This window comes from Cyanistes caeruleus, chromosome 30 (assembly GCF_971803275.1).
Source record: "Cyanistes caeruleus chromosome 30, bCyaCae1.hap1.1, whole genome shotgun sequence".
In the NCBI taxonomy this organism is placed as follows: Eukaryota; Metazoa; Chordata; class Aves; order Passeriformes; family Paridae; genus Cyanistes; species Cyanistes caeruleus.
Window position 1 is genome coordinate 588,145 of NC_141730.1, and position 60,948 is coordinate 649,092.

At 48.9% G+C, this 60,948-nt stretch overlaps 2 protein-coding genes across 2 annotated transcripts; both read right to left on the minus strand.

The window, feature by feature from the left end:
• Nucleotides 1-31,225: 31,225 nt before the first annotated feature.
• LOC147648783 (uncharacterized) lies at nt 31,226-38,530 on the minus strand. The gene has a single exon (XM_086865856.1). The coding sequence runs from the start codon at nt 37,887-37,889 to the stop codon at nt 35,859-35,861; it is 2,031 nt and encodes a 676-aa protein (XP_086721982.1). The 5' UTR covers nt 37,890-38,530; the 3' UTR covers nt 31,226-35,858.
• LOC147648784 (uncharacterized) lies at nt 31,717-33,146 on the minus strand. Its single transcript, XM_086865913.1, is given in 2 exon segments — nt 31,717-32,978; nt 32,981-33,146. Coding segments are annotated over 2 exon segments (1,428 nt in total).
• Nucleotides 38,531-60,948: the final 22,418 nt, after the last annotated feature.

A 60,948-nucleotide genomic window follows, 5' to 3' on the forward strand; every position in this document is an offset into this window, starting at 1 on the left:
CGGATCTAAAGCTCCCACAGAATTCCAAAGGATCAGCGCGAGCACCACAGGAACCATTCCCGACCCCATCCCGGCCAGAAAAACAGGAAAGAACTGGGGGAGAAATCCTGGGAAAAATCTCCAGTTAGGGGCAGGAAATTCCAGGATTCCTTTGGGATCCACTTTGTTTTTCTGTGCCTCGGTTTCCCTGAAGAAAAATCCCTCCGGTTTTCTGGGATTTGGGATCAATTTCCATGGAAAAATCCCATTTTTCCCAAATCTGGGAATGCTCAGGAAGGAATTTTCACTTTTTTTTTTTTTCCTTTTATGGGATCCCTTTTCTGTGCCTCAGTTTTCCTCTGGAAAATCCTTCCCATTTTTCAGGATAGGGGATTGATTTCCATGGAAAAATCCCATTTGTGCCAATTCTAGGAATGTGCAGAAAGGAATTTTTTCTCAAATTATAGGGTAGAAAAAGAGGTGGATCCAGGAAGCCCCTTCAATTCCCTGTGCCTCAGTTTCCCCATGAAAAACTGGGACTTTTATAGGGAATTATGGGGAAAATATCCCAGCCCCATCCAGAAAATGGGAGGAGGGATTTTTCCGGAGAGAAACTGAGGCACAGGAAAGAGATCCCTGTTGTAGTTCGTTTATTTAATTTTGTTAAGAATTTGTTAAAAACTTGTTGGTACATTCTTGTTGCCCCCTGTTGATTGTAATGGTTTAGCCCCAGTTGTCTGTTATACAAACCCCTCCCAGTTTTCCTGAATGTTCCTCATCAATCACCTTTACCCTGCCCCATCTCCCCATCCATCACTGTAAACCCCACCTCTCCTTCCACCTCCTTCCATGTATATCATCCTTTCCTCGATACATTATTGGTTGTTATGTTGTATTCCCACCTCCTTTGTATCCCCATTGGTCCCTGACATTGTAACCTCCTCCCCTTACCCCTCCTTCCATGAGCTTCCGTTGGACCCTGAACTGTGCCCGCCCCTGAGATAAAACCCAGTGCACAGAGGTGCTCTGGGCACTCTTTGGTCCTGAATTGTCCCAGCCGAGACCCTCGTGCTCATCCCCTCTCCCAAATAAACCTGTTCCTGGGAAGTACAGCCAAGTAAGTCTCCTCCTTCCTTTTGCCATCACCCACGATGCCTGATCTGGCAGAGCCCAGCAGGATTCGGTGCTCTGAAGGTTCTGCAGTGGGATCACCTTTCCCCTGCAGTTCCTCACTCCTGGTGACTGCCTGTGCTGGAGTGGCACCGTAGAGCTCCGGTGCAGCCAAGAGCAGCATCAGTTGGCGCCCAGTGTGGGGCCTCTGGCTGGAGACCTCACGGAGGAGTCAGACAGACAGCTACCCATCAGTGGACTTTTGGGCGGTGACTACCCCGGTAGTAGCAGAACAGCTTTTGTCTGGTGGCGCTTCCGGGGATCAAGGCAGCAACCCTCCACGCGCAGAGGACTGCCTCGGGGTGTGGACATCCCTCGCAGCACTTTGTCCAGACCCAGTGTGGTGAGTTCCCCAGAGGGAGGAAGTGATGAAGGCTTCTTTTCGGTTCCAGACCCTTATCTTTTGTTCTTCTTAGTTTTTCTTTGCTGTCAAGGGGTGGTAGGATTGCTGAGCTGAAGTTTTAAAAAATGGGCGTGAAGTTGTCAGCTCAGCAAAGGGGGATTTATCTCCAAGTTGTGGGAATCCTTGAGGGAGGAGGGAAAAAGTTTTCTAAAGGGTTAATTAAAAGATTAGTTAGATGGCTGTTCTCGCACTACCCCCATGTGTCCCCAGAAAATATAAGTTCTGTTAATTTTTGGAATATTGTGGAGATTAATTAACAGTCTTAACTAATCAAGGGGACAAGACTGCTTTTAAATTGATTCCACTTTTTGTTTTAATCAGTGTTGCCGCCTGTTAGTTTACTTTCATTAAGTATGCTTGTTCACCTTCGTTGAGTTTAGAGTTGGTTTGCCCCAGTTACTCCCCCACTATCCCGATATGGTTTGTCCCCAGTTGCCTGTCATTGTAAACCCCTCCCTTCTTTCCAGATTGTTCCCCATCCATCACTTTGGTCCTACCCCCAAGCCCTATCAATCTATGTACACCACACCTTTTGTTCTGGTTCCTTCCCTGCTCATCATCCCTTGCTCGATGCCCTATTGGTTGTATGGTTATCCTCCCTCCCCCTAGTCCCTACCATTGGATCAGTGTATTGTAACCCCTTCCCACAACACCTCCCCTGTTGCCATCCTATTGGTTGTTGTATGAGCCACCCACGGGCTTTAAAACCTGGCGCACAGAGGTGCCCAGGGTCTCGGCTCGGACCTTCTCCTTGAGATCCCAGCCCTGTCCCTCATCACCTTCTCCCTGTACCTGCTGGAATAAACTTGTTCCTGGGAAATTGGAGGACTCCGAGCACTCTCTCTCCCTTCACTGCACCTCGTGTCGCCCTGCATACCATAGAGCCCAAGCCCAAAGGAGCTCTAGAGGTTCCAGGTCGAGCCACACAGTGCTCACCTGGTTCCCCACTCCTGCCGCTGACGCTTGGCACGAGCTAGCCGGGGCGTGAAGGGCCGAGCGGGCAGCGACAGCTGGCGCCCAACGTGGGGCCTCTCGCGAGGCATAGAGACCCCCGGAGAGGTTGGTGGATCTACAAATTCCAGTGGATTTCACAAAGACCGTGAGCGGCAGCTACTCTGGTAGAAGCAGACTCGTTTTTGCCAAGTTGCGCTCCCAGAGGTCGAGGCGGCAGCCGTCAGACGTGCAGACGGTCGCCTCGGGAGGTGTGGACGTCGCCTGCAACAGTCGTCCGGACTTGGGTGAGTGGTCCCTGTGTGTGGGACGAGGGGGCGCCCAGTGTGTGAAAACTCCCTTGGGGGGAGTGTGTGTGTAGCCCGGTCTGGACCCGTGTTTTTATTTCGTTGATTTGTCGTTTGGTTGCAGGGTGCGGTGGGATTGCTGTGCCAGGGCTGATAAGATGGGAGCACGTCTTTCGGCACAGCAAAAGAGAGTATTTTACCAAGTTGTGGGTACCCTTGAGGGGGGGAATAGGAAGTTTTCTCGTGGGAGGGTAAAGAGGTTTGTGAGATGGCTGTTCCTGCATTTCCCAAATGTGACCCCAGACAAAGCAAATTCCGTAGAATTCTGGAATGCGGTTGGATCAAAATTAACGGAGATAGTTAATGGAGGTGATAATTTGGTTGAAAAATTTGTAACATTATTTATTTTAATTCGGTCTGCTGTAATAGAAGAAAAGAAAATGCAGGAGCAGCCACCACAAAATTCCCCAGTTTCCCCAGTTTCCCTATCCCCATGTTCCTCTCCCCCTGATCCCGAGTTGAGAGAGACCTGCAGAGCGACCTGCAGGGCAAGTTGTCCTGTTCAGGGATCCCCCAAGGGTAACAGGATCCCTGGCTCCCCACATCTCTCCCAGAACCCTTGCCCTGGCAGCCCTGGCCAAGCTGCCAGAGTGTCTTCCCATTCCTCTGTTTCCCCAGTTATCAGCCCTCAGATAAATGTTTCCCAGGTTACAAGTCCCCAGTTTTTACCCTCAGACCCCCATGCCTCAGTTTCCCCCAGTCTCCGAAGCTCCTCCATGTTCCCTGATTCCTCTTCTAACCCCCGTGCCTCAGTTTCCCCCAGTTTCCAATGCTCCCCTATACTCCCTGACCCCTCTCCTAACCCTCAAAATAGCTCCCGAAGAGCACAAGATGGCGGGGACCACATGGCTGGGACTTTCCCTTGTGCTCCTTCTCCCCATAATCCCTTTCGTCCCTCAATGAACAACTCCTTCCTCCCTAATTTTCCCTCCTCCTTTCCGGACTCCACCCAGCCCTATTCGAGAGTTTCCTCCTCCTCGGGGGCGTGCCCTGCTGATGTCACCCAACTGAACCCCGCCTCTTCCAGTTGTTGCTCCTCCCCCTTGCCCTCCTCCTCAGGCAGTCCTCCAGTCCCACCCCTTCCGGCTCCTGGTTCCCACGCTCCCCCTTCCGGTTTCCACGCTTCAACATCCAGTTCCCATGCCTGGGAAGGGGTGGGGGGTAGGCCTGGAAACCAGAACCCAGAACAGGTAGAAATCCCCCTTGCCGCACCGGTCACTTTTCGGGGAAGAGGAGGCCGATCCCGAGAATGGGAGGCCTTTTCCTTCCAAACAAAGAAGGAACTGTGCAAAGTGCAGAAGGAGTTCGGGAAGGGTAGTGAATATTTTAAAGGTCTACTCAAAGCTACCTTCTCCGCGAATGAAATGGTTCCCTATGACCTGAAAGAATTGTTTTCCTGCCTCCTTTCCTCAGCTGATTATAGGCTGTGGAAACAGGGGTGGAAGAGATCATTAGAGACCATCCTTCCAACGCTCTTGCGCAATAATGACACATCTACTGATTTAGACAGAGTCCCTCTGACCATAGAGCACTTGTGTGGTGAGGGGGATTGGGACAAACCCGAAGAGCAGGCCAGGGTACCACCCCGGCCTGTGGTAACTAAGATCATGGAGGTAGCCGAAAAGGTTTTTAACACATTGCCTGAGGAGGGACCCCAAATAAATATCATGAATATCTATCAGATCCCCAATGAACCTTTCAATAAGTTCATTAACAGGTTGCAAGCCCAAGCTGAGAGGCAGGTGGAGAAACCGGAATGGCAAGAAAAACTTGTGTTGGAAGCAGCAAAAGCGAATGCAAATAACACCTGCAGACAGATAATCTTCAGTTTGCCGCTGTATCCAACACCGACGCTGGACATCCTCATCGAAGCCTGCGCTAAGAAGGCCCCGATGGTGGGTATGTCCAGGGTGGGGATGTCCAGGGCCGTCCAACCGCCACCAGTGAAGAAAACACCTACTGCAGCTGCAGCACAGTTTCCATCTGCGCCTGCACGTCAATTCCAATGCTATCGCTGCGGGCAACCAGGACATTTGGCCAGGGAATGTCCAGCCGCACGTCCTGGCCCAGGGAGCAATCAGGGGGCAAGGGCAAAAGAAAATCTAATAAAAAAAAACTAGGGGAGCGGCGCGAATCTGCCCTGCACGAAGCAACAAATGGGGCAGGTCTCGCAGGGGAGGGGGGCTCTTCTTTACATCGGACTTGGCCAATAAACCGGACGTGACATTTAACTACTACTAGGGACATCCTCTTCCGAACCCAGCACTGGACGGTAGTTGCTGTGGATCCCTTGGAGGGAGACAAGAAGAACACTGGACGTGACTGTAAGTTCATCGCCATCGGGGACACTAGACACACACCCCCAGAGATTGAGATCTCCCCGATCACCTTCCCGGGTGGTCCGGAAGATCTCATCCTCTTAGCGCGCTGCATTCACCCACCATATTTTCTCCCAAAAGGGCAAATCATAGCTCAGTACATTCCTGTCCCAGAGGGAGTCCCGGTAGACGACCACGCACCAGGCGTCTACTGGGCAGAGGTGGTGGGTGAAAATAAACCCATCATTGACTGCAGCATCAAGCAGGGTGCGGAATCTGTCAACTTGAGGGGTCTGCTTGATACAGGGGCAGATGTGACGATCATCCCCCAAAGGAGATGGCCGTCACATTGGGAGTTGCAACCCGCGGCGGGGAAGGTTCAGGGTATAGGGGGTACTCAATTGGCGCAGGTATCTAAGAGCGTAGTACAAATTAAGGGACCGGATGGGCAATTGGCAAATTTACGCCCATTTGTTGCGGATTTTCAGGTTCCCTTGTGGGGGAGAGACCTTATGTCACAATGGGGGGTAAAGATTGAAATCCCAAAAACCCCTCGGGATTTTTAATAGCGGCCACTGTAGAGCGCCCCTTCCAGAAGCTCGATTGGACCACTGATGAAGCAATCTGGATTGATCAGTGGCCGCTTCGAAAAGATAAATTAAGGGCGCTCAACGAGCTCGTGGAGGAGCAGTTGTATAAGGGTAACATAGTAGAAACTACCAGCCCTTGGAATTCCCCGGTGTTTGTTATCTGAAAGCCGGGGAAAGACAAGTGGCGACTCCTCCACGACCTTCGTGCCATCAACAAAATCATTGTTGACATGGGGCCCCTTCAACCAGGGATGCCTACCCCGACTATGCTCCCCCGAAATTGGAATCTGGCCATAATCGACATCAAGGACTGTTTCTTTCAAATTCCCCTACATCCTGACGAAGCCCCACGGTTTGCCTTCTCGGTGCCTACCCTCAACCGAGAAGCCCCAATGAGGAGGTTCCACTGGCGGGTTTTGCCACAAGGCATGAAGAATTCACCCACCATCTGCCAGTGGTACGTCTCCTCGTTGCTGTCTCCTGTGCGCAAAGAAATGGGGGAGGTCATCATCCATCACTATATGGATGATGTCCTAGTGTGCGCCCCCCATGACGATCTACTTACCCGATCTCTTGACCGAGTGGTTAAGGTTTTAACATCCGCAGGCTTTCAACTCCAGGAGGATAAAGTTCAACGGATGCCACCCTGGAAGTATCTGGGTCTGCGGATTGCTGAGAGGACTGTTGTGCCTCAAAAATTGGCAATAAACAGCAATCCGAAAACCTTAGCGGACCTTCACTCGCTGTGTGGGACCTTAAACTGGGTCAGGCCTTGGCTGGGCCTTTCCAAGGAAGACCTAGCCCCCCCTCTTCACACTTTTGAAGGGGGAGAAAGAGCTGAGTTCTCCCAGGACTCTGACCCCAGAGGCGAGGAAAGCCCTAGAGAAAGTGGAGGATGCGCTTGTCGAAAGGCAAGCACATCGGTACGAACCGACCCTGCCTTTTGAATTTATCATACTCGGGAGAATGCCACACCTCAGTGGGCTGATTTTTCAGTGGGACCAGGGCTCTAAGGATCCCCTCTTAATCATAGAGTGGGTTTTCTTGAGCCATCAGAGGTCCAAAAGTATCACCCGGCCACAGGAGCTGATGGCTCAGCTCATCGGGAGAGCTCGAGCTCTCCATCGGGAGATGGCTGGGTGTGATTTTGCATGCGTTCGAGTACCAGTCAGCTTGTCTCGGGACAAAGTGTCTCCAGATAGGCTGACAAAAGAAATGTTTAATCAACTACTTCGGGAGAATGAGACACTCCAGATTGCTTTAGATAGTTTTGAAGGCCAAGTTTCGGTCCATGCCCCTGCCCACAAATTTTTCAATTCTAAATTTGAACCAATTCCAAAAGAAATGTGGAGCAGAAAGCCCCTCAAAGCTTTGACTGTGTTCACAGACGCATCCGGGGCATCTCACAAGTCTGTAGTGACTTGGCGAGATCCCGAAACTCAGCAGTGGGAAGCAGATATTCAATATGTGGAAGGGTCTCCACAGGTTGCTGAGTTGGATGCAGTCGTCAGAACCTTTGAGAGGTTTCCTGAACCTTTCAATTTAATCACTGATTCGGCCTATGTTGCAGGGGTAGTTGCCAGAGCAGAGCACGCTGCTCTGAAGGAGGTCTCAAACCCGAAATTGTTTGAGTTGCTTTGTAAGCTAATATATGCTGTTTCCCACAGGAAGCAGCCTTTCTTTGTAATGCATGTGAGGTCACACACGGAACTCCCTGGCCCGGTAGCCGAGGGAAACCAGGTAGCTGATTCCCTCGCTGCCCCTGTTTCCATGGCTCAGCTCCCAGATCTGTTCCAACAAGCTAAGCTGAGCCATCAGATGTTCCATCAAAATGTGCCTGGTCTGGTCCGCCAATTCCACCTGCGGCGAGATCAGGCCAGAGCCATTGTGGCCACATGCTCACATTGCCAGACTACCGCAATGCCCTCTCTGGGGTCAGGGGTGAACCCTCGAGGCCTAGGGAGTTGTGAGGTGTGGCAAATGGATGTGACCCATATTCCTGAATTCAGCAGGTTAAAGTTCGTGCACGTTTCGGTAGACACTTTCTCGGGAGCAGTCTTTGCCTCTGCCCACGCGGGCGAGAAAGCCGAGCATGTCTGTAAACACCTCATGCAAGCTTCCTCTGTTTTGGGGGTCCCCAAGGAGTTAAAAACGGATAATGGCCCAGCATATGCCTCCAGGAAACTGGAGGAATTCCTGCAGAGTTGGGGAGTGACACATAAGAGAGGCATCCCACACTCCCCCACCGGCCAAGCGATCGTGGAGCGAGCCCACCAATCGCTCAAGCGCGTCCTCAAACGTCAGTGGGATTCCATGAAGGGTTGTGCCCCTCAGGACAGACTATCAAAGGCACTGTTCACCATCAATTTTCTAAACTGCAGTGATAGTAATCCCAACCCTCCGGTGACCCAGCACTTTGCCTCCACCAGCAACTACCAGCTACAGCACCGCCCTCCAGTGCTGGTTTGGGACCCAGAGACCCAAAAAATCCTGGGTCCGTTCGATCTAGTGACCTGGGGGTGAGGATACGCATGTGTTTCCTCGCCCCAGGGACTAAGATGGATCCCAAAAAAGTGGGTGAAACCTTATATCCCAAAACATCCCTCCAGGCCACCGGACGATCAAGAAGATGACGTCGCGTCTGTGCAAGCTAAATCCGTAACCCCCGGGAGTAATGAGGAGGAGGAAAACCTCGAGCCCCCTTTTCCCTCTGTTGATTTTTTGATATCCCTTTATGTTCAGTGAAGTATATGTTTTCTTTGTTTTTAGAAAGAGCCATCGGAAAGATGACCACCCCGATCGTTGCGCCAACCTCTGTGCTCCTGATGATGCTGGTGACCCAGATCAACATGTGGATCGTGCCCCAACCCAAACAAAATGTTTGGGTCATGTTGGCAAAGTCCCTTCAACGGGATGAGCTATGCTTATCCACAGGAGCAGCGGGAAATATGATGACCACTTGCCTAGTGGGGATCCCGTTAAAGCCTGCTGAGTACCCAGATTCCTTGTTGGGTTTGTTCAAAGAAGCTAATCAAGGGAGGCCAGCTCAGCGAGTGGCCCGCTCTGCACCCACTTACAAGATTAAGAGGCCTGTCCAGAACCCCCTCCTACTGTGGAGAGACTGGCTGGCCTTCTTGGAACGGGCAACCGCTGAGCCCCAGGAATTTGATTTGTTAAACTCCTCCCCCGCACCCTATTGTATCCATTTCCGTTACTACCCCTCTGATCCTACTCTTTATTCTAATTTAATACAAGACAACAAACAGTTTCAAGCAGCCTCCTGGTGCAAAAACATCGCCCATGTTAAGATGCCCTCAACCCTCAGTTCCTACCCTCTTAAGTTGCCTAAGGGCATATTTTTAGTTTGTGGGGAACGAGCGTGGGCTGGCATCCCCTCTCGCCTTCTCGGAGGGCCGTGCACTTTAGGCCGGTTTTCTTTGTTTGCCCCCAATACATCTCAAATTGAAAATTGGGAACAAAAGAATAATTCGGTTATTAAGAAGCGCAGTCTCGAAGATCTTGACCCTGATTGCGACTCTGAAAATTTTCATTGGAATAAACCAAAACGAGTTGCTGTGTCAGTATTTCTGCCATGGTTGGCCGCGGCACAAGCCCTCGAAGAATTAGGCCAATTAGAGTGTTGGGTGGTCAAACAAGCCAATTTAACGTCAACCGCGCTGAGCGACCTCCTCGAAGACGAGGAGATAACCAGGCAAGCAACGCTACAAAATCGCGCTGCTATTGATTTCCTACTGCTCCTTCATAATCATGATTGTAAAGAGTTTGAGGGACTTTGCTGCATGAATCTGACCACCAAGAGCACAGACATCAAGAAAACCATCACAGAAATGAAGGGCATGATCCACCAAATACACCAAGAGACTAATGACTGGGTCACCAGTCTTTTTTCGGGATGGGGGGTCTCCGGATGGCTCTCCTGCATCATAAGAACTGTTTTATGGATTGTTTTTGTTATATTTATTGTGTTATGTGTGTTCGCAATTTTACGAAAATGTTTAGTTCAATCTGTTACCTCCTTGTTATCTCCCCCACCACAAGCTAACTATGTTGAACTAAAACCCCTTATCCCTCTTCCTCCTCTTCCCCTACCTGCTCCCGAATGGTTTGAAGCGCCCTCTGCTCCCCCAGACCCCACATCTTCCTCCTGTTCTTAAAAAAGAAAGGGGGAGATGTTGCCGCCTGTTAGTTTACTTTCATTAAGTATGCTTGTTCACCTTCGTTGAGTTTAGAGTTGGTTTGCCCCAGTTACTCCCCCACTATCCCGATATGGTTTGTCCCCAGTTGCCTGTCATTGTAAACCCCTCCCTTCTTTCCAGATTGTTCCCCATCCATCACTTTGGTCCTACCCCCAAGCCCTATCAATCTATGTACACCACACCTTTTGTTCTGGTTCCTTCCCTGCTCATCACCCCTTACTCGATGCCCTATTGGTTGTATGGTTATCCTCCCTCCCCCTAGTCCCTACCATTGGATCAGTGTATTGTAACCCCTTCCCACAACACCTCCCCTGTTGCCATCCTATTGGTTGTTGTATGAGCCGCCCACGGGCTTTAAAACCTGGCGCACAGAGGTGCCCAGGGTCTCGGCTCGGACCTTCTCCTTGAGATCCCAGCCCTGTCCCTCATCACCTTCTCCCTGCACCTGCTGGAATAAACTTGTTCCTGGGAAATTGGAGGACTCCGAGCACTCTCTCTCCCTTTACTGCACCTCGTGTCGCCCTGCATACCATAGAGCCCAAGCCCAAAGGAGCTCTAGAGGTTCCAGGTCGAGCCACACAGTGCTCACCTGGTTCCCCACTCCTGCCGCTGCCGCTTGGCACGAGCTAGCCGGGGCGTGAAGGGCCGAGCGGGCAGCGACAAATCAGGTCCACATTAATTGAAAAAGGGGGAGTGCAAGGACAGCCAGAGTAGTTATCCCCAGTTTCCCCACCCCCATGTCCCTCTACCTCTACCCCTAAGTTGGGGGAGACGTGCAGGGCATCCTGTGTTACACAGGGCACTAGCGATGGCTATAGTCTCCCTGGCTCCCCACGTCTTCCTCAGCACCCCAGTCCTGGCAGCCCTGGCCAAGCTGCCACAGCCCTTACCCCTTCCCCTGCTTCCTTGGTTGTCAATCCAAAGTTTAGTGCTTCCCAGGTTGTTAATCCAAAGTTAAATGAAGTTGAAAACCCCCAGCACATATCCCAGAACCTTTGTTTCCTCTGTGCTTCCCCATTCTCCTTGATCCCCTGTGTTCCCCTGTTCTTCCCCAGACCCACAAAATGGCCTCCAGAGAGCACAACATGGCGGGGACTGCATGGTCGGACCCCTCCCTTGTGCGTCTCCTTCCCACAATCTTTTTCTTCCCTCATCAACCAACCCCTTCTTCTCTAACTCCTCCCCTTCTTCATACCCTGACCCTTCCCGCTTCCCCTCGGGAAATTCCTCCTCCTCCAGGGCATGTCATCCCAGCACCACCACCCCAAACCCCCCCTCTTCCTGCTGTTGTTCCTCCCTTAAGCCCTCCCACTCGGTCGGTCCTCCGGAAGCCCCTCGCCTTCTGGCTTCTAGTTCCCACGCCCCTCCTTCCGGTTCCCACGCTCTGGAAACCAGAAGTGATAGGCCTGGAAGCCGGAACTGGTTGATATTCCCTTCATTGCACTGGTGAGTTTTTGTGGCAGGGGAGGGAGACACTGTGAATGGGAACCCTTCTCCTTCCAAACCAAGAGGGAATCGTGCAAGGCTCAGAAGGAGTTTGGGAGAAGAAGCGAGTACTTTAAAGGCTTGTTGAAAGCTACCTTCTCTACAAACGAAATGGTCCCCTCCGACCTAAAAGAATTGTTTTCCTGCCTCCTTTCCTCAGCTGAGTTTAAGCTGTGGAAACAGGGGTGAAGAGAGCATTGGAGACCATACTTCCTGAGCTATTGCACAATGAAGATACCGCGGTTGACATGAATGAAAACCCCCTCACTTTAGATCACCTGTGTGGCGAAGGGAATTGGAAAAAACCTGAGGAGCAGGCCAGGGGTTTACCTCGGTCTGTTCTTGTTAAAATTGTGGAGGCCGCCGAGAAAGCTTTCAATTTATTACCCAAAGAAGAACCCCAAATAAATTTCCTGAATTTAAAGCAACTCCCTAATGAGCCTTTTGTTAAGTTTGTAGATAGGCTACAAGCACAGGTGGTAAGGCAAATAGAGAAGGCAGAGCTGCAAGAGCAATTCTTGTCGGAAGCGGTGAAAGCAAATGCCAATGAAGCTTGTCGCCAGGTCATATTCAGCTTGCCTGTCTATCCACTTCCCACCTTAGAGATCATCATGGAGGCCTGCACAGAAAAGGTCCCGATGGTGGGAGCTCAAAAGACCATACTGACACCTGCACCAAGAAGAACACCCATGGCAGCCATGACCCAGCAAGCCAGCGTACCCAATCTCCACCCACACGGCAATTCCAGTGTTTCCGCTGTGGTCAGCTGGGACATTTAGCAAGAGAGCATCCAGCTCAAAGCCCTTGCCAGGGCCAATCAGGAAATTTTGCGGGAGGGAGGGCACCTCCTAATGGAGTTGAGGGAAATAAAGACTCAAATACAAAAAACTAGTAAGGTGGCACAAACCTGCCCTGTGTGAAGCTATAAATGAGACAGGTCTTGCAGGGGAGGGGGAGCAGTCACACCACCAAACATGGACTTCTAAACGGACACGACACTTAACCACTGTGAAAGACATTATCTTCCAATCCCAGCACTGGATGGTAGTTGATGTGGAACGACTGGATGGGACTTTGGTGGACCAGGGACCGAACTGAAAGTACATCATCATCAGGGACACCAAATTCACACCCCCAGAAATTGAGATTTTTTTGATCACCTTTCCAGGTGGTCCGGAAAACTTCAGTCTTCTAGTGCACTGCACTTACCCATCCTTCTTTTTACCAAAAAAGCAGGTCATCATGCTGGACATTCTCGTACCAGAAGAGGTCCTGGTTGATGACTACGCATCAGGCATCTACTGGGCAGAAGTGGTGGGTGAAAGTAAACCAGTTGTCGATTGCAGCATCAAGCAGGGTGCAGAAACATTACATATGAAGGGTCTGCTTGACACGGGAGCAGATTTGACGATCATCCCCGAAAAGAGATGGCTGTCACATCGGGAGTTGCAACTTGTGGCAGGCAAGATTCAGGGTATAGGGGATACACGATTGGCATGAGTATCCAAGAGCGTGGTTCAAATTGCGGAGCCAGATGGGCAACTGGCTGATTTACACCCATTTGTTGCAGACTACCAGGTTCCCCTGTGGGGGAGAGGTCTCATGTCCCAATGGGGGGTGAAAACTGAGATCCCGAAAACCCCTCGGGATTTTTAGAGGTAGCCACTATAGAGCGCCCTTTCTAGAAATTAAATTGGACAACTGATACAGCATTCTGGATTGATCAGTGGCCTCTAAGGAAAGATAAATTAAAGGCGCTCAACGAACTCATGGAGGGGCAATTAGTAAAAGGAAACATAGTTGAGACCACCAGCCCTTGGAATTCCCTGGTCTTTGTAATCCGTAAACCGGGGAAAGACAAGTGGCGGCTCCTTCACGACCTTTGAGAAATCAACAAAGTCATTGTGGACATGGGACCTCTTCAACCAGCGATGCCTACCCCAACCATGCTCCCCCAAAATTGGAAATTAGCTGTTATTGACATAAAAGATCGTTTCTTTCGAATTCCCTTACACCCTGATGATGCCCCACGGTTTGCCTTTTCAGTGCCCACCCTTAACCGAGAAGCCCCAATGAGGAGATTCCACTGGTGAGTTGTTGCCACAAGGCATGAAGAACTCGCCCACCATTTCCAGTGGTATGTTTCTTCATTGCTGTCTCCCGTCCACGCCAAAGTGGGGGAGGTCATCATCCACCCCTATATGGATGATGTCCTTGTGTGTGCCCCCCAGGACGATCTACTAAAAAGAGCACTTGACCTGGTGGTTGAAGTTCTAACCTCCGCAGGATTTCAACTCCAGGAAGAGATAGTTCAAAGGATGCCACCCTGGAAGTATCTGGGCCTACAGATCGCTGAGAGGACCATTGTTCCTCAAAAATTAGCTATTAACAGCGATCCAAAAAACCCGGCTGTCGTGGTTTTAAACTAATAACTAAAAAAATTACTTATTTCTTGTTGTGAGATATGGATTAGAATAAGAGCAAAACAGGCTTAAAACTTAAAAGGAATAAAGACAGTTTATTAACAAACTACAAGAATAAGAACACCAGAATAAACTTTTAGAAAACCCCCTTATCTTTCACATCTTAACTATTTCTCTGTACACATGACAACATAGAGACAAATAACTTTAGGACTTTGGTGGTTAAAAACAGTCTTAATTCTTGTTACAGTCTTTTCATCAGTCTTTGTAGAGAAACAGAAGTCTCTTTCTGTTAACTTACGGAGTTTCTCATGAGAAAACTATTTTTTGTCATAGTTTCCTGTTTCTCTAATGCCAGCTGCCCGGAAATCTGTCATTAGATCTTCTCCTCCCATTTCACATCTCTCCGAGGTGTGTATGGGTCACTGAGTTAGGGATTTTATTTTTAAGGATAAGTCATTCAAAGGCAAAAGTCTTCTCTATCTGTCTCTGTGAGCCTTCCTGGAAAACAGTTTTCTCTTTGCCCCCTAAAGCTTCAAAATCTTCACTCAACTCAATTCCAGCAACTCACAGTATCACAAGTACTCTCTCTCTTTTGCTCAAAACTTACACTTTGAATTTTTTACTCTTCCCAATACTCTTATCATGAATTAAAGGAGTCCTTTTATAGTATTATTGTCCATCTCCATAGCTTTAACAGAAAGATATTTCAGCTGTAAAGCATCTCCTTATTCTCTCTTTCTTATTTAAACTTAACTCTTCACTGTTTTTGGTGGTTCTATGATGTCTTCTCTATGTTGATTGTCTCTCTCTTTCTCTGTCTTTCTGAGAAAAGGAGTAATCTGTATGTTTATCCAGGTAGTAAAAGAATTAAAAGCTTTAAGAAAACTGCAAGAGTTCATGGTGTTAAGTTTCAGTCTAGCAACAAAAACTGAAAACTAAGCTCGGCTGATCAGCATTGCTTCTCTTCCCCCTCCCCCCCTCCACTCCGCGGCCTTCGGCCTGGAGAGGTGGGGAGGAGGCCGAGACAGAGCCCTGTTACCTCTTCAGAAGCCGGAAACCAACCAAAGAGAGTAAGAGAATTCTGTCTGTACTTCTTAAGGGGGTGTTTACAAGTTGAATTCACTTTTTAATGGTCAGATCTGCTGTCAATTCTTAGAAATGACTGATAATTGGTCAAGAGGAAAAACTCCCATCAGCCACTAGCAGCTTCAACTTCCCCTTTTTCTAAGCTGTCTTAAAGGCAAAGCTACCCTATGACACCGGCCAATCTCCACTCCCTGTGTGGCACTTTGAACTGGGTCAGGCCTTGGCTGGGCCTCACTACTGAGGACCTAGGCCCCTCTTCATATTATTGAAGGGGGAGAAGGAGCTGAGTTCTCCCAGGTCCCTGATCACAGAGGCACGGAAAGCCCTGGAAAAGGTACAGGATGCACTAGTTAAGAGGCAGGCATATAGATATGAACCGAATCTGCCATTCAAGTTTATTGTTTTAGGAAATCTGTCACACCTGTTTGGGCTTATTTATCAATGGGACCAGGACTCAAGGGACCCACTCTTGATCATAGAGGTGACGCTGCCCGCCGCGGCCCTTCACACCTGGGCTAGCTCTGCTCACTGGCCGCTGGCAGCGCCAGGAGTGGGGAACGGTCTGGGAGCTGTTTTCCCCAGACCGAACCTTCAGAGCCTCTCCGCCACTCAAGGCTCTGCGGATCTTGGCGTCGTGGGCTTCAGTGAGGAGATGGAGGAGACCCAGAGTCCAAGCAGCTTTCCAGGAACGGGATTTATTGAGGGAAAGGAGCGGTGACAGGACGAGGGCTGGAAAGGCACACGGGGACCCAAGGACTCTGAGCACTGAGCACTCCTGTGCTCTCCAATTTAAAGAGGAGAGGGTACAGACCAAGGACCAATGGGAATACAGTATGGGAGGAGTGGGGAGGAGGGTTCACAATACCAGGGCCAATAGGGGTAACATTTGGGAGGGGCGGCAGTCACAAAGCCAATGGGGCTTCGAGTAGGGGATGAAAGGCAGGGAACCTGCTGGAACAAAGCGTTGGGTTTACATTGAATGACAGGGATCAGGGGCAGGCTAAAGGTGATGGACAAGGAAGGTTCAGGAAAAAGGGGAGGGGTTTACAAAACTGAAAGGAGGACAAAACCATTACAGAATCATAGGGGGATAACAACAGGAGCAAACCATTCACTTAATAATCAGAACAAAATAAACAGACTGCAACATCGAGGGGGTTTTCCTAAGTCATCAGAGCTCCAAAAGAATCACGAGACCACAGGAGTTGATGGCTCAGCTTATCAGGAAAGCTAGAGCAAGGCTTCAGGAGATGTCCGGGTGTGACTTTGCATGCATACGGATACCGGTCAGTCTGTCTTGGGACAGAGCATCCCCAGATAAACTGACCAAGGAAATGGTTAACCAATTGCTGCAGGAAAATGAGACTCTCCAAATTGCTTTGGATAGCTAAAGTGGACAGGTTTCAGTCCATGCCCCTGCTCACAAATTATTTAACTCAAAGTTCCATGTGATTCCTAAAGAGATCAGGAGCAGAAAACCTCTCAAGGCAGTGACAGTTTTTCACTGATGCATCCAGAGCATCCCACAAGTCGGTGATGACTTGGAAGGATCCTCAGACTCAGCAGTGGGAAATGGATGTTAAGTATGTGGAGGGATCTCCACAAGTTGCTGAGTTGGCTGCTGTTGTCAGGGCCTTTGAGAGGTTCCCCGAACCATTTAATTTGGTGACTGATTTGGCCTATGTAGCAGGGTTAGTAGCAAGAGCAGAAAATGCAGCATTGAAGGAAGTCTCAAATCCTCAGCTTTTTGAGCTGCTTTCAAAACTGATATATGTCGTTTCTCACCGAAAGCAGCCTTTTTTGTCATGCATGTAAGATCACACACAGAGCTCCCTGGCCCGGTAGCCAAGTAAAATGAAAGAGCGGATTCCCTCGCTGCCCCTGTTGAGATGGCCCAACTTCCTGATGTGTTCCAACAGGCTAAACTGAGTCACCAGGTGTTCCATCAGAATGTGCCTGGTTTGGTCCGTCAGTTCCATCTAAGGCGAGATCAAGCCAGAGCCATTGTGGCCACATGCCCACAATGCCAGTCATCGGCAATGCCATCCCTAGGCTTGGGAGTCAACCCCAGGGGTTTAGGTAGCTGTGAAGTGTGCCAAATGGATGTCACCCATATCCCAGAATTTAGTAGAGTTAAATATGTGCACTTCTCTATTGATACCTTTTCTGGTGCAGTCTACACCTCTGCCCATGCGGGAGAGAAAGCTGAGCATATCTGCAAACATCTCATGCAGGCTTTCTCAGTGCTGGGGTTTCCCAAGGAAATCAAAACAGGTAATGGTCTAGCATACATCTCCAGGAAGCTGGAGGATTTCCTGCAGGAGTGGGGAGTGGAACATAAAAGAGGCATCCCCCATTCCCCCACAGGCCAAACTATCATTGAGCGAGGCCATCAATCGCTCAAAAAGGCCCTGGCCCATCAAAAGGACAGCATGAACGGCTGCACGCCTCAAGATCAGCTGCGCAAAGCCTTTTTTACCATCAACTTTCTAAACTGCTCTTTTGACCATCCAAACCCTCCAGTGGTACGCCACTTTCAGTCCACAAGCTATAGGCTACAAGAACATCCTCCAGTGCTGGTATGAGATCCAGAGTCCCAAAAGATCTTGGGACCTTTTAAACTGGTGACCTGGGGGTGGGGTTATGCCTACATTTCCACGCCCCAAGGACTGAGGTGGATCCCACAAAGGTGGGTGAAGCCTTTTGCCCCGAAGCACCCCAGCAGGCCACTGGATAAAGAGAAGCAGGTTAGTGTCGTGTCTCAGGGAGCAGTTGCAGAACATCATCCCGGAAGAAGAAGCCCCGAGTTCCCCTTTTGATCCCGATGTTTGCAGTGTTACCTAGATGTTTAGTTCAATCTGTTACCAGTCTTTTGTCCAGTCCACCCCTGTGTTGTCGTTCATTTATTTAATTTTGTTAAAAACTTGTTGGTACATTCTTGTTGCCCCCTGTTGATTGTGATGGTTTAGCCCCAGTTGTCTGTTATACAAACCCCTCCCAGTTTTCCTGAATGTTCCTCATCAATCACCTTTACCCTGCCCCATCTCCCCATCCATCACTGTAAACCCCACCTCTCCTTCCACCTCCTTCCATGTATATTATCCCTTCCTCGATGCTTTATTGGTTGTTATGTTACGTTCCCACCTTCTTTGTATCCCCATTGGTCCCTGACATTGTAACCTCCTCCCCTTACCCCTCCCTCCATGAGCTTCCATTGGACCCTGAACTGTGCCCGCCCCTGAGATAAAACCCAGTGCACAGAGGTGCTCTGGGCTCTCTTCAGTGCTGTTTTGTCCCAGCCCAGACACTTGTGCTCATCCCCTGTCCTGAATAAACCTGTTCCTGGGAAGTACAGCCGAGTGAGTCTCCTCCATCCTTTCGCCACTACCCACGACGCCTGATCTGGCAGAGCCCAGCAGGATTTGGTGCTCTGAAGGTTCTGCACTGGGATTGCCTCTCCCCTGCAGTTCCCCACTCCTGGTGACTGCCCGTGCTGGAGTGGCACCGTAGAGCTAGCCTGGAGCTCCGGTGCGGCCAAGAGCAGCGTCACCCCAGGTTAATCATATTGATTTGAATCCTTCCTCCTCCTTGCTTCCTCCACCGCCAACCAGTGAAGACTGGTTTCTCCAGGAAACTGTACTCTCCGCTTCCCCTGACCCTACTGTATCTTCCTCCTCTTTCTAAAAAAGAAAGGGGGAGATGTTGTAGTATGCTTATTCCGTTCTGTTAAAATTCTTAGTGTTTCGTCTGTTTGGTATGTTCCTGGTTCTCCCCCATTTACTGCTATGGTTGGTTCCATTTGTCTGTTATGTAAACCCCTCCCAGTTTTCCTGAATGTTCCCGTCAATCACCTTTACTTGCCCCATCTCCCCATCCATCACTGTAAACCCCACCTCTCCTTCCACCTCCTTCCATGTATATTATCCCTTCCTCGATAACGTTATTGGTTGTTATGTTGTATTCCCGCCTCCTTTGTATCCCCATTGGTCCTTGACATTGTAACCTCCTCCCTTTACCCCTCCCTCCATGAGTCCCCCTTGGACCCTGAACTGTGCCCGCCCCTGAGATAAAACCCAGTGCACAGAGGTGCTCTGGGCACTCTTTGGTCCTGAATTGTCCCAGCCGAGACCCTCATGCTCATCCCCTGTCCTGAATAAACCTGTTCCAGGGAAGTACAGCCGAGTGAGTCTCCTCCTTCCTTTTGCCATCACCCATGATGCCTGATCTGGCAGAGCCCAGCAGGATTTGGTGCTCTGAAGGTTCTGCACTGGGATCGCCTTTCCCCTGCAGTTCCTCACTCCTGGTGACTGCCTGTGCCGGAGTGGCACTGTAGAGCTAGCCCGGAGCTCTGATTCGGCCAAGAGCAGCATCTCAAAAGCAGTAGCTATTTCGGTGGTAGGGTTATAAGTAAAATTTACCAGTCCACCAAGACTGAAGTTTTCTTTCTAAATTGTTTGCATTGTCCTAGACAATTTTCTGAATTTCAATTGGAAAAGCACCTTCACTTCCTTCCCTTATTACTGAAGCGACTATTGATTGTATCCATAATTGTGCCTGTATGCACAATTATGGGGCTGAAGGTGATTTTATGATACTGGTATTCCTAATCTCCTGCTTAATATATATGTTAAATTCTGCACTTTTAGTATTAGCTTTGGGAGCTAGAGAAGTTGAAACTGCTGGAGGATGATGGGAGTTTTTTCTCTTGATCAGTGACTGGCCATTTCTGAGAACTGGTGGCAGTTTTAACCATTGAGAAGTGAGATTCACCTGTGAACACCTACCTTAAGATGTAAGGCCGGGAATTTCTTGCTCTTTTTGGTTTCTGGCTTCTGAAAAGGTAACAGGCTTCAGCTTGGCCTCCTTTCCCCGCCCCGCCCCCCACCAGGCCGGACAAGGCCAAGGAGTGGTGGGATTGGGAAGGTGAGTGGGCCCAGGCTGGGTCAGGCCAGTTCCCCCAGCTCAGCTGCAGTTTCTGCCACTGCTGAGTTTCACCAGAGACTGCCGAGTAAAGAGAGGCCATCGCAAACAGCCACCGCTCTGGCAGAGATAACAAAACCAGCTACAAGGCCTGGGCAAGATTTTAACCCTTTCATTACCCAGATGAGACTTGCAGATTAATCCTTTTTTCCAGAGAGAGAAAGAAAGAGTGAGCAACATGTAAAGAGACCCTATAAACTATCAAAGACAGTGAAGAAAGTAATTAAGTTTCAGAGGAGGTAGAGAAAGAAGGAGATGCTTTAATAAGTGGAATTATTTTTCTGTTAAAGCTGTGGACATGGACAGTAATGTTCTGGAAAAAACTCGTTTAATTCATGACAGAGTATTGGAAGAAATGGAGTGTTTCAAAGGGTGAATTTTGAGCAAATGGTGAAGTAGTTGTGATACTGTGAGATGCGGGAACAGAGGTGTGAGTGTGGAGGAGCCCGCTGAGCCCGAGATCCTGTCTCTCCCCTAGAGACAAGATACTTCTCTGTAAGAGAGACACAATGTATCACTCCCAGGGGTCTTTGAGTTAGATATGTTCAACTGTTGTGCCCCATTGGTGTTCCCCCCTGCTGTCCCACCCCAATACATGTATCTCGGGCTCCCCCCCCCGCCCTTCTCTCCTATAAATATCCTGGGTTTTCCCCTGTTCGAGAGATTAGCTGTTGCTGGCACCCTTCGCCAAAGCTCTGCCTGAATAAAGGTTTGTGCTTAGCAGAACGCTGGACCAGCTTTCTCGTCCCTGCTTCCTGTGTTGCCTGCCCGCCGCCGCTAAGCTGAGCTGAAATCACTCGCCCACCCAAAGCCACACATATGCGCTTCGGCTCAGCCCTTTTCAGGGCTGTTTCTCTAGAGAAGTCGTGGCGCTCTGGGCTTTCCGTCGCCGCGGCAACTGGTGTCTCAACGTGAGGCCTTTGAAGGAGCCCTGAAGAAGCATCCATCTGCAGCTTTAACTGCGAGGCGCGCCACTGTTCGAGCCGCCGCCCCTCGAGGAAGCCTGCTTGCGTTTTAGAAAGAGGCGATCCAAGAGGCTGCATCCGGGACCTTTGCTGACCATCTGGGGCAAGGAAGAGGAGCCCTTGAGGACCAGCCGCCCAGGTGACCACCTGCCCAGCAGCTTTTTGTTCGTCCACCTGCATCTGCCAAAGAGAAATTGTAAGTCGATCCTGTGAAGGGTTTTTTGGGGCTTTTTTCTTTTTCTTTGCTGTTTTACTGCTGGGCAGGGAGTGAAAAAGGATGGAAAATCAGTCCTCCGCATGGAGGCTGACCCCACCTGAGAGGGACTTTTATATCCAAGTTGTAAGCACCCTAAAAGCGGGAAATTTTAAGTTTTCTAAAGGGGATTTAAAGAGATTTATTCATTGGGTTTTTAAACATTTTAAGATTAATTCGGATTCTGCTAAATCAGGAATTTTTGGGATAATGTGGGAAGAAAGTTATATACAGTTCAAGCTAAGGGAGATTTTTCTATCACAAAATTTTTTCCTGTGTTTCAAAATATTATTTTCTCATTGGATAAAGAAGAATAAAAAGGAGAGGGAGTTTTGGGTCCCCAGTTGAACCCCCCAACCCCATCAACCTCTCCAAGTGCCCCCAAACCCTCTTCCCTATCTGACAGCCAGTCGGTGGGTGGACATTGCCCCTGGGCAAAGGGCTGCTGCTGTCTCCCTGACACCCTCCTACCGTCTCTCTACCTGTACCAGAGTGGCACTGGCCATGCTGCTCTGGGTCTTTCCTCTAACCTCTCCCCTATGCCCTCACACCTGGTTGTGACCCCCCCCAGTTCCTAGCGTTAGCACAGATGGCGCCAGCAGTGTGGCCAGCCCCGCCATTTTGTCCCACTCCCACCCCGGTTTTCCCGCCCTCGATGCCCAAAATGGCCACTTTCCCGCCTTCACCCCTTCTCTTCCTGCCACGTCCTGTTCCTCCTTCCCCCACACTGCGTCGTTGGGTGTAACCGTGTCGGGCCCCACCCCATCCATTGTGAAACCTTTCCCCGTCGCGGACCCTGCTCCTGCCTGTGGGTACGGAGGAGCCCGCTGAGCCCGAGATCCTGTCTCTCCCCTGGAGACAAGATACTTCTCTGTAAGAGAGACACAATGTATCACTCCCAGGGGTCTTTGAGTTAGATATGTTCAGCTGTTGTGCCCCATTGGTGTTCCCCCCTGCTGTCCCACCCCAATACATGTATCTCGGGCTTCCCCCCCCGCCCCTCTCCTCTCCCATAAATATCCTGGGTTTTCCCCTGTTCGGGAGATTAGCTGTTGCCGGCACCCTTCGCCAAAGCTCTGCTTGAATAAAGGTTTGTGCCTAGGTGGAATGCTGGACCAGCTTTCTCGTCCCTGCTTCCTGTGTTGCCTGCCCGCCGCCGCTGCTGAGCTGAGCTGAAATCACTCGACTGCTCGAAGTTGCTCATGCGCTTCGGCCCAGCCCTTCTCAGGGCTGCTTCTCTAGAGAAGTCGCGGTGCTCCGGGCTTTCCGTCGCCGCGGCATGCCCACTCCAGGGTCCCAGTGCCCCGGAGGTCGGGACGGCTCCGGCCAGATCGGGGCCATCTTGGCTTCCCCACCCAGCCACAAAATGGCCAGCTCTAGGCACCTGAGCCAGCCCCGCACTGCCAGCAAGCGCCCCCTATCTCCACTAGGAGATGAGAGCAGTGAATCTTATTCAGATTCTGAGTATGAAGACCACTGGGCTGAGGTGCAGAGGGAAGCCACACGAGCGGGGAACTCAGCTCTGTCCCAGAAAATACTTGCCTTTCCTGTAATAATGAGGAGAGACAGGGCAGGGGCACAAGTTGCTGCATGGGAATCCCTTCACTATAGGGAACTGCAGGAACTTTGTAAAGCTGCCGAGGAACATGGCAGGGGTTCACATTTTTTTAAACACTTGCTGGAAACCTCCTTCTCTGCCCATGTCATGGTCCCGCATGACATCAAGAATATTATGAACTGCCTTCTCTCCCCAGCAGAGTACATGTTGTGGGAGAGGCAGTGAAAAAAAAATTTAAAGCAATTGGCAGATGTTTATGCTAAAGATGCTAACAGACCTAATTTTACTTTAGAGCAATTAGCAGGAGAAGGAGATTTCCAAAAGCCCTCGAGATCAGGCCCGGGATCTGCCTGAAGCAGCCTTATAGGATATAGCTAATGCTGCCAAGATATCTCTTTTTACCACCCCGATGATAAAGTGCCAATGCAGGGCTTCACCAATATTAAGCAAGGGGCAACTGAGTCTTTTATTAAGTATATTGATAAGTTAAAAGTAGCCATTGAAAAGCAGATAGAGAGCCCTCAGGCACAAAAGGAATTATTAGCAAAAATAGCAATGGCCAATGCTAATCCGGAGTGCAAAGCAGTTTTGTGAGCCCTCCCACTTGACCCCGAACCAATCGTAGATCAGATGGTTGAAGCCTGTACCAAACACTCCTCCGCCTCAAGTGAGAATACAGTGGCACTTGCAGTGGCTAAGGGAGTGGCAGAGGGGATATCTGGAGCTTATGCTGCAGACCCCAATAGAAATTGTTGTTTTAATTGTGGCGAGCCTGGACATTTTTTCAAAGACTGTCTGGAGAGATACTCTATACAACCACCAGCCCACCAACAGTTACCCAGACAGAACTGGCGTTCGGGAAACTTCAGGCAGAGCATGGAATGGCCCCGCGCTTCAACATCAAATCAAATGCCACACCGCTCCACCCCTCCTGCCAAACCCACCATCCTGCCTCCACAGGGACCCTGATATCAAGCCCAGCAGGTGGAGCGCTTCAGATGGGAACCCGGCGTCAACTGGTAACTAGACTCCCTTTACATATGAAGGGTGACTGTATTTAAAAAATCCCCACAGGGAAACGTGGACCACCAGGCGGTCCCTCCAACATCTTAATACTTGAGGATCCAACCAACTCTCCAGGGCAAATTCATACCGTTCCTGAGGTTCAGACTATATACCCTGGAGATGAAATTTCCATCTCTCTGACCTGCATAGACCCTCCTTCTTATTTAAAGAAACAGATTCCCATGGCACAGGCCTTTTTACTTCCTAGTGACTGCCCAGATCAGGTTCCCCTCAACCCCAGTGCTATGTGGACTCAGGTTGTGGGCTCCTGCAAACCCATCATGGACTGCAGCCTATTTTGTTACGGGGAAAGGATTCAGCGCCCAGGAATGCTAGACACCGGAGCAGATGTTACCATCATCGCCTGCTCCAAGTGGCCAGACAATTGGGAATTACAACCTGTGACAAGCATGATTTCAGGAATTGGAGGGATGACAGCTTCCATGAGGAGCAAATGGAATATTGTCATCGAAGGACCTGAGGGAAAAATGGCAACCATCAGGCCGTTTGTGGTGAGAGCACCAATCACCTTCTTGGGGATGGGATCTCCGTCCCAATGGGGGGCTTCTCTGCAGATTCCCAGCAAGGATTTTTAGTGGGGGTCACTGAGAAGTGCGCCACACCTACCATCCCCCAACTCACCTGGAAAGAGCACCATCCAGTGTGGGTTGATCCAGTGGCCCCTATCTGAGACCAAATTGTGCACACTGGAAGCCCTTGTGGAAGAGCAGCTTGCCAAGGGCCACATCACTGAGTCCAATAGCCCTTGGAACTCCCCTGCTTTTGTCCTATGCAAATCAGGCAAGGACAGGTGGAGACTCTTCCATGACCTCTGGAAGATCAACGATCTCATTGAAGACATGGGATCCCTTCAGTCTGACATGCCCTCCCCTTCAATGCTCCCCTGGGATTGGAAGCTGGCTGTCATTGACATAAAGGACTGTTTTTTCAACATACCCCTCCATCCTCGGGACGCCCCCAGATTTGCATTCTCGGTTCCCTCTCCAAACAGACAAGCACCTTTAAAAAGATACCATTGGCTAGCCCTTCCTCAGGGGATGAAAAATTCTCCTACCATCTGCCAATGGTACATGGCCCACATTCTGTCACCTGTGAGGACCCTGTTCCCAGATGCCCTCATCCTCCATTACATGGATGACATCCTGTCGCTGCCCGCTCGGCCCTTCACGCCCTGGCTAGCTTGTGCTAAGCGTCGGCGGCAGGAGTGGGGAACCAGGTGAGCACTGTGTGGCTCGACCTGGAACCTCTAGAGCTCCTTTGGGCTCGGGCTCTCTATTATGCAGGGCGACACGAGGTGCAGTAAAGGGAGAGAGAGTGCTCGGAGTCCTCCAATTTCCCAGGAACAAGTTTATTCCAGCAGGTGCAGGGAGAAGGTGATGAGGGACAGGGCTGGGATCTCAAGGAGAAGGTCCGAGCCGAGACCCTGGGCACCTCTGTGCGCCAGGTTTTAAAGCCCGTGGGCGGCTCATACAACAACCAATAGGATGGCAACAGGGGAGGTGTTGTGGGAAGGGGTTACAATACACTGATCCAATGGTAGGGACTAGGGGGAGGGAGGATAACCATACAACCAATAGGGCATCGAGTAAGGGGTGATGAGCAGGGAAGGAACCAGAACAAAAGGTGTGGTGTACATAGATTGATAGGGCTTGGGGGTAGGACCAAAGTGATGGATGGGGAACAATCTGGAAAGAAGGGAGAGGTTTACAATGACAGGCAACTGGGAACAAACTATATCGGGATAGTGGGGGAGTAACTGGGACAAACCAACTCTAAACTCAACGAAGGTGAACAAACATACTTAATGAAAGTAAACTAACAGGCGGCAACATCTCCCCCTTTCTTTTTTTTAGAAAGAGGAGGTTGCATCGGCAGGAGGTGCAGAGGGTTCAACAAACCAGTCTTGGGGTACGGGAGAAGGAGGAGGTGAAGAGGGAGGAGAAGATGCGCTAACAAAATTGACTTGAGGGGAGGGGGATACAAGATGTAAAACTGATTGAACTAAACATCTCTTTGAAACTGCAAACGCTATTAAAACGACGAAAACGACGAAAACAATCCATAAAACAGTCTTTAAAATGGACGAGAGCCATCCGGAGACCCCCCATCCCGAAAAAAGACTGGTGACCCAGTCATTAGTCTCTTGGTGTATTTGGTGGATCGGGGTGGTCATCTTTCCAATGGCTCTTTCTGAAAACAAAACATACGAAAAGCATAACTTTAACTAAAAAGGTAGGTTGACATAATAAAAAGGGGTTTGGGTTGTTTCCTCCTCCTCCTCGGGATGGGGGATGGCTCATCCGGACGCGACGTCATTGACATCCTCGACCCTATCTGGTGGCCTGCTCGGATGTCTGGGGACATAAGGTTTTACCCATCTTTGTGGGATCCACCTTAGCCCCTGGGGCGAGGATATGCAAGCATACCCCCGCCCCCAGGTCACCAGATCGAAAGGACCCAAGATCTTCTGGGTCTCAGGGTCCCGGACCACCACTGGAGGGAGCTGCTGTAACTGGTAGTTCTTGTTGGTCTTGAAATGCCGGGCCGCTGGAGGGTTAGGGTCCTGTTCGGAGCAGTTGAGAAAGTTTAGTGTGTAAAGGGCTTTGCACAACCGCTCTTGTGGCGTGCAGCCCTTCACAGTCTCCCTTTGATGAGAAAGGACACGCTTGAGCGACTGATGGGCTCGCTCAACGATCGCTTGGCCGGTGGGGGAGTGTGTGATGCCTCTCTTATGTTCCACTCCCCACTCCTGCAGGAATTCCTCCAGTTTCCTGGAGGTGTATGCTGGGCCATTGTCTGTTTTTATTTCTTTGGGGACCCCCAGTACAGAGAAAGCCTGCATTAGGTGCTTACAGACATGCTCGGCTTTCTCTCCTGTGTGGGCAGAAGCAAAGACAGCACCTGAGAAGGTATCGATGGAAAGGTGTACGAACCGAAACCTGCCAAACTCAGGGACGTGTGTTACGTCCATCTGCCACACTTCGCAGCTCCCCAGACCTCGAGGGTTGACCCCTGATCCCAAGGAGGGCATTGCGGTGGATTGGCAGTGTGGGCATGTGGCCACAATGGCTCTGGCTTGATCCCGCTGCAGGTGGAATTGGCGGACTAAACCAGGCACATTTTGGTGAAACATTTGATGACTCAGCTTGGCTTGCTGGAACACGTCAGGGAGCTGAGCCATTGAAACGGGGGTAGCGAGGGAATCCGCTATTCTATTCCCCTCAGCTACCGGGCCAGGGAGTTCCGTGTGTGACCTCACATGCATTACAAAGAAAGGCTGCTTCCTGTGGGAAACAGCATATATTAGCTTAGAAAGCAACTCAAACAGTTTCGGGTTTGAGACCTCCTTCAGAGCAGCGTGCTCTGCTCTGGCAACTACCCCTGCAACATAGGCCGAATCAGTGATTAAATTGAAAGGTTCAGGAAACCTCTCAAAGGCTCTGACGACTGCATCCAACTCAGCAACTTGTGGAGACCCTTCCACATATTGAATATCTGCTTCCCACTGCTGAGTTTCGGGATCTCGCCAAGTCACTACAGACTTGTGAGATGCCCCGGATGCGTCTGTGAACACAGTCAAAGCTTTGAGGGGCTTTCTGCTCCACATTTCTTTTGGAATTGGTTCAAATTTAGAATTGAAAAATTTGTGGGCAGGGGCATGGACCGAAACTTGGCCTTCAAAACTATCTAAAGCAATCTGGAGTGTCTCATTCTCCCGAAGTAGTTGATTAAACATTTCTTTTGTCAGCCTATCTGGAGACGCTTTGTCCCGAGACAAGCTGACTGGTACTCGAACGCATGCAAAATCACACCCAGCCATCTCCCGATGGAGAGCTCGAGCTCTCCCGATGAGCTGAGCCATCAGCTCCTGTGGCCGGGTGATACTTTTGGACCTCTGATGGCTCAAGAAAACCCACTCTATGATTAAGAGGGGATCCTTAGAGCCCTGGTCCCACTGAAAAATCAGCCCACTGAGGTGTGGCATTCTCCCAAGTATGATGAATTCAAAAGGCAGGGTCGGCTCGTACCGATGTGCTTGCCTTTCGACAAGCGCATCCTCCACTTTCTCTAGGGCTTTCCTCGCCTCTGGGGTCAGAGTCCTGGGAGAACTCAGCTCTTTCTCCCCCTTCAAAAGTGTGAAGAGGGGGGCTAGGTCTTCCGTGGAAAGGCCCAGCCAAGGCCTGACCCAGTTTAAGGTCCCACACAGCGAGTGAAGGTCCGCTAAGGTTTTCGGATTGCTGTTTATTGCCAATTTTTGAGGCACAACAGTCCTCTCAGCAATCCGCAGACCCAGATACTTCCAGGGTGGCATCCGTTGAACTTTATCCTCCTGGAGTTGAAAGCCTGCAGATGTTAAAACCTTAACCACTTGGTCAAGTGATCGGGTAAGTAGATCGTCATGGGGGGCGCACACTAGGACATCATCCATATAGTGATGGATGATGACCTCCCCCATTTCTTTGCGCACAGGAGACAGCAACGAGGAGACGTACCACTGGCAGATGGTGGGTGAATTCTTCATGCCTTGTGGCAAAACCCACCAGTGGAACCTCCTCATTGGGGCTTCTCGGTTAAGAGTGGGCACCGAGAAGGCAAACCGTGGGGCGTCGTCAGGATGTAGGGGAATTTGAAAGAAACAGTCCTTGATGTCGATTATGGCCAGATTCCAATTTCGGGGGAGCATAGTCGGGGTAGGCATCCCTGGTTGAAGGGGCCCCATGTCAACAATGATTTTGTTGATGGCACGAAGGTCGTGGAGGAGTCGCCACTTGTCTTTCCCCGGCTTTCGGATAACAAACACCGGGGAATTCCAAGGGCTGGTAGTTTCTACTATGTTACCCTTATACAACTGCTCCTCCACGAGCTCGTTGAGCGCCCTTAATTTATCTTTTCGAAGCGGCCACTGATCAATCCAGATTGCTTCATCAGTGGTCCAATCGAGCTTCTGGAAGGGGCGCTCTACAGTGGCCGCTATTAAAAATCCCGAGGGGTTTTTGGGATTTCAATCTTTACCCCCCATTGTGACATAAGGTCTCTCCCCCACAAGGGAACCTGAAAATCCGCAACAAATGGGCGTAAATTTGCCAATTGCCCATCCGGTCCCTTAATTTGTACTACGCTCTTAGATACCTGCGCCAATTGAGTACCCCCTATACCCTGAACCTTCCCCGCCGCGGGTTGCAACTCCCAATGTGACGGCCATCTCCTTTGGGGGATGATCGTCACATCTGCCCCTGTATCAAGCAGACCCCTCAAGTTGACAGATTCCGCACCCTGCTTGATGCTGCAGTCAATGATGGGTTTATTTTCACCCACCACCTCTGCCCAGTAGACGCCTGGTGCGTGGTCGTCTACCGGGACTCCCTCTGGGACAGGAATGTACTGAGCTATGATTTGCCCTTTTGGGAGAAAATATGGTGGGTGAATGCAGCGCGCTAAGAGGATGAGATCTTCCGGACCACCCGGGAAGGTGATCGGGGAGATCTCAATCTCTGGGGGTGTGTGTCTAGTGTCCCCGATGGCGATGAACTTACAGTCACGTCCAGTGTTCTTCTTGTCTCCCTCCGAGGGATCCACAGCAACTACCGTCCAGTGCTGGGTTCGGAAGAGGACGTCCCTAGTAGTAGTTAAATGTCACGTCCGGTTTATTGGCCAAGTCCGATGTAAAGAAGAGCCCCCCTCCCCTGCGAGACCTGCCCCATTTGTTGCATCGTGCAGGGCAGGTTCGCGCCGCACTCTCAGTTTTTTTGTTTTTTATTAGTGGTTCCCTCCAGTACCCTCTCCCCAGATCCATTTCCCACGAGTCCCTGGCGTAGGTGGGCGGTGGGACAGTCCCTCGCCATGTGACCCAGTTGTCCACATCGGAAACACTGAGTAGTTCTTGCTGGTGGAAGGATGAACTGGCCCGACGGGTGTTGGGTCACTGCCGCTGTTGGTGTTCTCCTGGCCGCCTGTGGTGGTGGTGGTACCCTGGACGCCTCCACTAACGGAACTTTCTTCTCACATGCATCAATGAGGACGTCCAAGGTTGGCGGTGGATACATGGGCAAACTAAATATAACCTGTTTGCAGATGTCATTACAGTTTGCCTTAGCCATTTCTAAGACAAGCTGCTCTTGTAGCTCAGGTTTATCAACTTGTCTTTCTATTTGCTCCTGTAAACGGTTAATAAACACGGTAAATGGCTCATCGGGGAACTGTTTAATATTTGAGAAGTTGGTCAGGGGCTCCCCCCCTGGCAGGATGTTAAATACCTTCTCTGCGGCCTCCGTGATCTTAACTAAGACAGGCCGTGGTAAAACCCTTGCCTGTTCTTCCGGCTTCCCCCAATTCCCTTCACCGCACAAGTGATCTATCGAGAGGGGGTTTTCATCCGCGTCAACCACGGACTCCTCGCTGCGCAACAGCTCAGGAAGGATGGCCTCTAACGACTTCTTCCACCTCTGTTTCCACAGCCTATAATCAGCTGGGGAAAGGAGGCAGGCAAACAACTCTTTTAAGTCGTGGGGGACCATCTCGTTCGCGGAGAAGGTGGCTTTTAATAAACCCTTAAAGTATTCACTTCTCCTGCCGAACTCTTTCTGGGCTTTGCACAGCTCCCTCTTTGTCTGGAAGGAGAAGGGTTCCCATTCTCGGTACCTCCCTCCCCTTCCTCTAAAACTGACCGGTGCGGCAAAGGGAATCACTACCTGTTCCAGGTTCTGGTCCTCAGGCCTGTCACTTCCTGTCCCTGAAGCGTGGGAACCGGATGGGACAGTGTGGGAGCTGGGAGGAGGGACGTGGGAACTAGGAGGAGGGGCGTGGGAACCGGAAGGAGGGGCGTGGGAACCAGAAGCCGGAAGAGGCGGGGCTGGAGGACCGACTGAGGAGGAGGGCTGAAGGGAGGAGCAGCGGCCGGAAGGGATGGGGTTTTGGGAGGTCACACTTTGGAGACACGCCCCCGAGGAGGAGTAACCACCCAAGGGGAGGTGGGAGGAGTCAGGGTAGGATGGAAGGGAGGGGCTAGGGAGGAAAGGGTTGGTCATTGAGGGAAGAAAGGGGTTCTTGGAAGAAGGAGCACAAGGGGGGGGTCCGACCATGCGGTCCCCGCCATCTTGTGCCCTTTGGAGGCCATTTTGAGGGTTAGGAGAGGGGTCAGGGAATATAGGGGAGCATTGGAAACTGGGGGAAACTGAGGCACGGGGGTTAGAAGAGGAATCAGGGAACATGGAGGTGACGCTGCCCCTGCCGCGGCTCTCCTCGCCCTGGCTAGCTCTTGCTCCCTAGCCGCTGGCAGCACCGGGAGTGGGGAACGGTCTGGGAGCTCGTTGTCCCAGACCGAACCTTCAGAGCCTGTAAGCCACCAAGCTCTGCGGTCTCAGGTGCGTCGTGGGTGCCCGATGAAGGCAAGGAGGAGGCTCAGAGTCCCAGGTTCTCTCCAGAAACCAGGTTTTATTCTAGGGTCGGGAGCAGTGGATGGGGGAAGGACTGGAAAGGTCAAGGGTAGGACGATCTGAGCAAGGAGCACCTCTGTGCGCTCCAATTTAAGGTGGGGAGGGTACAAACATAGGAACCAATCAGGGCATCTCAGGGGAGGAGTTGGGGGGAGGGTTTACAATGTTGGGGACCAATAGGAATAACACGTGGGAGGGGCGGCAGTCACAATGCCAATGGGGCTTCGAGTGAGGGATAAATGACAGGGAAGGAGCTAGAACAAGAGGTGGGGTTTACATGGATTGATGGGGTTCAGGGGCAGGAACAGGGTGATGGACAAGGAAGGTTCAGGAAAAAGGGGAGGGGTTTACAAAACTGACAAGCGGGTAAAACCATTACAACTCATGGGGGGAATAACATCAAGAACAAACCATTTAAATTAATAACCTGAACAAAATAAACGGACGGCAACATCTCCCCCTTTCTTTTTTAGAAATAGGAGGTTGCCTCAGCGGGAGGCGCAGAGGGCTCGGGGAACCAGTCTTTAAGGGAGGGAGAGGGTGAAGGCGAGGAGGAAGGAGAAGGAGCACCAACAAAATTAACTTGGGGAGGAGGAGATACAAGGTGGAGAACGGATTGAATTAAACATCTTCTTAAAATGGCGAACGCAACTAAAACTATAAAAATGATGAAAACAATCCATAAAACAGTTTTCAGGACGGATGAGAGCCATCCGGACAGTCCCCAGTTAGAAAAGATGTTGGTGGCCCAGTCTTCGTGTTCTTGTTTTATCTGGTGGACCATGCCTCTCATCTGCTCGATGGTCTGGCGAATGGAGGGACTCTTTGATGTTAAGTTCATACAGCAAAGCCCCTCAAATTCCCTGCAGTCGTGGTTGTGCAGGAGCAGCAGGTAGTCTATGGCTGCCCGATTTTGGAGGGTGGCTTGCCTGGTGATTTCCTCGTCTTCGAGGAGGTCGCTTAGCGCAGCTGACGTTAAATTTGCTTGTTTTACTACCCAACACTCGAATTGGCCTAATTCTCCAAGGGCTTGAGCAGCGGCCAACCAGGGCAGAAAAACAGACACTGCTACCCGTTTTAGCTTGCTCCAATGGAAAATTTCTGAGTCGCAGTCTGGGTCTAAGTTGTCCAGGCTGCGCTTCTTGATAGCCGAATTATTCTTTTGGCTCCAATTTTCGATTTGGGTCGTGTTGGGTGAAAACAAGGACAGCCGGCCCAGTGTGCACGGCCCTCCGAGAAGGCGAGAGGGGATGCCTGCCCATGCCCGATCTCCACAGATGAGAAATAAACCTTTGGGCAACTGAAGAGGGGTAGGGTTAAGGGTTGAGGGCATCTTCACGTGGGCAATGTTTTGGCACCATTTGGCTGCTTGGAACTGCTTGTTCACTTGCACCACTTTGGGATAGGGGGCAGGGTTAGAAGGGTAGTAACGAAAGTGAACACAAAATGACGCTGGGGAGGAATCCAGAAGGTCAAACTCTTGGGGCTCAACGGTCGCCTTCTCCAGCGTGGCTTGCCAGTCCCTCCAGAGGAGGAGGGGGTTCTTCGCTGGCCTTCTGATCTTATACATCGGCGCTGAGCGGACGACACGTTGAGCCGGCCTTCCCCGGTTGGCGTCATGGAGCAGGGTAGTAAGGGAGTTGGGAAACTCTTCAGGCTTCAAAGGGATCCCCACCAGGCATGTTGACATTGGGTTTCCCGCTGCTCCGGTGGAGAGGCACAGCTCGTCACCTGCAGGGACTTCGCCAACATGACCCACACGTTTTGCTTTGGCTGAGGCACGATCCACCCTTCCATCTGGGCCACTACTAACATCACACCGAAGATGATCTCGGCGACGCTTGGGGCTGTCATGTCTTCAGGGATGGCTCTCTCTAAAACAAAGCAAACACAAAACATAACTTAACTGAAAAGAGGAATCTCCAAAATAAAAGATTTGGGGTTTCTCTCCTCCTCCTCCTGGGGGGGCGGCCCGGAGATGACCTATTCGGACGGGACAGCACCCTCATATTGATCTGGCGGCCTGCTTGGATGTTTTGGGACGTACGGTTTCACCCACTTTTGTGGGATCCACCGCAGTCCTTGGGGCGAGGAAACGCAGGCGTATCCCCGTCCCCAGGTCACCAGATCGAAGGGACCCATAATTCGTTGGGTCTCGGGGTCCCGGACCAGCACTGGAGGGCGCTGCTGCAACTTGTAGCTGTTGGCGGATGGAAAATGCCGGGCCACTGGAGGGTTAGGATCACTGTCTGAGCAGTTTAGGAAGTTCAACGTGTAAAGGGCCTTGCACAACCGTTCTTGTGGGGTGCAGCCCTTTACTGTCTCCTTTTGATGGACGAGGACGTGCTTGAGCGATTGATGGGCTCGCTCAACAATCGCTTGGCCTGTGGGGGAGTGTGGGATGCCTCTCTTGTGTGTCACTCCCCACTCTTGCAGGAAATCCTCCAGTTTCCTGGAGGTATAAGCTGGGCCATTGTCTGTTTTGATCTCTTTGGGGACCCCCAGCACAGAGAAAGCCTGCATGAGGTGTTTACATACATGTTCGGCTTTCTCCCCTGTGTGGGCAGAGGCATAGATAGCACCTGAGAAGGTATCAATGGAAAGGTGCACATAGCGGAACCTGCCGAATTCCGGGACGTGTGTGACATCCATTTGCCACACCTCACAGCTCCCCAGGCCTCTGGGGTTGACCCCAGCTCCCAGAGAGGGCATTGCAGTCGACTGACAGTGTGGGCATGTGGCCACGATGGCTCTGGCTTGATCTCTGATCGTTGATGGCTCAGGAATACCCACTCTATGATCAAGAGTGGGTCCCTTGAGCCTTGATCCCACTGAAAGATAAGCCCACACAGGTGCGGCAACCTTCCCAGAATGATGTACTCAAACGGCAGGGTCGGCTCATATCGATGTGCCTGCCTTTCCATTAAAGCAATTTGTGCCTTCCTCAGTGCTTCTCTCGCCTCTGGAGTCAGGGTCCTAGGAGAACTAAGCTCCTTCTCCCCCTTCAAAAGCATGAAGAGGGGGGCTAGGTCTTCGGTGGTGAGGCCCAGCCAAGGCCTGACCCAGTTCAAGGTCCCGCACAGGGAGTGAAGGTCTGCCAAAGTCTTTGGATTACTGTTGATAGCCAATTGTTGAGGAACAATGGTCCTCTCAGTAATCCTCAGTCCCAGATACTTCCAGGGTGGCATCCTTTGAACCTTGTCTTCCTGGAGCTGGAAACCTGCAGATGTTAGAACTCTAACCACTAGGTCAAGTGATTGAGTAAGCATATCGTCATGGGGGGCGCACACTAGGACATCATCCATATAGTGATAGATGATGACCTCCCCCATTTTGGCGCGAACGGGAGACAGCAACGAAGAGACATACCACTGGCAGATGGTCGGCGAATTTTTCATCCCTTGGGGTAGCACTCGCCAGTGGTATCTCTTCATTGGGGCTTCTCGGTTAAGAGTGGGCACCGAGAAGGCAAACCGTGGGGCATCGTCAGGGTGTAGGGGAATTTGAAAAAAGCAATCTTTGATATCAATCACTGCCAATTTCCAATTTCGGGGGAGCATGGTAGGGGTAGGCATCCCTGGTTGAAGGGGTCCCATGTCCACAATGACCTTATTGATTTCACGAAGATCGTGAAGGAGCCGCCACTTATCCTTCCCCGGCTTACGGATAACAAAGACCAGGGAATTCCAAGGGCTTGTGGTTTCTACTATATTTCCCTTATTAAGTTGCTCCTCCACGAGTTCGTTGAGCGCCTTTAATTTATCTTTTCTTAGCGGCCACTGGTCAATCCAGACCGCTGTATCAGTCGTCCAATCTAATTTCTGGAAAGGGCGCTCTACAGTGGCCGCCTCTAAAAATCCCGAGGGGTTTTCGGGATCTCGATTTTAACCCCCCACTGGGACATGAGATCTCTTCCCCACAGGGGAACCTGATAGTCAGCAACAAATGGGCGTAAATTTGCCAATTGCCCATCCGGCCCCGCAATTTGCACCACGCTCTTTGAAATTCTTGCCAATTGGGTACCCCCTATGCCCTGTATCTTGCCTGCCACGGGTTGCAACTCCCAATGTGACGGCCATCTCCTTTCAGGGATGATCTTCACATCCGCTCCCATGTCAAGCAGTCCTTTCATCTGAAAGGATTCTGCACCCTGCTTGACGCTGCAGTCCAGAATGGGCTTTTCCTCACCCACCACTTCTGCCCAGTAGACGCCTGGTGCGTGGTCGTCTACTGGGACTTGCTCAGGTATTGGTATAAATCGGGCAATGATTTGCCCCTTGGGCAAAAAGAAGGGTGGGTGAGTGCAGCGCGCCAGGAGAATGAGATTCTCCGGACCACCCGAAAAGGTGATCGGCGAAATCTCAATCTCCGGGGGTGTGTGCTTGGTGTCCCCGATGGCGATGCACTTACTGTCACGTCCGGTGTCCATTGTCTTTCCCTCCAGTGGGTCTACAGCTACTACCGTCCAGTGCTGGGACCGGAAGAGGATGTCTCGCGTTGTTACCAAGTGTCTCGTCCTGTGAATAGGCCATGTCCGGCTTTCGTTCCCCCCTCCCTCTGCGATACCTGCCCCATTTGTAGCTTCGCGCGGGGCAGGTTCGCGCCGCGCTCCTAGTTTTTTTTATTAAAAACTCCCTCTCCCCCTTTTCCCCCCATGTTGCCCCTCGCAGGTCCAGGGCAGGGAAGTACAGCAAGACAATCCCGGGCCATGTGTCCCAGCTGCCCACAGCGGTAACACTGCAGAGGCCTTCCAGTTGGTGGTGGTAGTTGGCCTGGTGGGTGCTGGGTCACTGCAGCTGTTGGTGGTCTCCTGGCCGCTTGTGGTGGTGGTGGCACCCTGGACGCCCCCATTAACGGGACCTTCTTTTCGCAGGCGTCAATGAGGTCATCCAAGGTGGGCGGCGGATACATAGGCAGGCTAAAAATGACTTGCTTGCAAAGATCATTACAATTAGCTTTGGCCATTTCTAGAATCAGCTGCTCCTGCATCTCCGGTTTATCAACCTGCCTCTCTATTTGCTCCTGCAGGCGGTTGATAAAGATGTTAAAGGGTTCATTGGGGGATTGCTTAATATTAGAAAAATTCGTGAGGGGTTCCCCCCCCGGCAAGATGTTAAACGCTTTCTCAGCGGCCTCTGTTATTTTAATTAGGACAGACCGGGGTAAGACCCTTGCCTGTTCTTCTGGCTTTCCCCATTTCCCTTCACCGCACAGGTGATCTATTGAGAGGGGGTTTTCGTCCGCGTCAACCGCGGTCTCCTCGCTGCGCAGCAGCTCAGGAAGGATGGCCTCCAACGATTTCTTCCACCTCTGTTTCCACAACCTATAGTCAGCTGGGGAAAGGAGGCAGGCAAATAACTCTTTTAAATCGTGGGGGACCATCTCGTTCGCGGAGAAGGTGGCCTTTAACAAGCCTTTAAAATATTCACTTCTCCTGCCGAACTCCTTCTGAGCTTTGCACAGCTCCCTCTTTGTCTGGAAGGAGAAGGGTTCCCATTCTCGGTACCTCCCCCCCCTTCCTCTAAAACTAACCGGTGCGGCAAAGGGAATTATAACCTGTTCCGGGTTCTGGTCCTCAGGCTTGTCACTTCCGGTTCCCGAAGCGTGGGAACTGGTAGGAGGGGCGTGGGAACCGGAAGGGGAGGCGTGGGAACCGGGAGGAGGGGCGTGGGAACCAGAAGCCGGAAGAGGCGGGGCTGGAGGACCGACTGAGGGGGAGGGTTGGAGGGAGGAGCGGCGGCCGGAAGGGGTGGGGTTTTGGGTGGTAACACCTTGGGGACACACCCCCGAGGAGGAGGAACCATCTGCGGACAAGTGGGAGGGGTCAGGGTAGGAAGAAAGGGAGGAGCTAGGGAGGAAGGGGTTGGACTTTGAGGGGAGGAAGGGATTGTGGGAAGAAGGAGCACAAGGGAGGGGTCTGACCATGCGGTCTCCGCCATCTTGTGTCCCTCGGGGGCCATTTTGGGAATCAGGTAGGGTATGGGGAAACTTAGGGGAAGATTTAGGGGAACACCGGGAATGAGGGAGTGTAAGGGAACCAGGGTTCTGGGAGAGAAACTGGGGATCAATAACTTTATCAAACTGGGGATTTGGAACTTGGACAGGGGAAAACTTGGAGTTATTAACTGGGGAAGTAGGGGAATGGGTAAGGGCTCCGGCAGCTTGGCCAGGGCTACCGGGGCAAGGGTTCTGAGGGAGGCTTGGGGAGCCAGGGAGACTACTGCCGACTTCGGAGCCCTGCGTTTTACGGGTTGCTCCGCAGGTCTCCCCCAACTTAGGGACAAGGGACGAGGAGCAGGGGTTTGGGGAAACTGGGGAAACTGTAGAAACTGGGGAAGGCTGTGTTGGCTGCTTCTGTATTTCCCTCTTTTCAACTAAGGCGGTCCGAATTAGAACGAAAAGCGGGATTAATTTGGCGGCTGTTTTGTCACCCTGAACTACTAAAGCCGTTAATTTGGACCCGACCGAATTCCAAAATGACACTGAAAGAACATCTTCGGAGGACACATGGGGAAAATGCAGAAAAAGCCAACGTACAAGCCTCTTAACCAACCCACGCGAATACTTATGCTTCCCACCCTCAAGGAGACCCACAACTTGGAAATAAATCCCCCTCTGCGGAGCCGACAAACGTGCGCCCATCTTCTATACCCCGGCCCCGCCGTTCCACCGCCTCCCAACAGCAAACGGGAACTTAACAAACAAAAGAATAAGGGTCAAGACCCAGCTCACACACAACACTCACAGGGGCCACACACACACCCCCTTTTCCCCCACCGGGGAATACTCACCGGGTCCTGACTTGGGCTGTGGGAGACGTCCGAGCACCCCAGAAGCGGTCTCCTGCGCACAGGGAGATTGTCGCTTCTTCCCCTGGGAGCGCTGCCGGACAGAAACCGACCTGCTGCAACCAGGGTAGCCGCCGCCCAAAGAGTCTTTATAACTCCACACAGACTCCTCCGGGGGTCTCCACGGGCTGTAGAGGCCCCACGTTGGGCGCCAACTGACGCTGCCCCTGCCGCGGCTCTCCTCGCCCTGGCTAGCTCTTGCTCCCTAGCCGCTGGCAGCGCCGGGAGTGGGGAACGGTCTGGGAGCTCGTTGTCCCAGACCGAACCTTCAGAGCCTGTAAGCCACCAAGCTCTGCGGTCTCAGGTGCGTCGTGGGTGCCCGATGAAGGCAAGGAGGAGGCTCAGAGTCCCAGGTTCTCTCCAGAAACCAGGTTTTATTCCAGGGTCGGGAGCAGTGGATGGGGGAAGGACTGGAAAGGTCAAGGGTAGGACGATCTGAGCAAGGAGCACCTCTGTGCGCTCCAATTTAAGGTGGGGAGGGTACAAACATAGGAACCAATCAGGGCATCTCAGGGGAGGAGTTGGGGGGAGGGTTTACAATGTTGGGGACCAATAGGAATAACACGTGGGAGGGGCGGCAGTCACAATGCCAGTGGGGCTTCGAGTGAGGGATAAATGACAGGGAAGGAGCTAGAACAAGAGGTGGGGTTTACATGGATTGATGGGGTTCAGGGGCAGGAACAGGGTGATGGACAAGGAAGGTTCAGGAAAAAGGGGAGGGGTTTACAAAACTGACAAGCGGGTAAAACCATTACAACTCATGGGGGGAATAACATCAAGAACAAACCATTTAAATTAATAACCTGAACAAAATAAACGGACGGCAACATGGAGGAGCCTTGGAGACTGGGGGAAACTGAGGCATGGGGGTCTGAGGGTAAAAACTGGGGACTTGTAACCTGGGAAACGTTTAACTGAGGGTTGATAACTGGGGAAACAGAGGAATGGGAAGACACTCTGGCAGCTTGGCCAGGGCTGCCAGGGCAAGGGTTCTGGGAGAGACGTGGGGAGCCAGGGATCCTGTTACCCTTGGGGGATCCCTGAACAGGACAACTTGCCCTGCAGGTCGCTCTGCAGGTCTCCCTCAACTCGGGATCAGGGGGAGAGGAACATGGGGATAGGGAAACTGGGGAAACTGGGGAATTTTGTGGTGGCTGCTCCTGCATTTTCTTTTCTTCTATTACAGCCGACTGAAATAAAATAAATAATGTTAAAATTTTTCAACCGAATTATCACCTCCATTAACTATCTCCGTTAATTTTGATCCAACTGCATTCCAGAATTCTACAGAATTTGCTCTGTCTGGGGTCACATTAGGGAAATGCAGGAACAGCCATCTCACAAACCTCTTTACCCTCCCACGAGAAAACTTCTTATTCCCCCCCTCAAGGGTACCCACAACTTGGTAAAATACTCTCTTTTGCTGTGCCGAAAGACGTGCTCCCATCTTATCAGCCCTGGCACAGCAATCCCACCGCCCCCTGCAACCAAACAACAAATCAACTAAAATAAAAACACGGGTCCGGACCGGGCTACACACACACTCCCCCCGAGGGAGTTTTCACACACTGGGCGCCCCCTCGTCCCACACACAGGGACCACTCACCCAAGTCCGGACGACTGTTGCAGGCGACGTCCACACCTCCCGAGGCGACCGTCTGCACGTCTGACGGCTGCCGCCTCGACCTCTGGGAGCGCAACTCGGCAAAAACGAGTCTGCTACTACCAGAGCAGCTGCCGCTCACGGTCTCTGTGAAATCCACTGGAATTTGTAGATCCACCAACCTCTCCGGGGGTCTCCACGCCTCGCGAGAGGCCCCACGTTGGGCACCAGCTGTCGCTGCCCGCTCGGCCCTTCACGCCCCGGCTAGCTCATGCAAAGCGTCAGCGGCAGGAGTGGGGAACCAGGTGAGCACTGTGTGGCTCGACCTGGAACCTCTAGAGCTCCTTTGGGCTTGGGCTCTATATTATGCAGGGCGACACGAGGTGCAGTAAAGGGAGAGAGAGTGCTCGGAATCCTCCAATTTCCCAGGAACAAGTTTATTCCAGCAGGTGCAGGGAGAAGGCGATGAGGGACAGGGCTGGGATCTCGTGGAGAAAGTCCGAGCCGAGACCCTGGGCACCTCTGTGCACCAGGTTTTAAAGCCCGTGGGCGGCTCATACAACAACCAATAATATTGCAGCAGGGGAGGTGTTATGGGAAGGGGTTACAATACACTGATCCAATGGTAGGGACTTGGGGGAGGGAGGATAGCTATACAACCAATAGGGCATCGAGTAAGGGATGATGAGCAGGGAAAGAACCAGAACAAAAGGTGTGGTGTACATAGATTGATAGGGCTTGGGGGTAGGACCAAAGTGATGGATGGGGAACAATCTGGAAAGAAGGGAGAGGTTTACAATGACAGGCAACTGGGAACAAACTATATCGGGATAGTGGGGGAGTAACTGGGACAAACCAACTCTAAACTCAACGAAGGTGAACAAACATACTTAATGAAAGTAAACTAACAGGCGGCAACAACATCCTGGTTTGTGCTGCTGATGACAACTGTCTGCACCGGACTTTACAAAAAACTATCCAGACAATTAAGGATGCTGGATTTGAGATCCGTGAGGACAAGATCCAGCACACCTGCCCTTGGACCTACCTAGGACTCCACATCCATGAGTGGACCATCGTGCCCCAGCAGCTGACCATCAGAGACGGCCCCAAGACCCTGTGAGACTTGCATCAGCTCTGTGGGTCTATAAACTGGATATGCCCTCTGCTTGGGGTAATGACGGGAGTCCTTGTGCCCCTCTTCAATCTGCTCCATGGCAGTGAGGCCCTTGACTCACCGCGCTCCCTCACGCCGGAGGCCCGGGAATCCATCACCAAGGTCCAGGAGGCCCTGTCTCTGCAGCACGCCCACTGGTATGAGCCCAGCCTGCCCTTCCAGCTGGTTATCCTGGGTAAGGCCCCGCGCTTACACGCGCTCATTTTTCAATGGGACATGGCATTGAAGGATCCACTCCTTATCATCGAGTGGATCTTTACACATAACCAGCCCACTAAGACTATTACCACTCCACAGGAAATCATGGCTGAACTCATTAAAAGAGCTAGAGTCTGTCTCCGCACTCTTGCAGCCTGGGAGTTCACATGCATCTTCCTCCCATTGGCAACTAGAAGTTTGGAGCCTTTGCTCCAGACCAATGAGGGCCTTCAGTTCGCTCTCGATAGCTATTCAGGTCAAATTTCGATACACACACCTGGCCACAGACTTTTCAAAACTACATTTAATTTGGTCCCCAAATCATTACAGAGCAAAACACCACTCAAGGCTCTGACAGTTTTCACAGATGGCTCAGGGAAATCCCACAAGTCAGTCATGACTTGGAAAGACCCCAAGACACAGAACTGGGAGTCTGATGTCCAAGTGGTCGAGGGATCACCACAGATTGCTGAATTAGCAGCCGTGGTCAGAGCTTTTGAGAAATCACAAGAACCTTTCAATCTGGTGACTGATTCGGCTTATGTGGTTGGAATAGCTATGAGAGCAGAACATGCATTTCTAAAAGAGGTCTCAAATTTATACAAATTGCTTTCTAAATTAGTATATCTTATCTCCCACAGAAAGCAACCTTACTATGTCATGCATGTGAGGGCACATTCTGACCTCCCAGGTGCCATTGCTGAAGGAAACAGGAGGGCAGACGCCTTAGCCATGCCTGCTGGAGCAGCCAATGTCCCTGACATTTTCGCACAAGCGAAATTGTCCCACCAGTTCTTCCACCAAAACGTGCCTGCATTGATGAAAATGTTCAGACTACCCAGACACCAGGTTAGAGCAACAGTTGCTACCTGTCCCAATTGTCAATCTTTCCAAATACTGGTCGTTAACTCCGGGGTTAACCCCCGAGGACTTACAGCTGCCAGATATGGCAAACTGATGTCACTCATGTCCCGTCCTTCGGGAGAGTCAGATATGTACATGTCTCCATAGACACCTTCTCTGGTGCAGTGTTTGCTTCAGCCCATGCAGGAGAAAATGCCAAGCACACCATCTGACATTTTCTCCTTGCTTTTGCTACCCTGCGAGTCCCAGAACAAATTAAATTAAAACAGACAATGGACCTGCTTACACCTCTCACAAATTAAGAGACTTTTTCAATGACTGGGGGGTGAAACACACCACGGGCATTCCTCCTTCCCCTACAGGGCAATCAATAGTAGAGAGAACCCACCAAAACTTAAAAAGAGTCCTTGATCACCAGCGGGGAGGAACAGAAATCATTCCTCCCATTGAGAGGCTCTGTAAGGCTCTATATGTCATGAACTTTCTAAATTGCTTGCCTACAGAGCCTGACACCCCTGTAATTCGGCACTTCTCTAATTCAACTCATGCTAAACTCACGGAGAAGCCGCCTGTGCTGATCAAAGATCCTGAATCACAACAGACATCAGGACCTTTCCCATTGATTACCTGGGGGAGAGGGTACGCGTGTGTGTCCACACCATCAGGACCTAAGTGGCTCCCAGGGAAAAATGTAAAACCTTATTTAGGCCCTACAAACCCTGCACCAGACTCAGAACTTTCGAAGTCTCCTGAGACCCACACAGGTCCAGAAAAACAGCAGTCCACTGCAGCCTGGAAATGGAGACGTCGTCGGAGTCCACCGAACTGACCTGCCACCAGACCAACAACCAGACAGAGGCCAAACCGTCCTGCTACCAGGGCAATGAGACGACTGCCAACATCACGCCTGACACTGTGACAGTACACAAGTCTTTTTAACTCCCTTACCCTTCTCGCCCTCGTTGCCTAGCCCAAATTGCCAGTTTACACCAAAATGCACCTCTGTGCTGCTGGTGTCGGGTCATGTGTCCCCAGTACACAGAATAACCTTGCTTATAATTGTTGCTTTTTTTTTTTTAAAGAGGGGGGAGACGGGAGAGGAAGGGGAAAAAGAAAATAGCTCCCCCCTGCCCCCTCCAAAAATCAGAGGTAATCTTTTATATCCTGTTATAGAAAATGGAGAACAAAACCATCCTTGAGTTCCTGATGTTCCTGATTGTCTGGATGCTCCTGAAAACATCAGCTGTGGATGCCTGGCTAGTAGCACAGCCCCAGGAGAACATGTGGATCACCCTCGCAAAGACGCTCAAACGAGACCACATGTGCTTGTCCATAGGCAGCACCACCAACCCTCTAGACCTTTTGCTCCTGGCCCATGGACACGGCTGCGAAGAAATTAAAAGACTGTGCTGCTTTGACCTCTCCAGCCCCAGTGAAGGCATCCACACCTGCATCCAGAGACTCCAACACGTGGTCCAGGAACTCCAGACTGAAAAAGAGCCCCAGTGGCTTGAAGACCTTTTTGTGAGCTGGGGATTCGAGAGATGGGTTGCCTCCCTCCTCAAAAACATTTTTTGGGTTTTCCTAATTGTTATTATCTTCCTAAGTATGTTTTCATGTTTTAAGAAGCTATTAGCTAACTCTCTAGGAGATGCCTTTTTAATAAGTAAAGAAGGGCGAGTTGTGGGTACGGAGGAGCCCGCTGAGCCTGAGATCCTGGCTATCCCCTAGACACAAGATACTTCTCTGTAAGAGAGACACAATGTGTCGCTCCCAGGGATCTTTGAGTTAGATATGTTCAACTGTTGTGTTTCATTGGTGTTCCCCCCTGCTGTCCCACCCCAATACATGTATCTCGGGCTCCCCCCGCCCCTCTCGTCTCCTATAAATATCCTGGGTTTTCCCCTGTTCGAGAGATTAGCTGTTGCTGGCACCCTTCGCCAAAGCTCTGCCTGAATAAAGGTTTGTGCTTAGCGGGATGCTGGACCAGCTTTCTCATCCCTGCTTCCCATGTCGCCTGCCCGCCGCCGCTGAGCTGAGCTGGAATCACTCGCCCGCCCGAAGCCACACATATGCGCTTCAGCCCAGCCCTTTTCAGGGCTGTTTCTCTAGAGAAGTCGCGGTGCTCCGGGCTTTCCGTCGCCGTGGCACAGAGGGGGAGAAGTAATAGTTGAAGATTTGTGGCCTTTAAGGAGCAAAGAGAAAACTTCTGTTTCCAAAGAGGCTCACAAAACAGATGAAGAGAACTTTTGCCTTTGAAGAACTCATCCTTAAAAATGACATCCCTAGACTCATTTGACCTATAACACACCTCAGAGTGATGTGAAATGGGAGGAGTGAACTGATGGCAGAATTTCCGAGCAGCTGGCATCAGAGAGAAAGCTATGAAGAAAAATAATTTTCTTGTGAAAAACTCCATAGATGAGCAGAAGAAGACTTCTGTTTCTCTACAAAGACTGATGAAAGGATTATAGAAAAAATTGAGACTGTTTTAACCACCAAAGGTTTTTGTCTCTATGTTGTCATGTGAACAAGATAATTGTTGAGTAGTGGGGAAGAAAAGGGTTGTTCTGGAAGTTTTATTCTGGTTTCTTATTCTTGTAGTTTTTGTTAATAAATTTTCTTTGTTTCTTTTAAGTTTTAAGCCTGTTTTGCTCTTGTTCTAATCCATATCTCACAGCAAGAAATAAGTAAGTTTTCTAGTTTTTTTAGTTACTGCTTTAAAACCACAACAAGAGGTATCTGCTGGCAAAGGTCCAGATTCTATTACCTCTCTGCTGGTGGTAACTGCATACCTGGCATACCCGCTTTCCACTGATGATGTAGCTGCTCCCATCAGTGAACCAGGTTTCTGCATCATCCAGCAGGGCGTTTTTCAGGTCTGGGCGGCTGGAGTAGGAGGCTTCTATAGTCTCCAGGCAGTTGTGGTGCACCGGCTCCCCTTGATTTCCACTGAGAAAAGAAGGTGGATTGAAAATGTTAGTTACAACTATCTCTACATCATCTTGTTTGACCATGATGGCTTGGTATTTCAGGAACCTTTGTGGGGAAAGCCAGTGCCCGCCCTTTACTTCTAGGACTGCAGACACTGTGTGAGACACCAACACAGTCATCTTGTGGCCTAGGGTGAATTTGCATGCTTTCTGAATATTCAGCACCACTGCTGCAACGGCTCTGAGGCGTCCTGGCCATCCATTGGCTGTTGCGTCAAGTTGTTTGGAGAAGTAAGCAATTGCTCTCCGGTACGGACCCAAGTCCTGGGCCAGTATCCCCAGGGCAATTCCCTGCTTCTCATGAGAAAACAGGAAGAATGGTTTACTTACATTTGAGAGTCCAAGCGCTGGGGCTGACATTAGAGCGTTCTTTAGCTGGTGGAAGGCTTGTGTGTCCTCTTTTGTCTACTGGAGGTCTCTGTTCCCACTTGTAATGAGAGCATACAGATGTTTCACAAGCAACCTCTAGCTGTGTATCTATAGTCTGCACCATCCTGTCACGCCTAAGAATGTTTGCAGCTCCTTCCCTATTTGAGGTTTCGGGGTTTGGCATATCACTGCTTTGCGATCTTGCCCTAGAGTCCGTTGTACAGCACTGATTTCATAACCCAGATAAATTACCTTTTGTTTCACTACCTGGGCCTTTTTCTTCGATACCCTGTATCCCTGAAGTCCCAGAAAGTTTAGCAGGCTTACAGTCCAGGCTATGCATGCCTCTTTTGTCTGGGTGGCTATGAGGATGTCATCCACGTACTGCAGGATCTTTCCTTCTTCTGGGAGAGCCTCCCAGGATTCCAGATCCTTGGCAAGTTGCTCCCCAAACAGAGTAGGAGAGTTTTTAAATCCTTGAAGCAACACAGTCAAAGTGAGCTGGGATTTGCACCCATTTTGCATTCAAATGCAAAAATTTTCTGGCTGTCCTCATGAATAGGGAGGCAAAAGAAGGCATCTTTCAAGTCTAAAACAGTAAACCAAGTTAGCTCAGGTGTCAGGCACATTAGCAAAGTGTATGGATTTGCGACTACAGGATAGAGATCCTCAGTTACTTTGTTAACAGCCCTTAGATCTTGTACTATCCGGTATGACCCATAAGGTTTTCAGACTGGCAAAATGAGAGTATTGAACTCAGATGGGCACTCTTTTAACAAGCCTAACTGCAAAAAAGTTTTCAATTATGGGACTAATTCTTTCCCTATCTTACCTCTTCAGGGGGTACTGTTTAATTCTAACTGGTTTTCTTCTTTCCTTGAGTTTGATTAATATTGGAATTGCATTTTTCTCTCTCCCTGGGACATTGGAGGCCCACGCTCAAGGAAATACTTGATTTATTATTTCTTCACTGATTTCACCCTCTGTTTGAATGGTTGTCAACATTAAACTCAATGCCTCTATGTACTGTTCATCATTTACCTCCAAAATGACCTCTCCATTTTTAAATTTAATGGTTACTTGTAATTCTTCTAACAAGTCTCTACACAAAAGGTGTCTCGGGGAGCTGGGCAGATATAGGAATTTATTAATTCCCCATTGCTTTCCAAGCTTATACTTTAATGGCTTGCAAAAATATGCTTTTTCAGGTTGACCAGTTGCTCCTATTACTGTAACATAATCCTTCCCCACAGGTGCTAAAGTCTTATTCAAGGCTGAATATGTTGCCCCCATGTCAACCAGAAATTCCACCTCTTTCCCTTTGTCCTCCAGTTTCAATTTTATAACCAGTGGATCTTCTGGGGTGAGATCTACTGGTCCTCTTCAATCTTCTTTCACATATGCAATCATTTTTCCTTTATCCTGGTCTCCCTTTTCCTGGAAGCCACCTTATCTCTGCTTTTGGCACTGATTTTTCCAGTGACCATATTTCTTACAGATCGCACACTGGTCTCTGCCCAGCCGGGAAGGGCCTTGTCTATGTGATCCCTATCCACGTTTTCCTCCCTCTCCCTCACTTACAACAGCTAGAAACTTCTTCATTCCTTGTTTGTATCCTTCTTCCCAGTTACTAAAAACTTTCCACTCCTCATCCAACGAAGTCTCTAAGTTCCTCCCATCTGTCCCCCAAAGCTTTTGAAGTTTAGGTCTTTTGTCACCCGTAGACTGCCCCAGGAATAAATTAACTAACTGCTGTATCCCTACTTCAGACCCAGGGTCCAGTGATGTGTGACGGCGCATGGCATCTCTTAATTTTTTTAGGAATTCAGATGGCAACTCAGATGGCCCCTGCTTGATTGCATACAAGGCTGACCAATTTATAGTTTTGGGGATGGCTCTTTCCATCCCCTTTGTGATCTACTCCTGATAGCTTTCTAGTTTTTTCAATTCTACTAATCTGTTTGGATCCCACTGTGGGTTTTGGAGTGGGAAATAATCTTTCACATCCAATTGTTGGGTTTTATAATAATCTTCTGCCAGATCCCCTGTCGTTTTTATAGTTGTTTCTCTGTCTCGGTCAGTGCATCCAATAATAATTGCATATCACTCCAATCCAGATTGTGTTATTTTATTATATATCACAGATGTTTAGCTGTGTTAACTGAATCATTGCAGTAATTTTTAGCAACTTTTTCCCATGCCTCCAAATCAATTGTGAAGAAGGGAATTTTAACCAGTACCACTCCTCCCTCTGGTGCCACTGTCTCACACAGAGGTGCTTGTAATATGTGTGTCTGTTGTCTAGTCTGGTGTGCAATCAGAGGGGTGTCTACATCCCCTGAGTCCACATCCTCATCCTCATCCCTTTCTGGTCTTATATGGGGAGGCTTAAGCAAATCGTCTGCTAAATCTTGTTCCTGGGCCACAGTCTGATAAACCTTATCTGATTTTGTGCATCTTTGCCCTATGCTATTTGCTGAACAACGCTGTTTAAGCCTTCCCGTCTTAGTCTTATTTTCCTTCTTCAGGGCCAATACCAGAAGGTCAGAGGGAGTCCTGATCCCACAGTCTCTCTGCCATTCCGGGTGATTTTGAAGGGAGAAAAACATATCAGCGTACGATACCTTTGTCCACTTCCCTTCCCTCCTGAGAAAGAGCATGAGTTGTAATAGCATGTTATAGTCCAAAGTTCCACAAGGTGGCCACCTCGCTCCCTCATCCAATTTGTATAGCGGCCACCAGTTTTTACAGAATCTGATTAAATCCCTCTTGTTCTCAGTTTCCCCATGTCCAGCAATATCTTTCCAATGTGCAAGAATACAACCTAGAAGACTCGCTTTAGGGATTTCTTTACTTTGTCCAGTGCCCATTATTTACTCCTTGTCCTGTCCCATTTCCACCCAAACTTTTCCTCACACAATTCCACTGTCTCTTCCCAATACTCTTCTCACACACAATTGCAATTTGTGGGCACCCAATGTGACTTTCCACACACAAACCTCAGAGTTTTCACTTTGCAAGTGGAGCATATGCCCTGCTGGTTATTAAAGCAACAATACCAGGGTCTACCCATGGTTAAAACAAATATTATGGTTATATTGGTTAAAACAAATATTATTACCCATGGTTAAAACAAATATAATGCACACAGGCACTTCACACTCAAGTACAACACTCCTCATTTTACACTTGTGTTTGCTCCACACTGACTCCAGTCACTTCGCTTTTCTCTGGCCGCCTCAGTTGCCCGAGGTCGGAGCTGCGGATAGAGCTCCACACTCGCTCTGCACCTCTGGTGTGTCTCACTCGCTCATTCACACACCAAACACACTCAGTGACTCAACGTGTCCAGACGTAGCATTCACACAAAACAAGGGTTTGCTCGACTCACCCCCAGAGTCGCTAGCGGGCTGCCCTATCAGCTCAGTGAGAACCCCCCTCAGTTGGCTGTGCCAGAATCAATCCCTTTCTCTCTGTTTCCGGCCCCTTCTGGCCGACTGCTTGCAAGCCCACCGGGACTATGCTGTATGACAGACGTCTCTGCTCACTTTACTAGCAGCCCTTCCCTTGATATTTAATTCATACCTTTATCTGCAGGCCAGCAGGGTGTTGTCTGTCCCTGCAGTGAGTGAACCGAGGTTCGGGGTCCCTCCTGGAAAAGTCCTGGGGGCCTGCCAGGGAATCTGTTCCTCAGCCGCTCCCACAGCCAGACAGACTCTCCTGGCTGGCTCACCAAAAATGATATGTAGATAGAAAGAACTCTATAACTTGCAGAGTAGTTATAAGAGTAGGCATGAATTTATTCAGCACTGAGGTGCATGGGGGATATCTCCTCCAAAGGCATGCACCCTTGGAGACTTGTTTCTCCCTTTTTATTCTCTACAAAGCAAGATTACACAGTACACCTAATACATATTCATTTGCTAACCCTCCCTGTCCCCGCTTAGTATTAGAATTAGTTCTACGCCTATTTGCAGCTGCACACTGCTCCTTGTTGGTCACTCTGGTGGTCTTCTGGGGGTCTTCGGGGCTGAAGTCAGCATTTTTCCTCCAGCCGAACTTTTTACTTTTGTCTCCTCACACATGCTCCCTTCAGTTCTTTTGACGCCCCCTCTTTCCATTTCCTCTGGCTTAGGGGTCCAAAAGAATCCAAGGAAACCCCTCATCCTATGGCGCATTTAGGCTTGTATCTTGTTTACATATTCCAGCTCCTTACCTTATCCTATAGTCTTTATTTTCTTCTTGCTATTATGGGAACAGTCAGCATTTCACACGGGTTTTGTAGCTCCTTCTTTTACGCAAAGCAATTTTATAAATGATTCCTAATTCTGAATTTCTCTCTTTCAAAGGGAGGAAACTGGAGTTCCACCTAGTGTCATTTGTAATATCAACCACTGTAAAGGTAGAAAGGTCAGAGTGAGGAAGAGTGGTTCTCTATGGATGCTAACTCTGAAGCAGGCAGCATAGTGCCTGTGAAATTACAGGCCACATAATTTTCTCAGTCTTGCCTGGAAAAGTGGCTTGGGAATCATAAGGAGGAATTAAAACAATCCTCAGAGACAGAGAACAGCCTTGCAGGTGCTGTTTGTCTGTTCCTTGTTTTCTTGCAAGAGAAAGTCAAGGGGTGGTGAACCCCACTGACCAGTGATGGTGATGTGTTAGTTTACTAACCAATAAAAGTTTTCTTTCCTGTACTTTTCACGTATTGGTCTATAAAAAAGACCTGAGGTAATAAACCACTGACCAATGATGGTGATGTGTTAGTTTACTAACCAATAAAAGTTTTCTTTTCTGTACTTTTCACATATTGGTCTATAAAAAAGACCTGAGGTGGTAAACAGAGAGAAAATTCTCCAGTTTGACTCCACAAGAGAGTCTGTGTCGTTCTTCTCGCTGCTCCTGTTAAGAATAATATGTTACAGTTGCTGTTTGTAAACTCCTTACTTACCTTGTACCCCTGTCCCAGGATATTGTTAAGAATAATATGTTACAGTTGCTGTTTGTAAACTCCTTACTTACCTTGTACCCCTGTCCCAGGTTTACTTACCTTGTACCCCTGTCGCAAATTGCTGTACCCCATATTTCTTGTTCCTTGTTCAGCCAGGCCCTGCCCCCTCTCCCAAGTTGCTGTACCCTGTGTTTCTTGTTCGTGTTCAGCCAGGCACTGCCCCCACTGCTCCTAGACTCCCACATGGCACATTGTATCCCTTTCCCGAGTTGCTGTACCGTCCTGAGGAGGAAGATGACATACTGACTTTTATGCAAACGAGAGAGACCAGAGATTTATGGGATGCACCCAGACTGGAAAAGACCCCAAAACAACGAGTCACGCAAAAGGGAAGGAATAGAACCAGCACCATCTAACAAGGAAGACCCAGAGGAGTCCCCTGGCTTCTTTCCAGAGGCCGACATAACTTCAAGGAGACTCGACTGGGATGACAGCCTAGACTACGAGCCCTAAAGAATGAGTCTTCCCGGGGACTCCCGTGAGGAAGGAAGGCCCAGCTCTGTCCTAGTGACAGAGCTGCACGGATCCTCCTCTTCTGCGGTGTCCAGTGGGAGCAGTGGCGGTGTGCGCGACCCCTCGGGCCCCCACCCCAGAGCTGTGCTGCTTAATAAAGGCGTTTTTAAAAGGAGCTGGTCTCCTGGCCCGTTTATAACACTCCCAATAGAGTGACAGTTTTCCTTCATCTTTTGACAACCACTCCTCACTAAAAATGACCATCTCCTCAATTCAGGGAACCAATCACACAGGCATAATGATCTTTTAAACTCATTACTATGTGTTGTGGTGAGGGTTCAGTTTGCTAGCTAAGTTAAAGGTTTTTGTGTTTGCTTTTCCCTTTTGGGGCCCTGCTGCTGCCTGCAGCCCAGGGCTTCTGCTTCCGCAGCTGAAGCTTCCACTGGGTTCACCACCTCCCCGCCCGCGCCACTGTGGGGGACCCGCTTCTTTGTTTCTGGCCTCCGGCCCACTGGCACCAGCCCACTGGCCCTGGCCCACCCCACCACACTGTGCTGCCCTGCCACCCGGCACTGCCTCCCGCTGCTCCTGCCAGCCCTGCACTGCTCCCGGAGGGACTGGAAGAATGAAAAAGCACCACCAGGGTGCCTCCGCCATTTCAGGCCGTGCATTTATGCTTTGCCTGTGTCCCAGCCAAAGCAGTTCGGGTGGCTCGGTCTCGCCCCCTCCCCCACCACAGCTCCACCGTGCTTTTCGAAATTCTCTAATCCTCAGAAGTTTATTACAGAATTCACATATTTGCTACTGCTTATCTTAACCTGTCTGTACCTGATTTGTAGAAAGTTTATATGCCCCCCGGCTTATTTTCCTAATTGGTTCTCTCGATTTTCAATCCCCAGAGGCGTTAACCCTTTAAAAAGAGACAGTCAGACCCGCGAGCTTTGTCCTTTCTTCCGGCTTTACCCTTGCAGAATAAATCTGTGAATTGCAAAACAGGAGAAAAGTCCCCCCTGCTTCTTTGCCTGATCCATGGACCCGTGTTCAAAGTAGGGCTGGAAACTCTAATCCTAGTCAGGACTCAAACAGAAGTCCTGGCCCAGACCCGTCCTGGCCCACACTGGAGATGAGAAGAAAAACTATCTGAACTAGTCCGGAAATCTCTGGCTCGGGTCAATTATGTATTTTAACATGAAGCAGAGAATGGGAGGTGTTAGCGTTTTGAATATGTATTAGTATTTTGGATATTCAAGACTTTTGTAAATAGACACTGGAATCTTTTGTGAATTTGCAGTGTGTATTAAGGAGACTATCCCAGCACTAGCCCAGTGCCGAATAAAAATACACTGTCTAACTTTAAAGCATTAGGGGGTCTTTTGTCCATCAACAGATTGATATTGATACTAGATCGATATTGATATTTGGTAAATAATTTGGCGAGCCAGCCAGGAGATCTGCTCTGTCTGGCCAAGGAGCCATTGGGGTTGTGGACCCCTCCAGGGTGCCCCCCCAAATTTTCCTGGGGATAGGGCTCCATTGCCCCCAACTGACCACCTGGGGATAGACCAGGACTTGCCAAAAAATTGAAACAGCTACCTCTGAAGGAGTTATAAGGTGTACACAGAATCAGAAGGCAGTCGATAGAGTCCTCAGAAACATCTTATGCACAACAGATGCCTGTGTGGTTTTGTTTGTAAGTTTCCATGGAAATCTGGTATCAGGAATCTGTGCTCTAAGTTGAGAGTGGTAGAAGCAGCTGACAGTGATGTCAGCCACCAGTGATCTGTGTTCCAAGCTGAGACGGGGCTCAGCAGAGTGATCTGTGTCCTGAGCCAAGAAGGGCTTGGGCGACTGCCAGTAGTCTGTGTTCCAAGCCAGGAAAGGGCTTGAGCAGTGGGGCCCGCAGCCATGGGTTCTGTTTGTGGTTCAGTTATGTGGCAGTGGCAACTGTGGACTTTTTTAGTAGTTTGGCTGCATCCCGAGTTGCGGAGGTTCAGTGACCAACAGCAGCAGCTGCTGCTCACATGCACTCGGGCTGTGTATGTGTATTGGTGGATGGATCTTTGTTTTGGTGTGTGCTTAAAGATGATGTGTGGATTAGCGATGTGTTGTTTGTTTTTTAAGTGCTTGAGCTGTGTGGTGATAGTTTTCTGTGTATACCTTGGGTTGCATGTTTTTAAGGCTTGTTGGTGGTGTATTGAGTGTGTTTTGGCTTGTGTTTATTTGGACTATGGGAAAGAATTGTAAAATACGCATTTAGACCACCAGAGAGATCTGCACTGCACCTCGGCCATAGACCACTGGATTCTCAGCTCAGTTTTGGAGGGCCCTTGACTGGGTGCTTGTTCTGAATTGTGGGATGGCCTGCAGCTGTTCTGTGCAGCTCTGGGATTGCTAGCACTTGGGGTTGCGTCCTGGTGAAACTGAAGGTTGCTCCTTGCTACACAAAGGGAGTTGGTGGCCCAGGGCTTATGTTCAGTGCCAGTGGAGGGATCCAACCCATGGCTCTGGAACGTACCGCAGATACAGTCCACAGGGCACTCCGCATGATTCTAGACCATGTAGCAGTGGTGGTTTGTGTAGTTTGGGGAAGCAAAATTTTGCTTTATTATTTTGCGTGAGTGTCCTGCGTGGCGAGCAAAAGTGTATGTTTGAGACATGCTATTAGCATGAAGCGAGTGTGGAAGTCCAGATTCCATGGTTCCACTCCAGGTGACCACGAGTGGCTGGATGTGGACCTGATTTTCTCTGAGCCTGAGAGAATTACAGCCTGTCAGTGGCTGATCTGTTCCCAAGGGAAAGTTTCTTGGGAGATCTTGCACTCAAGGACAACATTTGTAAATCATCTTGCTTTCTCAAAACAGTTCTACATAACTGTAGATAGCGTGTTTTTCACTTGTCCCACCAATGGGACAAGAGGTGGTGTTCCCTTGACCAATCATGTTAACCCTGTAGCGTAAGACCCTAAAATAGCTAAAAAGTTGAGAGAATAAAGGCCCTTTTTCCTAGCAACTCGTTCTGGTGTGTGCTGTGAACCCACACTTCTACATCATGTCCACAGCAACAGCTGGAGAAGGACAAAATATTTGGGGGTGATTTGGTTCTTTGCATGCAGCCCTTACAGATTTGAATAAAAAAGAGGCTTCCCCTCCCAGTGGTGTGGTGTGGTGAGGAACACTGCCATCTTGTGTCAAAAGCTATAATTGTACATGTCTCAGTTTAGTTTACTGTTAACCATTTCTTCCTTTTAGTTAGCTATTTTTAAGCTATTAGGCTATTTGTCTTTTCTTTCTATTGGTAAGCTTACATGCCTAGGAATAGGAGACAGAGAGAATATGGTCTGAAGGAAGTTCCTTGTCCAAGGGAAGGGTGCCCTTGTAACCCTTGGATAGTATTTCACTGTGTAGCCTACCAAAACCTGTGGGTCCGATGAGTATTTGGATGGAAAATACCCAAGTCAGCTTGTCATCTCCATCATTCAGAGGAAGACAAGTCCACTCAGGCAGCTATACGGATTTTAGTGGAGACTGGTCAGGGGATGCGTGGGAGCAATAGGCAGTTTGAGTGATTGGAGAATGGAATTTCAGGTACTCTAAAGAAGCCAGTAGAAATTCTTTAGATTGGGTCTGCTTGATATACTTTTGTACCGGAGTATTACCTTGTGAAACTCTGGAGCTGGGACAAAATTAAAAAGCTTTGAGAGAAGAAAAAATTTCATCATGGGGACAAGTGAGAGCAAAGAAATTCCTAAAGGGATGTAGCTTGGGATGTATCTTTACACACTAGAAAGAGCTGGTGTGTTATGATGGCACAGAAAGTAGAAGGGAGCTTGTTAAGTTTTGTACACAATGGTAGCCACTCTATAGACTAGAAGACCACCAGACTAGACTTCCACTAGCCAGAACCCTAGATTATAAGACCCTATTACAGCTAATGATCTTTCTTAGGAGAGAACAGAAATGGCAGGAAATGACTTGCGCTGATACATTCTTCACTCTTTGGAATCATCTCAAGTGGCAAAGAGATTATGGGATTAGGACACTCTCTGACCCCTTGGTATTGGCTCTTGAAAAAGAAAATAAAGTTAGCAGGGGAAAACCCAAGCAGTGTTGCAGTGCATGCTCAATTAATCAGAGATGCACACATCTTGGTGCACAAGATATACCAAACAGAGGTCCTGGAACAAGAACTGATAGATTTACTTAGACCACCCCCTAAAAGGCAGGAAGGACAAGGGGTGGTAGAAGAACTAAATTCAGAATTGACATCAACTCCAGCCTCAGCCCCCACTTCACCCCCTGCTTCATCCCCTTTAGGGAGAACAGTAATTGAAACAGGGCCTCCACACAAACTCCCAGTCTGTGAGAGCCATCTAAACAGTATCCATCATTACCTAGCAGTGACAGTGAAGAGGGGGGACCCTCCCCACAAGGCCCTATAGCATCTAGAACTCGGAAACAAACTAGGGAAGTTATACAGGCACCTCTGAGGCAAGCAGTAAGCCCGACCAGAACGTTAGTTAAAGTTCCCTTTTCTACAATGGATTTAGAGGCTTGTGAAAAGATTGTTAAGAACTATTGGAGTGATCTCATAGGAGTTGCTAAGAAATTGAGGTTTATGATTAAACAACATCGACCTGACTGGGCAGATATCCAGTTATTGCTTGATGCTTTAACAGAAACAGAAAAGCAGCAAGTTTTAAAAACATCAGGAGAGTTGGCAGAAACCTTCCATAAAATAAGACAAGAGTATGTTAAGGACTTTTTTTCTCTCCAGGACCAATTATGGGATCCAAATGAAGAGGAGGAGAAGGAAAAATCAGAGAACTATCAAGAATTTATAATAAAAGGAATGGAAAGATCAATCCCTAGAGCCATAAATTGGCTGGCCCTATATGCAGTGAAACAAAATCCTTCTGAATACCCTTCGGAATTCTTAGACCATTTGCGAGATGCAATGCACAGTCATACATCTTTAGATCCTGAATCTGAGGAAGGGATACAGCAGTTAATAAACGTATTTTTTGGGACAGTCCACAGGAGAAATTAGATGTACACTTCAGAAAATTTGGGGGCAATGGGGCAAGATTTAGAGACTTTGCTAGATGAAGCATGGAGTGACGTGGTGCTGGATTTTCCCTAGCCAGCTCCTAGCACTGAGCCAAGAGTGGGCTCCTCCTGGAAAGCAGGGCAGTTTAGGGCTTACGCTTCTACGGAATTGGCTTTCCAGCATCGAGGGCAGCAGCAAGGATGAGGGAGAGGTCTTCCATGTGGCTTCCAAAAGGGATTTATTCTCTTGAAGGTTCCAGGGATGAAAGACAAAAGATACAGGGCTACAGCAACTTATATACGAGGGAAGGGCAAGGGGAGTGTACAAATAATAAACCAGTGGGGAAGACTTAGGGGAGGAGCACAAGGCTGGGTTACATAATACATAAACCGATGGGCAACACAAGGGGAGGAGAGTGGGGCACATGTTCCAATGGGCCTTGAAGGAATAGGGGAATTCCAAAGGGGGTGGTCCAGGCAGGGGGTTGGCATATGGGAGGATTAACAACTCAATGGGAGGGGGAACAGGGAACATTGGTATTGAGAGGCCACCAGCTTATTCACAAGTCTCCACAAAAGTAAAAGTGAAAGCCATTTATTTCTATCTTTAGCACATTTATATAGGGTTCTACAGGGTCCACGGGCTAAGCAAGTTACTATTGGCTAATACACACAGGTTTACATTTTTTCTCCTGTACACAAGGATATTGTTTTGCTTCATTCTCTCTTCTGCAGGAAAGTTCCAAGGACTTTAGCCTTTAATATCAGGACTTATTTCAAAAACTGGTTTGTGCAGACAGGCCTTTACTAATATATAAAATATTCACCACAATTCCCCCTTTCTCTTTATGCACAAACCAGGCTTTGGATGCAACTCATTCTACTTTTACACACAACTTAAAACTATCATCCCAATTAACACTATAATTAAAATTCATCCCCCTTCTAGCACAAGAGATCTTAACCAGCCAGTGATACCCCAGCTGGTGAACCAACTTCTAATGGGGTCACTATCTTCTTTCAGGGCATGTAACCCATCCTGTAGCTGGCGTAGTTGCTTATGGATGGAAACTGAATGATCATTAAGATTCAAATAGCACATGCCTTCAAACTCCTCACAACCATGTCCTTGTGCTAAGAGCAAAAAGTCAATTGCAGCTCAATTTTGTAATACTGCATGACCTACACTATTCACATCAGCTGAAAGTTCACTTAACATGGTTGATGTTAAGTTTAATTCTTTTCTAGTCCAGCAAGCGAGCCTTTTTAGAGTTGCTAAGCCTTAATTCATTCAGGTTTCACTTTGACTGTTTGATGTTTTTCATTTTATCAGCTACATTCAGCAATTGGTGTAAGCTTGGATGGAACAAAGTAAGTTTTCTGAGATAACAGGGTCCTCCATGTGAGCTAGCAGGAACTCCATTCCATGCTCTATCTCCACAGATTAGGAATATGAAACTAGGTAATCACTTTGGTAATCATCCTGTGAAATTGCACCACAAATAAAAAGCTTTACTTTCAGTGTGAGTAACGAGATCAACTGTAGGGTTGACTGTTGCCCAGTGCTGCATTACTTTGTTAGAATGGCTTTTTGTCAGGGGTTCAAACATTATCCATCCACCTGAGGTATTGGTGGAACTTAACAAATTTAAATCTTCTGGGGGGCTTTATGATAACATTAAGAACTTTGATCATTTTTGCTTGCCAACAGGCTTCAAGTTGCCTTGATGTGAGGCCAATAGTGCGATTGCACTCTTGCAACATTGCCAATCGATTCAGTTGAGTCTCGTTACTAATTAAACCTTTAAATGCTTGAGGATCCCATTCAGGGACTCCCATGAGACAGGTGCAAAAAGGATCTCCAGGTGTGGCTAGGCTTAGACACATTGATTTTTGGCCTGTCAAGTGTGCTAGAGTGACCCATATGTTCTGTCGCTTTTGGAAGTTAATTGGCAGACAGTTGACTGGGTCTATACACAACACAATTACCATAAGCAGTTTGTTCCATGCAAATGACACCATGCTTGCAGAATTGCAGGTAAGGCTTTAACGTTAAATGAACTTTCAAATATGCTTACATTAACTCTCGAAGGGGGAATACTTATACTTTATACTAATATAACAATTACTACACAGGCTAAACTCTTTATCTTAAACTATTATCTAACTACTTTTAACACACGTGCTCTGGTATTCATGCAATCTAAGCGTGAAAGCAATTTGCTGAAAGGGTAAATACACAACTTCAATTAGTTTTTTATACAGTTAGATGGGGTTTCTACACTCTTTTGATCTTCCATTAAATTACTTTTTACACAATGATTTTTTTAAACAATGATTTAACACAATTCAGTCTTGGAACGTTCACTGCTCCCACGATGTCAGCTGGCAGCCGATTGGTGACTGAGGGCTTCGATGTTCAGGTTGTTCTTCACATCCTTTTAAATCTTAAACCAGAAAATAACTGAAAAAAATTGGTAGAGACACAACATCATAATAACAACATAAAATTTCTGTTGGTAAACTGTCTGTAAAGTTTTCAGAAAACTGTGTCTTGACAGGTCCACTTTGGATCCATGTCTGGAGTATCCAGGTTGTGTGGTGACGTCTTCATTCACTGGATCTCATGTGTTCAGAGGCACATAGTCTGGTCAGATGAACAGGTGACCTTTTTGACCCCGCCAACAAAACACAGACACTTGTCCCCTTGAAGTTAATGAATTACACTAATCAAATGCTTTTAGGGCATCAATTCCCCCTATTTTTAAAAAAAAAAAATAAAAAAAGAGATGCACTTCTGTCATACACAGCAATATTAACACAAAACCATATACACAATGAATAAGAACTTACAGCTGTTAAAAATCAATCAAATCATAAACATTATTAACAACATATGTAATATAAAACTACTATTAATCACTAAAACACTGCACCAGTATCTTATAGTCTGCAAACAAAGAGAAACAAAAAAAAAATCAGTGAAGGATTGGATAATCACCTCTGGAAATGATTCTCCGAGCCCACTTCAAAATTGATCCAGCTGTCATATTAATAGGGTCAAACTGCTGAGTCAAAAAGCGACTCAAATACTGATTTGGTGCAAAAAACATCTGGATCTGTTGGCAAACATTCTGTCCAGGTAGTCAAGGCTTGGCCAGGTGTCATGGGGTTACTTTGCCTTTAAGATAGCTTTGAGAGCTAAGGAAGTTGAAGCTGCTGGTGGCTGATGGGAGTCTTTTCTCCTGACCAATTATCAGTCATTCCTAATAATTGACAGCAGTTTTAACCATTGAAAAGTGAAATCAACTTGTGAACACCCCCTTAAGATGTGAAGCCAGAGCTCTCTTGCTCTCTCTGGGTTTCCGGCTTCTGAGAAGGTAACAAGGCTCTGTCTTCGCCTCCTTCCCCCCCTCCAGACTGGACAAGGCCGCAGAGGGTGGGGGGCAGGGGAGGAGGAAAGGAAACGGAGCCGGCCAGCTTGGCTTAGTTTGTAGTTTCTGCTGCTGGACTGAAACCTGACACCATGAACATCTACAGCTTTTCTAAAGCTTTAATTCTTTTACTACCTGGATAAAATGTACAGATTACTCCTTTTTTCCCAGAGAGACAGAGAAAGAAAGAGACAATCAACATAAAGAAGACACCATAAAACCACCAAAAACAGTGAGAAAAGAGTTAAGTTTTAGATGGGGAAGAGAGAATAAGGAGATGCTTTTTAAGCTGAAATATCTTTCTGTTAAGCTATGGAGATGGACAATAGTGGTTTAAAAAGACTCCTTTAATTCATGGCAGAGTATATTGGGAGGAATGGGGTGTTCAAAGTATGGATTTTGAGTAAAAAGTAGAGTAATTGTGATACAGTGAAGTGCTGGAACAGAGTGAAGCGAAGATTAGAGGCCTTGAGGGCAATGAGAAAACTGTTTCCAGGGAAGCTCACAGAGACAGATGAAGAAGACTTTTGCCTTTGAATAACTCATCCTTAAAAAATGACATCCCTAGACTCATGGCCCATACACACCTCAGAGTGATGTGAAATGAGAGGAGTGACCTGATGACAGATTTCCAGGCAGCTGGCATCAGAAAAATAGAAAACTATAACAGAAATAGTTTTCTTGTGAGAAACTCCATAAATTAGCAGAAGAAGACTTCTGTTTCTCTACAAAGACTGATGAAAAGACCTTTAGCAGGAACTGGGACTGTTTTAACCACCAAAGTTCCGAAGTTTTTTTGTCTCTATGTTGTCACGTGTATAAAAGAATGGTTAAGTAGTGAAGGGTAAAAGAGTATTCTGGAAGTTTATTCTGGTGTTTTTATTCTTGTAGTTTTGTTAATAAACTTTCTTTATTCCTTTTAAGTTTTAAGCCTGTTTTGCTCTTGTTCTAATCCATATCTCACAGCAAGAAACAAGTAATTTTTTTAGTTACTGCTTTGAAACCACGACACCAGGGCCTTAGGCTTTAAACTGGAAAGATGCCTTTAAACTAATTTTCAAAACAAGGTTCTCAATAGTAACAGCTATGAGATGCTTACAGCACAGCAAATTGTTGAAATGCATTTGTACAAAGCAAATGATCAGAAGCCTTAGGTAACAGACCAAATAAACCATTCAGCAGTTGGTTTGATCTAAAGCCTCTCCTGTGGCAGCTGACCCTCAGCAATGGTACATTTTCTTGGAATTCTAGAAACACTGAAAAATAATAAAGCTATTAAAAAAAAACTGCAGAGATTGCAACAAACAATAGAACTCCTGATGAAATCAAGGGTGTCACAGACTGCATTCACTTCTATTCACAAGCAGGTTCATCAGTGTTCTATCACAGCTGTTTTAGTTGTAGTTATCTTCATCTCTCTAGGAAAATAACTATACAGTTTAAACAAATATCTTTAACAAAACATAGAACAATTTAAATTAAACAATATTTAAGCCTGATAAAAATTATTTATGACAAATTGAAATAACAAAACTTAACCTTTAAAGAATATCCAAGTTATAAAACTTAACTTAAAAACATTCAAGCCTAAACATAATAAAACTTGACTTTTCTTAATTCTATTAACACTTAATCTATAGTAAATAAAAACATAATCTCATTCTGTTACTACAAAAAGGCAACTAAAATTTTGATATATACTTTTTAAA

Excerpts from the sequence above, each read along its gene's own strand:
- LOC147648783 (XM_086865856.1), bottom strand. The coding sequence starts at position 37,889 with ATGGGCGCACGTTTGTCGGCTCCGCAGAGGGGGATTTATTTCCAAGTT.